We start from the raw sequence: 69,411 nt of genomic DNA on the forward strand, positions 1-69,411 counted from the left end.
AGAGAAGAAATACGATAAGACCATCGTGAGGTCCACGCGCATGGAGGAGCGTGCCTGTCGGGATAAAAAATGAAAAATGATTACGGTTATCGCAGAATTAGCATTGCAGATTTGCGCCCGTTCCACGCTGCTGCATGTACCTAACTATGAGTTAAATTTACTACGAGTCTACGGCTGTAAATCTGTTGGTTTAGTTTCCCCGCACCTTCCTCCATTTAAATTTGCATCCTTGTGTGCAACGCGAACTCTGCATCTACATCTCTACAATTTCGACAAAATTCATTTGGAATATCGACGTTGTTCACAGAGCCAGCCGGAAGTTTCCTTGTTTCCCTCGAAGCATCATGACCTGAACCTAAAAACTGCCATGAACAAACGGCAGCTTCGAACTGAACAAACCTTCCTCCTGAAGGTCATCAGCGGCTTCCTGGCAACTTCCCCCATCACCATGACTATATACCATACCTCGCACCTTGCAAAACCCAACAAACCGGGATCATCGTCAGCCATTGTCCCCGGCCGCCGTCATCTGAGCCTGTCCCCATCGAACTAGCACCCTCTGCATTCACACACCTTGCATTGGACCATCATCATCTTGTGTTTGCGCCAGCGAAGAAGCTGCTGATCCTTGCTCGATCGATTTTTTTTGGTTCATTCATCCTTGCTGCTGATAGGTCGAGCTTTTGTACAAATTAATCGGACTTGTCTTCGCATCTCTGCTTGGCTTTGCACGAATGGCCGCCGACTACCTGATCGCCGTCGGCAGGTCCACGGCGGACCCGACGCGGTGGATGAAGAGGTGGAGGAAGGCCGGGAACGTCATCCGGACCTGCCACCGCCTGGCCCGACTTGCCCGCCTCGCGCTCCTCTCCGCTGACATCCTGCGCCGCACGGGCTCCTACGTCACCATCAAGATCCACGACGATGTTGATGCTGACACTGACGCCGACGCGGCCGACGCATCCAAGTCTGCCAACGCCGCGCCGGTGGAATTCTCTGTCGCCGCGGACGACCAGGACTTCAATGGCCTGGTCAAGGAGAAGCGCGTCGACTGCTTCCGCCGCCTCGGCGGCGCCGCTGGGATCGCCGCCGCGCTGGCGTCCGGCGCGGAGGCCGGCATCTGTGGCGACGAGGGCGACCTGCGCCGCCGCCGCGAGGCTTTCGGCGCCAACACGTACCCGCGCCGGAAGCCCAAAGGGTTCTGGCGCCACGTGTGGGAGGCGCTCAGCGACGTGTTCTTGATCGTGCTGCTCTTCTGCGCCGCCGTGTCCCTGGGCTTCGGCATCAAGGAGCACGGCCTCAGGGACGGCTGGTACGACGGAGTCAGCATCTTCCTTGCCGTGTTCCTGGTGGCCGCCGTCTCCGCGGTCAGCAACCACGGCCAGGCCAAGCGGTTCGATAGGCTGGCCAGCCAGTCCGACGACGTCGCGGTCACCGTCGTGCGCGGCGGCCGCAGGCAGGAGGTCTCCATCTTCGACGTCGTCGTGGGCGACGTCGTGGTGCTCAAGATCGGCGACGCCGTCCCCGCCGACGGCGTCTTCCTCGACGGGCACGCGCTGCAGGTGGACGAGTCAAGCATGACCGGCGAGCCTCACCCCGTGCACGTCGGCGCCGACGACAGCCCCTTCCTCGCCTCCGGCGTCAAGGTGCTCGACGGCTATGGCCAGATGCTCGTCACGGCCGTCGGCACGGACACCGCGTGGGGCGAGATGATGAGCAGCATCACCAGGGAGAAGACGGAGCCGACGCCGCTGCAGGAGCGCCTCGAGCGCCTCACCTCCAGCATCGGCAAGGTTGGCGTCGCCGTCGCGGTGCTCGTCTTCGCCGTGCTCACCGCGCGCCACTTCACCGGCAGCACCAGGGACGAACAGGGCAGGCCCATCTTCGATCGGCAGCATGTCACCTTCAACGCCGTCTTCAGCGGGCTCGTCGGGATATTCCAGCAGGCCGTCACCATCATTGTCGTCGCCATCCCCGAGGGCCTCCCGCTCGCTGTCACGCTGACGCTGGCATTCTCCATGAAGCGGATGGCCAAGGAGCACGCCCTGGTGCGCACGCTGTCGGCGTGCGAGACCATGGGCTCCGTCACCGCCATCTGCACCGACAAGACAGGAACGCTCACGCTGAACCAGATGAAGGTGACCGAGTTCTGGGTCGGCACCGACCGACCTTCCAAGGCGGTGGCGGGCGCGGTCGACGGCGGCGTCGTCGGCTTGCTCTGCCAGGGAGCGGGGCTGAACACGACGGGGAGCGTGTACAGGCCGGACAACGTCTCACCGCCGGAGATATCGGGGAGCCCGACGGAGAAGGCGCTGCTGTCGTGGGGCGTGGAGGAGCTCGGCATGGACGCCGACGCGCTGAGGAGGAGCTGCAACGTGCTGCGCGTCGAGGCCTTCAACTCCGACAAGAAGCGCAGCGGCGTGCTGGTCAGGGACAACGCGACCGGCGCGGTGATCGCGCACTGGAAAGGCGCCGCGGAGATGGTCCTGGCGAGCTGCTCGGCGTATGTCGGTGCGGACGGCGAGGTGCGCGAGCTCGGCGTCGAGCAGAGGAGGGAGCTCGAGAAGGTCATCAGCGACATGGCGGCGGCCAGCCTTCGGTGCATCGCGTTCGCCTACAAGAAGGTCGCCGACGGAGAGGACGCGAAGATCGACGACGAGGGCCTGACATTGCTGGGCTTCGTTGGCTTGAAGGACCCGTGCCGGCCGGAGGTCAGGACCGCCATCGAGGCCTGCACGAAGGCGGGCGTCGCCGTCAAGATGGTCACCGGCGACAACGTTCTCACGGCGCGTGCCATTGCCAGGGAGTGCGGCATCATCTCGGACAGCGATCGCGACGGGATTGTGATCGAGGGGCACGAGTTCCGCGCCATGTCGGCGGATGAGCAGCTGGAGATCGTGGATCGCATCCGTGTGATGGCGCGGTCGCTGCCCATGGACAAGCTGGTGCTGGTGCAGCGCCTGAAGCAGAAGGGCCACGTTGTCGCGGTCACTGGCGACGGCACCAACGACGCGCCGGCGCTCAAGGAGGCCGACGTAGGCCTGTCCATGGGAATCCAGGGCACCGAGGTCGCCAAGGAGAGCTCCGACATCGTGATCATGAACGACAACTTCGACACGGTGGTGACCGCCACCCGGTGGGGCCGCTGCGTCTTCAACAACATCCAGAAGTTCATCCAGTTCCAGCTCACCGTCAACGTCGCCGCATTAATCATCAACTTGGTGTCGGCGCTGACCTCCGGCAAGATGCCGCTGACGACCGTGCAGCTGCTGTGGGTGAACCTGATCATGGACACCATGGGAGCGCTGGCACTGGCGACGGACAAGCCCACCAAGGCGCTCATGCGCCACCCGCCCATCGGCCGCACGGCGCCGCTCATCAGCAACGCCATGTGGCGCAACCTCGCCGCGCAGGCCGCGTTCCAGGTGGCCGTGCTGCTGGCGCTCCAGTACCGCGGCCGCGACGTCTTCGGCGTCGGCGAGAAGGCCAACGGCACCATGATCTTCAACGCCTTCGTGCTCTGCCAGGTGTTCAACGAGTTCAACGCGCGGGAGATCGAGAAGAAGAACGTCTTCGCCGGCGTGCTCAGGAACAGGATGTTCCTGGGGATCATCGCCGTGACTCTCGCCATGCAGGTGGTGATGGTGGAGCTGCTGACGAGGTTCGCCGGCACACAGAGGCTTGGGTTGGCGCAGTGGGGGTTCTGCGTCGCCATAGCTGCCATGTCGTGGCCGATTGGATGGGCGATCAAGTTCATTCCCGTGCCGGACCGCCCGATCCATGAGATCCTCGCGACGAGGAAATTCTTCTAGGCATCAGTAGGATTGCAGAGTACTGGTTTTTTCATGTTTTTCGTATGAAATTAGTCTAGGCATGTTTACTGTATGTAGTAGTTACATGATTATTTCATTTGTTCTATGTTGATTATTTGATAACAGAAGAAATAATTAATGCAATACCTTTTGGTTTCATTAGCGTTTGATTTGCATAGAGCTGTCTCATGGTAATCATTAGATCTTTCCACGTTATATTCTATCACGTACTAATAGGCAGCACATAAGATTGGACAAGGAAGATGTGATAAAAATTTACACCAATCTTAGATGTGATCTTCAGTAGTGAAAATGAGACGGATATATCTTGGCTGTCCATTCGCGTGAAGTAGTTTGGATACTTATGATAGGATATCATATACAGATAGGAACACTTATAAATCAATACGGATATAGGAGACGAATAAGCACGACTAATATCCACAGATGGTGGTGGATATTTGAGATTTTTTTTTTGAAATATATAATATCCTGATAGTTAGGTGTCGGATACTATATTTGGATAGTTGGGCCTAGAGGCCAATTTGATTCAGGCCTAAGGCATGTTTCAGCACCAAAGAGGTAAGTAATGCAAAGTTCTTCCTAAAAAAGTAATGCAAACTTCTTATCATTTTTTGAAGTATTTATATGTTTGAATTATGAATTAAATTGAAATTTGAACATCGCTAGCGTAGTCTTATTAGTTGGAAGTAACCCGTGAAATGCAGGTTTATAATTCTAACATCACTAAGATATTCTAGAAAACAAAAAATAAACAAAAATACAAATAGATATTTAGCTCCACTACAATCTTTTAGACTCCTTTTCGAGCCCTCATGTCAATCCTCATAAATTGTATTAGAAAATGAGATAAATTCAAAAATTCTCAAAACAAAAATCTCACCATCAATTCACTAGGCTCTAATAATTATTGATAATAGTACTGCTATTGGATCTGAAAGGCTAACCTCTAGGTCTTTGTTGTTTTCACTTAATAATTGAAAAAAAAATCATTACTAACAATATCCATGCCCAGCGCATCACGTATTCAATCTGCATTCGTGAAAGACTATCCACATTTGTGAATGTAGTTGCCACTATCCATGTCCGAGATCATCCATATGTCTATGTCCAATACGTTTTCACCCTGTAATCATGTGCGGGGAACACTAGAAATGAGAAAATTGATCCGTAGGGCTGCAAAGTAGAACCATGTTTCCTGAAGCCGGAATTTGCTTAAAAATGAAATTGACAAAGGGAACATGGCCTGGTGCGTAATTCTCATTCAAACCGCTGGAATTATATATTAAGCGATCAGTATGAAACTATGTATTACGGAGAGCAAGAAACCTTGGTCGTTGTCTGCCAGTCATAAGATGCAGCTTGTTTCCGATGTTTGGTAGAAAGACCAGTGTATTTCAGATGCGAATGCAGGAAATGACTTAGACAAAAAGGTTCCTGACTGTTTGTTTCAGAAAAAATAGCTAGCCGTCCTAACTTGGCACCTTTGTTGATGACCTGACGGTGACTTGCAAGAAATCGTTCCTTCAATTTGCGTATGTTTGGCACATGGATCTGGGCGGTTTCAGGTTTGAAAGGCTGAAAAGAAGCTGAGACAATCTTCCTTAAGGTTTCACCCTTGGGACCTATAAAGCTTACAAATCACATGCTTAACAACCGATGATTCCATAGCCTGTCGAATGTTGAGATTCCGCTTTGGAGAAAATCATAAGAAGAGGCTATCCATGAAACGCAAGTTTAAAATTCTAACACAACTAAATATTCTATAAAATTAAAAACAAATAAAAGGACAATTGAAGTTTAGCTTCACTAAAACCTTAGTACTACTATTAGACTCCTTTTCCAGGCGTCCATGTCATTCCTCACGAGGCACGCTAGGAAAAGAGATCAACCCAAAATTTCTCAAAAAAGAGGAAAATTCGAGCCATTCATTCACTAGGCTCTAATCATCTTCAACAATATATAGTACTATCATTTGATTTAATTGGCTAACCGCTGGTTCTTTTTGTTTTTTTACTTAATATCTGAAAATAAAATTCTTGATCGACAATATTTATACCCAGCTCATCTCCTATATGTTCATTCTGCGTTCGTGAAAGACTATCTACATTTGTAAATGTATTTTGGTACTACTACCAATATATGTCTTTATTCCAATCCGTTTTCACCCCTTAACCTTTAGATAGCGATCGCTTTCTGATGGAGAGCACAAAGGCATGTTCTTATGAGCTGTGAACACTAGAAAAATAAGCAAATTGGTCCGTAGGGCTCCAAATGAAATGAGCGTGTTTCCTGAAGCCGGAATTTGCTTAAGAATGAATCAACTAGACTTTAGCATAAACGCTAACAGCATGGGACCTAAATTTCAGCCTGGCGCGTCATTCTCAGTCATTCTCATTCACACCGCTAGAATTATATATTTATGTGATTGGTACGAAGTATGGAGAGCACGAAACCTTGATTGAAGCTCTTTATCTGTCAATCATAAGATACAGCTCGTTTCGGATGTTTGCCACTAAGACAAGGTCATTTCCGATTTGAATTCAGGAAACAACTCAGACAAAGTTCCTTCTAGAAAGAAAAAGCTATTCGTCCTAACTAAGCACTTTTGTTAAAGACCTGACGGAGTTCACGAAATTGCTCCTTCAATTCCAGATGTTTGGCACATGGATCTGGCCAGTTTCAGGTTTGAAAGGCTGAAAAGAAGCTTAGACAAACTTCCTGAATGTTTCTTTCAAAGGCCAGCTTTTACAATCTTATTGGGTTTGCCTTTGTGATTACTCAACTCTTTATGGATCCTGGATCGTGGGATGCTTACATTATGCTTGATTCAGGAACACAACTTTTGACAATCTTGCAGCGCATCAGTTCCTTGGTATATGGTTTCTGCTATGCACATTTCCATCTTGTCGTTTTCAGGCCACTAGTCTTGCTTTTCACAAATCATACAAAATAAGGCTTTTTTTTCTTTTTTTAGACGAATCAGCACAAGATTATGCCCAAATTCATTGATTAAATAAAGTCTCATGCTGACACATAAAAAATTGACAAGACTTATTAAGTCTAGTTACGTCGACATCGACCTCTTAAATAATGCTTGAGTTTAAACGTCCTTTTCTAGCTTACACAGCATGATCAGACTGAATCCGATGCTATCATGTTTCTGAAGTTCACGGAAATAACATGCACAATGTTATGGAAACCTAAGACTGAGGGGGAGGATAAGCAACATGGGTAAACTTAATCTAGATGCAGTAGAGATAAACCAAGTGACATGCATGCTCATACGCCACAGACTGAGACTGGCCTGGTGTTACGGCCAGGCATGCTGGCGTAGAGCTACTGAAATTTTCAGGACCTTAGGTTCCAAGAAGTAATTCTGAAAGCATAATTTTTTGCTGAATATTAAAAAAACTCATCTGTTATGTTTTCAAATTCCCTCTATTTGTGTAATTGTGTTGATTGTCCATATAGCGCTTGATCTCCTATGTGGTTCACCGGCTCGTACTTGTCTTCCCTTTGTACATCATTGTTCGTGTTCGCATATTTGCAAGATCCCTTTGGTCGAACACATACCTGAACCCATCATATCATCATATCCATGCATATTGATACTAGAAGAAAAATAATCATATGACCTGTTTATAAGGCTCAATATAGGTATCTGAGAGCTACATTACATGGTGAAGTTTGTGGACTGAGAGGGATCCTTGCAAGCCATTTAGATGGTAAATGCAGCAGAGGGAATATGAAAACAAATGAAACTTACAAGCAGTATGAGATTATAAAAAGTTACTTTTATGTGCGTTGACGAAAACATACCTAAATTTTAGTTGAGTTTTTGCATTTTTTTATTTTTTATAGCAATTTTAGTTATGGTCACAAGGCATGGAAACATAATAAATTATCAAATGAATTATCTCTCTCGGTAGTTTTTTATTTCTCTCAAGAAAATCTCTAAATAATAGTGAACCATGGTCACTGTCGTGACATAAAGCTGAACCTTTTTGGGGGATGCTGTGTTCTTCGATCAGAAGCTGCCTTTGAATTTCAATGCATGCATAAGCGCTTTAGATTCTAAATCAAAGCACACATACGTACTGATATTTGCATCAGTTTTGGCTTCAAATGCGAATAACATCCCCATTTGGCCTGTTCAATTTGTTTCCTTTCTCAATGCCCGTCTATTAAATGTTGTACTATTACTATTACTATGATAGTATCAACAATTAGAAATCAATTATAAAAAACTATTAAAAAACATTTCCTAGAGACAAATAATATTTTGACCATAATTATCACATGCAGATCACACTTAATCATCGGCTAAATTAACCTGCTTGAGCCACGGACAATCTGGGTACTGTCTGGGTCGGAACCATGGCTCCATGCCTCACGCATGATGGATGCAGTTGCTGTGCTTGCTCATTACCGTCGATGCACTACCATCCACCAAAGCTACCAGTACAACAACTTATATTGTGGAAAACATTTTCAGCTTTACTAAGCAACTTATTGATTGCACTACCATCCACCAAAGCTACCAGTACAGCAACAAAAAAAAATCCACTTGGCTAATTAATTAAGCAGCTCAAATACGAAGCATATATGTTCATCATGCGCAACATATGAATATTACAATTTTGTTGCACAACACGTGACTGAACTGCAGCATAACTAAATATCGGTAAAGGACTCCACGAACAAAGAGCTGATAGTGCCATTTATGGCATGACTAGCTGTAGGCGCATCCCCTTGCTTGTACATATACTCCATCGTTCTTGTTAGGTTGAGCATCCTCTCAAGTCACTCCTTCGGTTGTGCATTATCAGGATTAAGCCACTCTTCATTAATATCTTTCCATGATTCCTCAATCAGGTCCTTTATTTTTTTTACATGCACGTTCCATTAAAACTATTAGGAAGTATATGTGTATATTAGGATGTATTTATCCTTTTCTTATACACTTGATGTATTCCTTCTACTCCAAGCCATATTGGCCATATATATAGAGGTCACCCCCCATTAGGGTGTGTGGTGTTTTCCCATCTACTTCTCTACATGGTATCACGAGATTAGATCGTGGGCCTCCTCTCCCTGCGCCTCCCTCCTGATCCGTGCAACCCTAGGCGGCGTCCCCCCTGCTACGCCGCCGCCAACCACCCTCCGTTGCACCTCCCCGACCGGCTTCCCGACCTTCTCCCCCCCAACCCCCAATCATGCGTCATGTCCTCCGCTGACCCCTCTATGTCCGGTGACACCACCGCTCCTGCTGCTAATCCTGTGTGGCCTCCTGGACTGCCTCCTGCTGCCAACGGCGGTGCATCTATGCCGCCACTTGGCATCGGCGGCTCCTTTGGCGGTGTGCCCCAAGATCCTCCTACCGGCGACACGCCCGACAACAGCGGCGGTGGCTTCATCATGTACCCGGGGCCGCCGCCCGCCGTCCACCCCTATGCCACCGTCTCTATCAAGTCTCACATCCTCGTGACGCTGACGATGAAGTCCAATGCCTACTCCAGATGGGCATCCTTCTTCAAGTCCATGTGTGGCAAGTTCAGCCTCAAGTCACACATCGATGGCACGGTGGCGCCCTGCCCCCAGGACCCCAACTGGGATCAAGCGGATTGCTGCGTCCGCTCCTGGTTGTTCGGCTCCATCGACGACTCCGTCCTCGATCTCGCCATAACCGATGATGATCAGACCACCTGGGATCTTTGGCTCGCCATCTCGCCACGACTTCCACTCCATGACACAAGGCGACTCCTCCATCACCGAGTACTACAGCCACATGAAGACCCTCGCCGATGCCCTCTGATGTTAGCCATCCCGTTCAGGACTCCTAGCTTGTCCTGAACCTCCTCCACGGCCTCAACCTGCGCTTCTCCGACACCGCCGACGACATCGCCAACTCCAACGCTGGCTTCCCATCCTTCACCCAGGCGTGGGACATGCTCGCCCTGAAAGAACTTCGCCTCGCCAATGAGGAGAACATCTCCAACTCCACCGCCCTCCTCGTCAGGACCTCCTTGTTGTCTTCGTCCTCCAGTTGTACGGGCGGGTGTCGCCTGTCGTTTGGTTCTGTCCAGACTGGAGACGACAGCGGCAGCAGTAGCAGCGGTCGCGGCGGCGTCAGTAGCGGCCACGGCGGTGGCCGTAGCGGCCGCGGCGGCGGTGGCGGCAAGAAGAAGTGGCAGAAGAAGGGCGGCAGCGGCTTCTAGGCGCCCCCTGGCGGCGGTAGCTCTCACCACGGTGGGCCCTCATGGCCCATCGGCCCGTGGTTCTGCTTCAGTCCAGGGGCCGGCTCCTACGGCGCCACGGGCTTCCAGCAGGCTGGCGGTCAGCATTCGTTGGGCGGTAGGGGCTGGCGTGTGGGCACCCCTGGTCTCCTCGACCCCCCTCCGTAGGCCCACGCCGCCTATGCCCCTGTTCAAGTGCCTACTCAAGCATTAATCTGGGACCAGGCGGATCTGGTTGCTGCCCTAAACCAGATGGCGTTGCAGAACGGCGGTTGGGTGGTTGACTTAGGTGCATCCGGCCACATGTTGTCCTAGGATGGTATTCTTCTTTCCCGACTCCCTCCCTCTCACTCCTCCATTACTGTCGGTAACGGTCACACCGTTCCTATCACGTGCCGTGGCAACTCCACCCTTACCACCCCTACCTCTCTCTTTCATCTTAACAATATCCTTGTTGTTCCTTCTCTGATTCGTAATCTGATTTCTATCCGTCAGTTTACTAAGGACAATAACTACACCATAGAGTTTGACGCTTTTGGTTTTTCTATCAAGGATTTTCTGACTAGACGCGTGCTTCTTCGCTGCAATAGCGCCGGCGATCTTTACACCATGCCTCCAGCAACCAGCTTTGCAGCGCCCCACGCCGGCCTTGCCATCTTCTCCAGTTTGTGGCATCTATGTCTTGGTCATCCTGGTCCTGCCGCCATTGCCACACTTAGACAAACTTCATCCGTTGCTTGTAATAAAGATAGTCATACTCTATGTCATTCATGTTAGTTAGGGAAACATGTGCAGTTACCTTTCTCACATTCTAGGTCTTGCAGTTCTGTTTCTTTTGAGTTAGTTCACTGTGATGTTTGAACTTCTCCCGTAGCTAGCATATCTGGTTATCGCTACTACCTAGTCATTTTGGACGACTACGCATTTTTGTTGGACGTTTCCTCTAGTTCACAAGTCTGAAGTTGCCTCACACATCACTGATTTCTGCACCTATGCTCACACACAGTTTAGTCTTCCTGTTCGAAGCGTCCAAGCTAGCAACGGGACCGAGTTTGTCAATAAGACTCTCACATCCTTTTTGACGTCTCAGGGTATCCACTTGCGCCTCTCGTGTCCCTACACTTCTTCCCAAAATGGGAAAGCCGAGCATGTCCTACGCACCCTTAATAACATGACTCGCACATTGCTCATTCACACCTCCATGTGAAAGATCCTTGTTTGGTTTTGGTAATTGAGTGACAACCTAGGTGGACTAATATGTGTTTAAGTGAAATACATAGGTGATTAGTCCATAGGTAATTATGTGATGAAGGAGCTCATTGCATATGAGACATGACATGGAGTCATGTGACTAGGTGGAGAACATCAAGACAAGACTTGGCTTGATGGACCGGTCACAAGTGTGAAGGGCAAGTCAGAGGCTTTGAAGCGCTGGACCGCGTGGCGGGATGCTTGAGCAAAGACTTGGTGTCGATGGACCAATGCAATGTTGAAAAGCAAGTAAGGTCAAGATCGATGAACCAATAAAGTCACGTGATGACTTGAAGTGGATCATATCATTTGTGATATGGTTGGTGCATATGTTGCATCAACATTTGAGGAGATGAAATGGAATGCGCAAGGCAAAGGTATATTTGTAGGGCATTTCATTTCACCGGTCATAGGTGTGTAGAGAAGTTTATGACCGGATTTAAGATAGATGGCCGTACTATCAAGAGGGGCAAACTTGTTTGCATATCGGTCATCTAGTGCCACTTGAGCGATCTAACATTGCGATGTTGCTAGGATCGAGTGGCGTGGTAAAGAGAGTGAAAACCCTTTGAAAAATGTTTGTGAAAATGCTAACTCACTCACACATAAGGTGGTACACTTGTGGAGTTGGCACTTTTGCAAAGGGGTTGAAGAAATGGTCAAGAGGTGCTTAGCGGATGTAAATTGACTGGATTAATAGGCTTGATAGTTGTACTATCAAGAGGGGTAAATTTCATTTGCTTGCCGGTTCAATAGTGTCACTTTGCTCAAACCATTGCATTGCATACATATGGACTAACTTAGTTTGAGAAAGTGAAAAAGATGAGAAGAAAAAGGTGTTGGAAAAGAGCTCTAACTGTATAAGGGCGGACGATCCGGCCCTAGGTGGTGGGTGGTCAGCTAAACCTAGATAGAGACACGTTTTCAGGCTGAGAATTTATTTCTCAAAGGCGAACGGTCTGCAGTTGTTTTCTGCGGACAGCCTGCATGGGGCGGATGGTCCGGCCCTATAAGGGCGGACGGTCCACAACCCCTGTAATGGTCCATTCTGACACGCATTAAATGCTGCAGCAGCCGTTGGGGCTTGTACTACAGACGGTCCGGCCTAAGGGGCGGACTGTCTGCCAGTCCCCAGTTTGCTCATGTTTGAACCTAACAACTAGTTTCATAGAACGGCGAACTATTTAGGGATGGACCCTAGACTGTCCGGGAGAGCTATTACAGCTCGGGAAAAAGGGGAAAACGGCTAGTTTGTCCCCTCCATCTACACATAGAGGGGTGGCTGGCCCTTGGGGAAGGTTGAGCACCTTTGGGATGTGTTGCCCTTGGTTGTGCTTAACTTGGGAGCCCTCTAACTCACTAGAAATGAGAAAGACATGTTCTCATCACACCCTCATCACAATTTCTGCATCAATATCCTGAGAGCTCGGATCGAACTCTTCTGGCCCATGAACCTCCCTTGTCATTGATGTGTACTCGGCGATGCGGCTGTGGATGCTTGGATGGCTGTATGCCTCGGGCGGGTCCTCCGGGTTGAAGTCGATGTTTGCCGTTGCCTTGCCCTTTCTGGACATAACCCATGCCTTGAACCGGGAGCACTCCTGACCATCATGTGATGACGTCTACGGCAAAAATGCAAAAGGATTAGAAAATATGCAGTATTGGGTGTGAGAATAAAGAAATGAATTCGCCTACCCATTTTTCCTTGTATTCATCAAGGCTCAGGCTGCCTTGCTGGTGTGATGCATATAGCATCTGCAGACGTCGCGCCTCGTAGTGCATGTCCTTGACGAGCTTCTTGGCGGTGGCTTCTTGGCATAGAAATCGGACTGCTAAGGGCACTAAAAGGGGTAAAAGCTCGTACCTATGTTCAGGCCACATATCATCAAAATGAGAGTCTCTACTCCTGATTTGATGGTCAGATTCTTCACTGCTACTTCTACATCAACATCTACACCAACTTCAGAGGCAAATTCATGGATGCTCAAGGCTCTGGTTAGTCTAATCTAAGTATTCTGCATTAATTATGATTAGTGATCATAATTAGACTAAGCTAAGATCCTATTTAAGTTATATTTGAGCAGTTCAAAATCCAAAATAGTACCTCATGTTAAATCTCCTAGCTGGTTGTGGTCTGGATGCCTTATTTTCTCATAATGCAAGATGTAGTTGTGATGTTAAGAACATTTCTGTTACTTTTTCTGTTTTTTTTTTTCTGAGAGCCATAACCTATAGACAAGTGAGTCTTGCTATATTTGTCAGCTATAAAATGTCACTTGGTCCTGATGAATATGATGGACTGGAGATTTCTCCCTGGAACTTTAAAAGAAGGAGGTTGTCAGTTCTTTGAATAATATTTTGACTTGTGTCTATCACAGTAAAGATATACCACCTTCTCTCCAGGCAAGTAATGGTACTTTAACAGTGGTTTTCAATAATGGATGATATGATTTGTCTCATGAACAATCAATTGTTTCATGAAGTCATTGACATAGGCACGTTAGAATATTATGTTGATAAATATAGTGATTTTTATTGAGATTCTGATTAATTCTTTTTGTTCTCATTGGCTGAGTTGAAGACATGCCTGAGATTTGGTGCGACTGCTTAAGACCTAGACCTAATCATGAGAGTTTTGCTTGATTTTTTGGATGGTTCTGAGTTCCTTCCATTAAGCTTCCTTCCGTACAAATTATATGTGCATTAGGCATAGTACGTTCCATATATGCATAATGAAGAAATTATATGTGGCATCATCTCAATTGTGCGCTTTAGTGTTCATTGTTCATTCTTGGTTGATAATGCCATTAAAATTGATGCTCCTAATAGCTTAGAACATTATGTTGCTTCAAGATCAGTTTAGAACATTAGAATGACATTTATCTATGATTTGAGTAACGCACGAACACGATCATAGCCTATTTATATTTACTGAAATAGGACGAATAGTCAATTTGGACGGTTTGTGCGCCCTCGTACCTGACTACCTGCAGCCCGTCGCGCTCGGTCAGTCCGTTGCTTTGCAGGCTAGCAGCCTGTGCACTGCGCTCATAGCGAAGGGCGACATCGGAAGCACGGGTGCCGCGGGTAGACCGGCCGGCGATGTTCGCAACGGCGGCGCGGTGGGCGGCCAAGAAGGGGAAGCCCAAGATGGCCCCGATCGAGCTGACGGCGCCGCCGGAGCAGACGCAGTCCATCACGCGCACCATCTTCGACGTCGTCCGGGAGCACGGCCCGCTCACCATCTCCGACGTCTGGGACCACGTCAAGGTACATCAGCACCCACCACCGCCCGCAGTTGCCAAGCTACCGCCCACTGCCCCTCGCCCATCACGCACGCAACCTGCTCGACGGAATGTTTGCTTGACAAACAATTGAGATGATCGATCTTTGCATTCCATGGTCCTCAGGATGTCGGGCTTAGAGGCCTGACGAGCAAGAGGCAGATGAAGATCATGCTGCGGTGGATGAGGGAGCGCCAGAAGCTCAGGCTCATCTGCGACCACGACGGCCCGCACAAGCAGTTCCTCTACACCACCTGGTTCACCAACCCCAAGAACGCGCCGCAGAGGCCCAAGGGGGAGCTCAAGGCCAAAGCCGAGAAGCTCTCTCCTTCCCTTCCCAAGCAGCCGTGATACACTACCAGGTTCCTGTTCGCCATGCTCTCTGTTCCGTAGTTGTTTCTGCTATCGTGTGACATAATGTTCAGAATCACAGCAAACGCTGAATATGTAGGAAGCGAAATAAGCTTTCATGTGGCTATGTTGTTCTGCAATCTCGCTTGCTAATCGTGAATTACAGAAGAATCGGCTCTATATTAAGACAAGTTGCATTGCATGCCTAAGCTGTGTGCCTTCTCGGTTTCCCACCATGAAGAGTGTCTTACAGTTAATCAGCTTTTCTCTCTTTAGCATGCAACAAAGAAAACAAAATACGCAGGGAAATGTTTGAATGCTCGAAACTGTCTATGCTTGCTCAACATCTCATGTCATGGCCTCAACAATACGAAGTGACCAACTGTACCAAAATCGAAGAGATTTCAGTCATATTCATTAACTGTTGTGAGTAGATGTATGGCACATATGTACAACAGACAATTATGCAGCTGTACACATTTAACATTTTTTAATTTCCGGACACTTTAGGCAATTTTTCATTTCGGGCTTTACATGTCATATCTCATATGGAAGGTACTTGGTCACTATTAAAAAAAATATTTTAAAAGAAATTCATCCAACTATGGTCAACCTTGTCATAAAAAAAAATTTAGTGGTGCAATCAAAATTTTATTTGAATGTTCGGTTTGAGATTTATGGATTTTTTTAGCTTCAAACATGTTGGCACGTTTGTCCTTTTTTTTGTGTGTGTGTTCATGCTCTATAGTAAATAATTTGCGGCCTGTTTAATACTTATTGCTAGCTCCAGCCAGCTAGGCGGAAGACGCAGTCCAGCAGGACTTGGCGCAGCATGCCTGCGGCTCGGCCTGTTGCAGTCCGCAGGAGGCCGGCCCAGCAGACAAGGCAGCAGCCCAGCGAATGGGCCAGCAGCCCAGGCAAGGTAGGCCGGACGGCAGCGGCCCTGCGTGGGGCTGCCGAGGAATTTTTTATTTTTATATTTTTTCTTTTACGATTTTGCACAAATAAATAGTCGATCGAAAAATTTGCAGAAATAGATCTATGCCGTCGCTTGAAATGGCGGTAAAGGGCTACCGCCGTCTCAACCGCCGGTAAGAGAAGCTATCGCTGGGTGAAACGGCGGTAGCTCCCTGCACCCGCCACGTCAGCGCAGAATCCCGTTTACCGTCCTCCCATCCGGCGGGCCGCACACAGATTCTAGCGACGCTGGGGACGAGGCTGTTCCGTCATTCTATCCGGCGGTAGCAAGCCTCGCCATTTGAACCGGCGGAAGCGGGAAAGCTACCGCCAGTTCAAATAGCGGTAGCTCCTCGGTGCCTTTAAAATGCACAGCGCGGTCACCCCTGAGCGCACGCCCTACTCATTCAGTCCCCCCACACCCAGAAGCAGCAAAGCGAGCCCACGCGAGAGAAGAGGAAGGGAGGGAGGGAGGGAGAGAAGAAGGAAGGGAGGGAGGAGAAGGGAAAGAAAGGAAGGGAGAAAGGGAGGGAGGAAGAGAGAAGGGGAGGGGAGGGGAGATTGAAGCCCCGTTCCTTTTTTTTCTGATCCCCTAGTTTAGGTTAGCTCGTAGTAGATACATCTAGTAGTTAGTTTAGTTAGTTTAGTGGATTTGAGATATAGAAAAATGTAGCTTAGTTAGTCTAGTGGATTTGAGACATAGAAAAATGTAGCTTAGTCAATTTAGTGGATTTAGCTTAGGTATTTACTTGATAGTAAAATTAGTCTGTTGATTTATGTAGATTAATTTTAGATGAATATTATTCACAATGCTAGGGTTATATTATGTATAGATATTTAGAATGTAGTTGTTTCATGGGTAGTTGGAATTATTAGACTAATGGGGAGGCTGATGAGGGGGAAGACATCCCTGGGTTAGTTGAGCAGGTGGAGAGGGAAAGAGCAGAGACCAATGGTGCCATGGATGATGACTCGTCGGATTAGGAAGATGCTTACCCTGTCCCGTGATAATCCACTTTATCTTTGTAGCGACAGTTAAATGGGCAGTTCAGCGAGATCGCCCCACCAAAGCCCTTCACGTATGACCAGTACCAGATCAGAGCAGCGCAGCGGGCAGCGAGGCGTGGTCGTGGTTTGTGTCTACCAGCTCTATGATGGCTACGGTGATGGAAGCCGACTTTTCTTTCAATGCCTGTATGGCTTGGTGAGTCAAGTTATTACTTCATTACTCTTCCTAAGCTTGTCGTCCTACAAACTAAAATCATGTCCAATCTTATCTCGATGAAGGAAACTGCCGCTATGCCAAGTGGGTCTGAACCAACCCAAGAGTACATCCACTACCTCAAATGCAAGATCTTTGACCTGGAGCGTAAGTTTGAGGATCTTCAATCCGAAGTTAATGCAAATCCTTGGGTGGTTAACATCATAGGTGACTTGATTTGTACCGATCCATGGTGCAAGTGCCCCTACCACCACAACAAGGATCGCCCCCTGTCTCCGCCATCCTCTGGGGGTGCTGGCTACTATGGAGCTAGGCCGTCGCAGTTCTCGCAGAGCCAATTCTACTAGGAAGTAGACATGGCTCTTTCCTCGGCTATTTCAATTACCTAAGGCATGGTAGTTTTAGCAATGGCAATGATTTAGGATAGCATCCATACCGCACATGCCACTGCAATCTATAATTAATTGTTCACTCTAGAGTCATTCTTATTCGTATGTTGTGCACGAATTTCATTTGTATCTATCGTAATCTTGTTGGAAACAGCTATGTATCTAATGGTCGGGAGTTATATCATTTTCAATTATTTCGTTTAGGCCGAGCAAGAAATAGCTATGTATCATATTACTTTCATGTTTATACCGAGCAAGAAGGGTGAAAGAAGCTTATAGAATCTTATACCTGATGATAGAGGGAAATGCAGGATGCTCACCCGACTGGGTTAGGTACTATCTATTCTATTTGACAGGGAGAATCATTAGAGGGAAGAGGTTTGTAGATGCTATGCTTGAAAGTGGGGTGCTTCCAACAGCTGTGTTTTTCATGGCCTTATAGGTGTCCTTTGTGGAACTAAGCAACTTGGCCATGCTCTTGATATGTTCAGGCTCATGAAGAGTTGTGAGTTAGTGGACGTATATATGGCCTACTTATAGAAAAGTTTTATAGAAATGATAGATTTGAGCTTGGAAGAGAGCCCCAGGATGATGCTACAAAGAGTGGTCTTGTGCTAGGATGTTTAGGGGATCTGCTGATCCCTTGAAGACAGAGGTATTCGGACCAACTTGTCCATAACAAAGATTAAGTCCTCAGAGCTATAAGCGTCTGACACAAAGAAAGAAGATTACTGCTTTTGCTTTTGGAGCCAAAAAGAACACTGCTACCACCACAACAAAGATCGTCCCCCATCTCCGCCATCCTCTGAGGGTGCTGACTACTATAGAGCTGGAAACAGCTATGTATCTACATATTTTACTTGTAAAAATATCAAACACAATTACACGAAAAATAACTAATTAAAATTAAAACAGAGCTATAGCCGGTTCAAACGACTATAGCCGTTTCAACCAGCTATAGCATCCAACACCCAAATAAACCCAGCTAAACCAGGCCCTTGGAGCCTGCTGCCATTTCAAACGGCGGTAGCCAAGGTAGCGCCATTTCGTACAGCAGTAACAAGCTACCGCCGTTTCACACGGGGAGGTTGTGCAGCGATCCGGCCCTCCAACCGCCGTTTCAACTGGCGGTAGTGGCTTTACCGCTGTTTCAACTGGCGGTATAGCTTCATTTCTGCAAATTTTTCGATCGACTATTTATTTCTGCAAAATCGGAAAAGAAAAAATAAAAAATATTCGGCTGCCGAGGCAGGCCGGTGCTCCAGCAAGCAGGCCGGGAGCTCCGTGGCAGCCCAGTTCGTGGGGAAGTTTCCCCACTGGACAGCGGCAGGCCGGCCCATCCTGAACAGCAACGGCCCAGCAAGCAAGCAGGCCCACTAAAGTATGATTTGAGGCTTTTGTTTTAATCCATGAAATTGCTAGATAATCGCTGCAATATTTGTTTAGCTACTTAACCAGTGTTAATTCCTTGTTAAGCCTTTAGTTAATTCCTTGGATGCTTAGTTAAGCAAGGCGTTAGTGATGGTTAAATTTTTTCCTCTTGTGCAAGCTTTTAGGTGTCTCGTTTTACTTTGCTTTCGCTACGCTTTAAGCGTTTCTACATTCGGATGAGATTGTCATGAATTGACTTGTGCCATCTTAACGATTACAAGCGAAGTGTGCTTGGAGTGGCAATCAGGATATAGACCTTATTCTCGAAGAGAATTTTCACAACCCCCCCCCCCCCCTCCCCGGCCGTCCGGTCGTTGAAGTTGCCAATTGAAGTTGCCAATTTATTGTTTCATTATTTGTTATGCCATATATAACTGAATGCTTCATCTATTACCTCTCAAGACAAAATAACTGATATCAACCATTGGATCGCCTCAAAATAGACGGTCCATACTAACTTGGAATGCCTTAAAAAATAATGGTTTATATGCATCTCATGTAACACCCTTGTTATACTGGCACACCGAAAAAATAACAGTAGTCACTTCTGAAGTTGTGATGCATTGTTGCCTCATAATAAACAATAACTGAAAGAACTCCTGTTGTAATCATCGCGCATATGAAAAGAGAAAAAGGAGCCGGTCTTCAGTTATCCATAATCATGAAAACTTGCTCTGAAGCGAAAATAAGTGTTTTTTCTTGCAAGTTAGGGCCTTTGTTCATCAACCGTGGAAGCAAATATCTCATACCATTTATGTTGTTTCCAGTACTACGCATGCACCAAGCATGTTATTGCAGCGTCGGTTCAGATACACAGGGTTTGAGTGTCAGTGTTGAATTGAATGGTTGGGATTACTTTATGTGCAGGCATACTCATTAGCTCCTGCCATCCTCAACCTGTTTTGTGTCTTCCCTTTATATATGGCTTATATAAGGTCTCACGATGTCTCCACTACCAAGTCTTCAATTTCACTGACCCTGCTCTGAACCGACTGCAGCTCTCTATTGGCAGTTCCAAACCGACTATGGTACCCATTTTCACCGGTCAGTTGGTAAAAAAAAGGAACCAACAATGCGAAACGATTACACTAGTTGGTTCTCCTGTTGAACTGACGTACACATTGATATTTTTGCCATCTTTTTTTTTTGCTTTAGACCTGACCATACAAACTCCAATAAATCAAACAAAGTGCTGTAGCAGGTTGAGCACCCAAATGCTAAGTTAGAAAATTCCGCTAAGATACCTATGTAAGGAAAGGTACACTGGTTTCTAATGAACCTATTACTGTTGGCGATAGATAAATTTAATGTCTCAGGGTTTCTCTTCTGTCGGGCTATTAAGAGGGTGTTTGGAGCACTTCACTCCACGAAAAATTGCTCCACTCCACCAACTCCGAAAATTTCGCAGCCAAACGCGTCTAGCTCCAGCAACTCCGGCTCAAGGAAAAAGGTGGAGCAAGGGATAGATCCACGTTTTTTGTGGAGTACCTCAAGGGGTGCTCCAAAAACCCCTTTTACAGACCTCCTCGTGAAGTTGGTGGGTATTTACCCACCATTGCCACTCGTTACACACATACCGGTTCGATTCAGAAAAAGAAAAAGGCTCGTCGCCCCTTCTGTGCCCATCGCGCCGTCCCTGCACGCCGCTCGCCGCGCCACCTGCCAGCCCGCCCCTGCGCCCCGCGCCGCCCCTACCCGCCGCTCGCCGCGCCACCCCGACCTGCCGCACCACCCGCCGCCTACCTGCCACCCCTGCGCCCCGTGCCCGCCGCGCCGCCCCTGCGCCCACCCGCCTGCCCCTGCGCCCTGCGCCGCCCCTGCCTGTCGCTCGCCGCGCCGCCCCAGCCTGCCGCGCCGCCCGCCCGCCGCCCGCCCGCCGCCCCTGCGTCCCGCGCCGCCCCGGCTCGCCGCGCGCCGCTCCGCCCCGGCCTGCCGAGGCCGTGGAGCACGTCGCGCCGGTGGACGCGGCCGCCACCGCTGGTCGCCTTGCAGGAGAGGCGCTGCAGCTTGCTCACGTCGTTGGTTGCGAGGAGGACGTGGCTGCACCGGAGTGTCTGGAGGTTGGATGGCGTGCGAGGTGCAGCGACAAGTGGGAGAAGAACTGAAGGAGAAGAAAGGAGAACTAAAGGAAACCACATGTAGCTCTGGTATTTTTTTGAGTTGGTGGAGTGGAGCTGCAATGTGGTGGAGTTGGAGTGGAGCTCAAAAATTTAGAGTGGAATGCTCCCAAACACCCCCCAACCAATGGAAACTCTTAAAATTTATTTTCTGTTCAGCATTACTGTCCTCCAACTATACGCACATATACATATCGCAAACCACATGTAGCTGGAGTCAGGCAAGAGTCAAAACCATCTTAATCTTATAGAAAAAAGCATTTCTTACACTAGCTCTTTCCTATTTTTTTTTTACCTCACTATGCTGTCAGTCAGCCCAGGGCTTATTCGAGGAGAGATTAGCTTTTGGACACTAGACGGGCAACCTCAAACCATTTTGCGTGCTCCGTATGTGGCCTATATAAAGTCTCCTGATGTTGTCAATCTTTTTGATATCGGGGCATTTCTCCGAGCCGTTCACTATGTTTGTCAGCCACACCACACAAGAGAAGAAGACTCGGATTGTTTTCTGAAACTTTAGCTATGCGCGAGCCCCCATCCCCAGTGAGGAGTTTGTGGCAACGTCCGAATTAGCTAGGTAGACCTCGTTCGGTTAATCCCCCTCCCAAGAGGATTGAAGGGATTTAATCCCTCTCCAATCCCTTTCAAACAGAACAGGCAACCTTTATCTACCGGCGGATGGGGATTCATCATTCGGAATAGCATGACCAAATTATTGAAGCTGTTTACAGGAGGCATGTTATAGCGAACCAGCTAGGGGGAGTACTCCTCTGACCAGACTCTGTTCCTTCTAATGTAAACTTAATAGATGCAGTTCCATTTCCAAAAGAAAAACAAAAGGCAACGTCTGCATGTGAGATTTTAAAGAGCATCAACGACTGCATGCGGAGCAGACTGGGTTCACAGTGCAGTCATGTGCTTAGCCACCATCGCACCGTTTGTGCACTAGCTCAATAGCTCACACTTTAGGCTTCGTTTGGCAGCTGCCGATATTCCTTTTTATTTCTCATCAAACGAATGGCATCTTCTTCTGGAAATCCTAGCTATTCTTAGCATGATATTGGGGAATCTCCTTGCTATTACTCAAACAAGCATGAAACGTATGCATTCGTCCATAGGGCAAATCGGATATGTAATTATTGGAATAATTGTTGGAGACTCATCATTACATTCGTCCATAGGGCAAATCGGATATGTAATTATTGGAATAATTGTTGGAGACTCAAATGATGGATATGCAAGCATGATAACTTATATGATGTTCTATATCTCCATGAATCTGTCCAAGCCAAAGAACTTACCCCGAAAAGTCATGACAAGTGATGATTGAAACGAGATTCCGCATTTTTGAACCACAAAAGGCTTGGCTTCCATTTGGGTTGTAGACGTAACCAACCCCCTATCAAGGATAGCGTAGAAAGAAATAATAGAAAAGGAGCTCCAGTATAAAGATCTTCATTGGTACGCAATCCAATTATATACCACTACAGATAAACCCCAGAATAAGCAATATTCACTGGACCGGCAGCACCTCCTCGAGTAAAGGCTTCCACCACGGGTTGCCCAAAATGAGGATCACAAATCACGTGTGAAACAAACCATGCGAGGATTGGGTGGAACCCTCCTCCCACCGAATCTCTCCCAGACTGGAGGTTTAACCCCCTGCATATAATTATATCATTTGGGATGGTTTGGATTGCGCTATGTACGTACCTTTAAGTTATACGCCATGGAAGAAAGGAAGCTGTGATTCGATACCTCTACGCCAAGAAATATGAAAGAAAAAAAGGTTAAAACTAATGAGAAGAAAAATTCAAAAACATAACACAATTTTTTTAATAAAAATCATAGATAATCAGAAAACTTGAAAAACCACACGTCAAAATGCGATGTGTATGACTCTGTTTCAAACAGAGGAAAACTCAACTTGATCTAAACATGATAGCAGAATAGGACAACCTTCTCATAGCAGAATGTTCAGACGTAACAGTACAGCTTACATAAAGTTGCAAGCTAGATCATATATTGAAAAAAATCATAGCTGTCGGTCTTGAAATCAGTACATCTAACAACCCACTTTCTTGAAAAAGTATGATAGCTTTCACAATCATCTTCCACAGGTTTTCAACTCCAACGTATATCTTTCACAGATTTAAAGCTGAGTACATAGAAACAGAAATTAAACATGCATCAGTAGGACCGTCGAATTTACACTATGCTAGTTTTTTTTAGACCATTTACACTATGCTAGTTAGGGACCCACTGTAACTCCACAAAACTGCACAGAGAGTCTGTAGGATCAGCGGATTACAGTGCCTAGCTCCCTTTTCCCTCCCTCCATTGATAACTTAAAAGGTACATGGCAGGTAATAAGATAATGAGCATTATTTCATCATCATCCTTCGTCCTTTTCCTAACTAGATCCTCCACTGTTGAATCCATTTTTCTGCAAAATAAATAGTATGTATTTTTATAACTAAGAACATGCACATTTCACATAAGTTTGTGAAGAAAACCAAAAGCAGGAATATATAGAATAGAATAGAAAAGCTCATAGAGAATGGTACCTTGCCACTAATAGCTAAGAAATTAACTTTGAAAACAACATGGACAGCCACATAACTGTAATTTCTGGTAACATTGGGTCTTGTGATTTTAATGCTAGAAGTAGAAGCCATGACAAGAAAAACTACAGGATGCACAAGCACAACTAGCAATAAATAAAGCTCTTACAATATAATCTGCAGGTAATGCTTCTAGACAGCATGGTGATGAGGACCCCTGGTGCACCCGCTGCCCTGGAATAGAGCAGTATTCAGTTAAAAATAAACTTAAGTTGCTAATCTACCTAAAATGCTGGAATTAGAAGAGAACGTGTGATCAAGTGGAAGTGCTAGAAGCACCTATTTAGAAGTATTACTAAGAAACCACAAGAAATAAGGTGGAAAAGGACACAAGCAAATATTAGCAAAAGGGATAGGCATCATTGGTCCGACTCTCCATTGTGTTTGTGCTTATGTAACTATAGTTAATATGTTAATGCCATCTTGAATGGGTCTTGAATTAGCTAGTACAGATAAACTTTCAAGACGAGATCCTCATTATATTTAGGCACAAATCACTTCCTGTTACCGGCATCCAACACAAATTTCGTAGTTAAAGAACAGAAGTATAATAGAAATTATGTTCCAATAAATCATACATGGTGCATTAAAGATACAAATGCCGATTCAAAGGGGACAAATGAGATTAAGCTGATGCGATTAAGCTGTAGAATATTAAAAAAAAACCACACAAGGGATTTTTCTATAAAATGAGTGTGTTTCAATATGTTTGCTCAAGGATAGTTGATCTCAGTACCTATCAGGACTTCTCAAATTCTGTTTTGCTTGCTTGAGCATTGAAATAACTACACAACTAAGCAGCACACGAATAAAAAGCTACACGAATAGAAATTAGAAAGAACCCTCTCCTGTCTCCTCGCGGATCTAGCACCGCACAGGAACATGGGATTTACCTACCAAGAGGAGAGGGAGGGGTGGGGGGATAGGCACCTGGAGGAGCTGCCGCCGTCCGAATCAAGGCCGGTGCGGGAGTAGCAGCAGTCAACGCCGCTGCTTGACGAACCCTAACAAGAAAAAAGGGAATGAGGAGAAGGGCCGGGGAACGGGAAGGGGATGAAGCGGAGGAGGAGATGGAGGGAGAGGAGCAGGAGGAGGCGCACTTGTCCGCTGCCGTCGGGCACGCCGTCAGTGCCGCGAGGGAGAGGTGGCCGAGCGCGCGACGCGAGCGAGTCGTCTCGTTCCCGGTATGCGGTGGGGAGGCTGGATACACACGTGGATTGGTGGGGATCGGGTTGGGTTGAATCCAACCCCGCCGCAGCCAAATACCTTTTTGGATCAGGAGGGGGAGCTCACCCCGGCGTGAGTCTGCTCCCTGGGTGGGGTGGTTTCGGCCCCAATCCACGCTGAACCCAGGGTTGCCAAACGAAGCCTTAGGCTTCATTTGGCAGCCCAGGGTTAATTAATCCTGGGAAGAAATGATCCCACGGGGATATTATTGGATTTTGGAATCCTCTCCACCGCAGGGTAGTGCTTCCCCCTCTCCCCCGCTGCTGTTTGGGGTCCTGACGCGAGGGGGCAACCTAGCAGGAGGGTTTTTGCCCTGTCCAGCTGTGTGTGCGCCTCCGGCTGCCTGTGTCTTCTTGCATGCTTCTTTTTTTTAAAAAAAAAAGTGCTAACCCAGAATACATGGCATGCAGTAGTAGTCCTAAGGTACTAAGGTAACAGCATCTCTTTTCTAAAAAATACCTCCAAAAATACCTAAAAATTAGGGGGAAAATTAGAAAATAAAAAATAGCAACTTGATAAATAAAATCCGTAACATGCCTACAAGGTCAACAAGCAACATCAATCACCAAATTACATTCGCATCCAGCTGGACTAAATGAACAGATGCTCTTTGCATGTTTTAAGCATCTACTTAATTAACTACAATGCTTTCAACTTAACTGTGGCCACATAATCTAATTATTGTATAAGAGATTTAGCTAGTAAAATAAGCCAAGGACTTTCCCTCCAACATGCTTTCTCCTATTCATATTCTTCCACCATTCACTGTTCACTGATTCTGAAAAAAAATAAACAACAGTCAGCATTGAAAAGTTGTAAACAATAAACAATTTTAGTCTGATCTCCTAAAATTGTACAGTATGAATTTATCATGATTTGGTAAGCATTTTATATTTCACAAGCTTCCTAAGTTGTCTGCTTAATCTAGTTTGGCTTGTGCCCAAATCACACATAAGACGGTAACAGAAATGGTAAATGGACTAGACAACATCCTACTAACCATGCCTATTTTCTCCACGCACTAGCATGAAGCCAACAAACTTGTGCAGCAACAAAGTTGACACTTGAGTTCACCCCTAGATTTCGTGGACTCAAGTACCAACCCCAACTTGTCATGAAAAACTGCTACGTCGTGCAGGTCGGCTGGCTGGAATGTGAAACTGTGACTAGAAACTAGCAAGGCCAGTCGGTTGGAATGTGAAACTAGCAGGACTAGACATGGAAAGAACTGATGCTCGTAAAACAGGAAGCAATCATCCAATATAGTATTATTTGTAAGCCAAGTAACACAACTTAAAAATTACTATGCATGCATACTACTAGTTTACAGAAAGCAGGTAGCAGACACAACCATGCTAGAACTCAAATCAAAGATCTGGCACAACTAGGCAATAGGAGAAGTGGCAACTTACAGTAATATATAATGGCCACACTCCTATAAATTTGTTGATGAAAGATCAGATTAACTTATCAGACTCAAATAGCCTAATCCAACAAACACACCTGAGCAAAGGGAAAGGGAGCATACCTGAGCAATCTTTTTTTTCAACCAAATCAGCCGGACATTTGGGTTTTTTGTGCCCACTAATATTTTTCTGTTTGTTTCACTTTGAAAAACTTCATTTGCATCAGCTTTTTGTTCATCCGATAGCCCTTCCATGGCATCCACAATGTCAATACATTTCTCAATTGAGTAGTCTTCTTCACGTCTTCTCTTCTCTTCTAACTTTTCTAGAGTTTTTCCAATTTGATCCTTTCTAAAGTCAATGTAATCCCCAAGTTTTGCAGCCATCTGACTTTGCTTGCGTTTCTTTCCACCGGTAACATCTTGGTCCTCTGAATTACGACTAGCTGGAGCAGATTGAACTTCTATGCTTTCTACACCACCAAGTCCAAAACTGAGTAGATTTCTATCAATAGATGCCATGCTATGATTGCTTTGCTCTGAGATACTTGTCTGGGGAGTGGGTTCAGTTGGCAGCTCACTGTTACGGGGAGTGGGTTCAGTTCTTTGCGGTGGTGGCTGAATTGATGTAAAATTTAAATCCCCTGTGGCCACACTTCCTATTAAACAAATAATCAAGGTAACAATATCAACATCTTAGCATCTACAATAGCGAGAGTTCAAACTAGGAACATAATCTACAATGAAGTGACTCTCTAAAGCACCATCCACACCATAGCACTAAAACAAGAACAGAGGCAATGAACAACAAGATGAAAGCATTACCTTCATACAATAATTCCAAGCTGTTAAATAAAGGAAATGGCTTCTTACGGAACTTGGCAACTTTGTGGTTATCCTATTGAAGTACAACAAAAAAAATATGATTAGATGGTTTGTATAAAGGTTAGCTGTTATATAAAGGGTTGTTATATAAAGTTGATTCTCCATTTAAGAGACCTAACCTTAATCAACTTTTCCCATCCTTTTGGTTCTGCAATGATCATACCCAAAGTGTCATTCCAGCCAACACCACTTTTCCTCGCTTCTTTTATTATCTTATAGTTTCCTTTTAGCTCTTTCTCCTTTTCTTGCACTTGTTGCTTCGTGAAATGTGTCGTTGGAAACATATCATTGAATTTATTTGTGATATTCCTCCAACCTTCAGCAGTCCACCCATTTTGTCCCTTAAACATTGGGACGTTGGCAAGCTCTTTCAGAATATCCACAAGTCCCTTCTCATACGTGTAGCTCCACGTAGCTCTTTCCGTTGACATGGCTGCAAGAAATAAACAAGATTAGATAAAGGTTGTCATAAAAATAATACAGAAATAAGCAATGAAGTAAAAAAAACAATACAAGCTGTCATGAAAACATTTATGCTTCACCTAATTATTATGGGCAGCCCACATCTGAAGAGCAATTTGGTCTCGTAGGGTGCTTCCTGCATTTGATTGCAATTCATTTGGATAGTTGTTATCCCCCTCTCGCAACTCAACATAATCAGATGGGTTGATATTATTTGGTTGGTGATCTAGCCACCCTTCATCCCCATTATAGCTTTCTAATGAGATTATGAAATACTGCAGCTGCTGCTGGAATTTTAATTTGATTCTCTATTGGATGAAATGTCCCAACTTTCAGGATTGGAAACCGCTTTTTTAGCACACCAAAGGCCCTTTCAATATGATTGCGTAGCTGTGCATGCCGGTGGTTGAACAATTCTTTATAATTTGCATACTGATTTCCATGTCTCCTAAACTCACTCAGATGATATCTAACTCCTCGGTATGGAGCAATGCATGAGGAAGTATTTGCGTATCCACCATCTACAAGGTAGAACTTCCCCACAGGAACATGAAAACCCTTCGCACGTGCAGACCGTAAGACCCCTGCATCGGATGCAGATCCTTCCCAACCACACGAGATAAAAGTAAAATTTAAATCAAAGTCACATACACACATGACGTTCTGTGACAAGGTTCCCTTCCTATTTCTGTAGGGAGCGGCTCTTTCTTGTGCAATGGTGATAGGAACATGAGTGCCATCAATGGCCCCAATGCAGTTCTGGAAGAAAGGCATAAAGCGAGAGTCTGATGCAATCTTCACATGTGTATGACTCACATTTGGGAGCTTCAAGAATCTATGAGTCAATGCTGGAATTATATCGAAGAACTCTATTATTTTCCTATGAATTGTCTCACCACTATGTTGGAATTCTTTTTTTAGCCTATCGGTGCTTGCATTATGAGAGAGCATGAACATAAACATTCCTAGCTGCTCCTCAACTCTAACACCACGGGTGTCACGTAATAAGTTCTCCACTCTAAGATAATTTGCTATAACTCTAAATATCTCAGGTTCCATTCTGAACTCCACTTTGCACCAATTTTCGTGGCCTTCCAAGATTTGTATGACCTTTTCAGCACCAGGCAGAGTTGAGGTATGCTCCGACCTTTTCTCCTCATATAAACACTGCTGAAGAGCAGGAACCATAACTAGGAATAGTTCGTCATCCTCTTCTTCCTCCTCTAGCATGAATCTCCTAACTTCATCCTCCCAAGATTCCATTATCTATATGTATGTATATGGTAAGGCAAGTAAACTATGTTACTCAAATGCATATGGTCTAGAAAAAAGAGGACAATGCATACTGTCAATATTCTAACGAAATAGTTAATATATACCAACATCAATTTGTTTATGCAGCACTTATAAGTTCGACTATAGCTGAAATACACAAGAATCTATAGATCTCACACAAAAGTGAGTCCAGACCTTATAGCTGAAAATGGCAGTACTGCACCAGTGGCCTTGGGACAAAGAAACTATATAATATAAATCATGCAATAGTTGTGACAAATTAAAGAACTATATACTAGCAAAATTTAGTCAAACTTTCCTAACTAATGTTAATTGTTGGGGTATGTAAGTAGTGCAGAAATGGGGCTGAACCAACAAAACACCAACAACTGGATAGATCGAGCATGCATTCAGCATTGTTGAAGGGACCAACAGTAAAATCAAGAACGGGGCACACTTCAATCCTGGAAGCTAGAACTAAAAAGGAAGTGCAACTCGATCAGATCCAATAAATTCGATCACAAGGAAGAACAAACGATCACAATGAACAAGATGATGGAGGAAAATTCTAGATGATGGAATAAATACATGTACAATGCACCAACAGTGAGATCCATAAAAAGATAAATACTAAATTATACTGCTGCCACAACATCATTTGGAGAAGCAGTATCTATACTGATGATATACAAATTATACTCAAATGCAATGTGGATGATATCAACAGAAGCTTTCAGTTTAGACATTGATTGTTTCCTTCCATTAAACTCCATAAATCATTTTTTTGTATCGGCATTGCCTTCTGAATGTAAAAGGGAAATCCCATTGGGTGTTGTCGACAATGGTGGCAAAACTACAGATGAATATTGCAATCAGTGCTCAGTGCTCCAATCTAGGGGCAGCAAGGCAATGGAGGGTTGAAGCACCGTACATGCTATAAGTCTGTAGTACTGTAATAGGGTATAGACAGACGAGCTGTTGGATATGCTCTTAATCATGACAATGACAAAAAATGGCCGACAAAAAGATAAGGAAATATTGCAAGAAAACATCTTTTCTATAAAAGAAAGTGACAGCAAATAGTACACATGCACATTGGTATTAAGTTCCAACACAGCAAGGTAGCTCGAAATGCAAACGGCAAATAATTGCCAAGAAAACGAACCAACCTGACAGACAGTACTGCAATCTCGAACATTCTCCAAATTTACACCTTAAAAAATTGGATTGCCAATGTTATCTACCTTTTCGTTAAAAAAATACTATGCACCCAAATCCACGTCTTCTCGGTAATGTTACAAATGACAACAGTATCCAAGCCTCGAGGTCTCTGAGCTTTCTCCCAAAATGTTCGAACGGCAATAAACCAAGAACTACAAAACAACATGCTGATGAGAAAGCAGAACCTGAAAGCTACATACCACGATCGAAGTCACTGATGGAATTGCTAGCTCGCGCTTCCAAAGATTAATAAAGAAAATGGCAGCCAAACATTAACAGTTCAGCTCCAAAATTTGCGCACAGCAATTGAATTAACATACACCCCCCCTTAAGGACCAATCAGAACACAAATGGAACTAGTCGACCAGGAAGCGATTGATCTGGTGCTGAGCTGGCACCCAGATCTTATTATCCGCATCAAAGCGATTGATCTGGTGCCGAGCTGGAACCCAGATCTTCAGTCCTACTTGTTCTTGCAATATGAAGTCAAAGCAATCTATGTACAGATCTTGGAATTAGAACAGGAAGACTCACCGGAGGATGAGGCAAGGTAGCACGGAGTCACGGAGCAGTCACGGAGCCACGGAGCAGTCACGGAGCCACGAAGCAATCACCGGAGGTGGGGGCAGTCACGGAGCAGATCTCCAGCGAAGATCGAGCCGGCGTGGGGATGGGGAGACGACGGGGAGGCGACGACAAGCCGCACGGGCGACGCCACGACGGGGAGGTGCAGGAACAGGGGAGCCGCACGGACGCCGCTCGCAGGTCGCCAGCGGCACGGGGGGCGGCGGCGCGATGCGGTCGTCAGCGGCACGGGGGAGCACGGCGGCGGCGGCGGCGGATGAGCACAGGCAAGGATGGGGATGCGGACGCGGAGGGGGGGGGGCGCCTGGATGCGTGACGCGGAGGGGGTTGCGCCGCCAGGAGCCTCGAGGTGAGGACGGCTCGCCCCGGGGAAAACTCGCGGATGTGGTCTGGCCTCCCCGTCCGATGGGCTCCCAAATGAGGAGGCGATTCGGCCCGTGGTGAAATGCCCGCGTGGGCTTCTGACCCAGGGAAAATAGCGGGATCCCCTCGGGGTTCTGAGTTCCCAAAGGAGCCCTTAGGATTTGCCTCCGAGATATATTTGCCCCCTCAGCGGTATACGATGGAGATGGATCCTTTGCAGTCGGGTGACGTGTGGATCCGGACCCACACGTTAGTGACTGCTGTTAATCCCTCTGGAGTTGGGTGACATGTGGATCCGGATCCACATGTCAGTGACTAAGTCGCAGACATACCAATTGCAGATGATCTCATTCTTATATGACAATGGTACTAGACTTTGGACGTATTGGGAAGCGACGATATACTTTTCTTGTTAAAATTCCAACATCGGATTTTTTTTTCAAGGCAGAGTAAATAGAAGCATGATTTGTCATTGGATTCATCCTAATAGGCTGTACTGCACGCATGCATACAAATACACCAAGCGATTCCTTAGGAAACATAAAGGACGAAAATGTACTTGGAGTAGTACTATGATCTTTGGTGAAGGGGGTGTCGAAGTCGATACGTCAGGGACAGGGTGTGATTCCGATAAGCAAGTAGGTTAATCGCTTGGTTTGGTAGCGAAAAGAAGCAGAGCAGTACTTGATTGATTCGAATAAGGGCCGGGAGTTGTGTACACATTACACTATGTCCTCTCATCAATCCTACATCATCTATTCTATTTTGTATTGCCTCAATATTCCTCTACTCGCCTGCCAAGAGATGAACCAGGTTCAACGCATCTAGATGAACAAGGCTCGATCAATATTCAGCCGAGAGATATAGATGATCAGAATTCATGAGAATTCAGCTTGCAAGAAGTGAAACCCCCTCTAATTAGGTGAACCATTGGACAGGACATTCTCAACTGTAAACATAAGTCCTACGAAATTGATCTGTGGTAGACAAATTATCTTGTGCGGTTGATGTTACCAACTATGGAATTAAATCTATCTTAATTTCATGGTGCTAAATAGATCCATGACAAACGAATGTGTAGAGTCATATTACAATAAGCATTTTGTTTAGTATTGTACACCTCTTGATGAACACTTGAATTTATTTGTTGTAAGCCTCCATCGTACATTAGTGAAGCCAGAAAGGGAATAGGATTTAGGCTCTTAAAAGTCGTTTTCTGTTCTCCAATGTTAGCAATACATTAAAAACAACACCAGCAACAATGTATGCAACTCTGCATGCAAAACTATTGAAGAGTATCAATTTCCTCACATGCATGATGAGGGCTGGAAATGTAAATGCAATCATGTTCGTAGCTACATTATTGTTGTCTTATTCTCACTACTCCTTCCATTCCAAATTATAAGTCATTTCAACTTTTTTGAAGAGTCAAACCATTTTATGTTTGACCAAAATTATAGAGAGGATCACAAAGGTTTATGGCACCGAATAGATATATTATGAAAATATTATTAATAAAAAAAATTAATGGTACTTATTTGATATCATGAATATTAGTACTTTATTGTATAAATTTGATCAAATTTGAGATGTTTTGACTCTTTAAGAAAGTTAAAATGACTTATAACTTGGAACGGAGGGAATCAGGAGGTTACCCCCTGCTAGCTATCTTTTGGTGGATATAAAGCCGGCATGTTCTCGCTATCGTCCTACTCATCTACAACTCCTCCAGTATGCTCCTTAAGCATTTCTATCCAGGATTTGCCTCGCAAATATATTAGGCTAGTGTACATGGCTTTCGGTAGGACCACCATCCATCCCAGCTTGCCTATTAAACATATAAGATAAACAGGTCAAATGACACGACAAGATGGTGCAATCTTTGTAGTTCCCCTTTTGCCAAGATGTGTGAAAGTTACTCTACGAACTAATAGCTTTGCTAGGGTATCTGGTTGGGTAAATGTAAACATATGTCCCCCCGAAAAAAATGTAAACATTCGTTGTTTCTTCAGTAAAAGAGACTTATACCAAATCAAACAGAGATACGGCAGATTAAGATGTTTTCCTAGTGCACATTTGTTCAGTTTTTTATTCACAAGTATTAGTTTTGTGTAGTAAGGGCAGTTGTCGTCTCAGATCAGGCCAGTCGATCAATTTTTGGAGCATAACGTGAATATTTCTTGGACAATGACTCAGTCTCAACATCTTGAGCATTACATTATGTTTCAACTTACAAATGAAATCTCATCTATATATGGAGTACTCTGAAGTCTCATGAAGTATCTCACTTCTTTCCATTATGATATGTAATGTTGTAATAAGAACTAAAGGCTGTATGCATTGGATGATGCAAACACCTGGAATATTTTCCAATATCTGAAGAAAACCTACAAGCTCGATCGGTGCTTCGATGGCCCTGTTCAATTCAAGCATGTGCTTCAGGATCAGCAGCAAGAAAGAAACAGATTATCACATTCAGAAACCTAAGAACTGACAAGGTATACGGTTCCGGCATTAAGAATAGGTGTTGGTTCTTTCATCTACATTTAGTTGCTACAATAACCAATCTGGGGACTGTGGCGCAAACACCAAAGCGAAGCGGGTCACTTGTTTGAGCGGAGCAAGCTAGAATCGACCGTAGGGAGATTGTAGCTAGCCCATCATATTTTCCACTACCACTATATCTCCCTAAATGCATTTGTTCGAGCCTCCTCACTATATAGATTGATAAGTCTCCCATGAAACAAAGAATGAAGAGATATGTGGAGTTTATATTTCTTTTTCCGCTATTATACTATGCCCTCTATTTTTAGATATGCAATATGTTAGGAATTGATTAAAAAATGAACTAAATAATTAGGTTGTCCTAGATGTCATATATTTAAAATTGGAGGATGTACAACAATTGGTTGAATGCAACGTTTTAAAGAGCACTAATTTGCATCACAGCTGCTAACAACTCACTCATGTTCACAGCTACTGAGCTACGATCAACTGATCACTGATGCATTCACTTTCTTTCGGCCTATATAAAGCCAATATGCATTCACGTTTCACTAGCTTTTCTAAAGTTCTTTCCTATGCAGTTCTAGGATCTAACATCAGCAGCATAGTTATGACCAAAATATTAGGCTTGAGTGGTATTAGGAAGCTTACTTGATCAGCACCCGACGCTTCTCCATGCGGGCCTGCGGGGGCGACATCTCGTCAGGCTAGCTTTTACCAACAAACAAACAAACATGGGCTAGAAAATATCGGAAGATGGGCCGGATTAGTTGGGCGGCTCGGGTTAGTTGGTACCGAACAAGCTCATATGGGCCTTAGATGCGGCCTGCAAGAATGAATGAGTCTACTCAGCCCAACTAATACAACACGCAGTTGCTTGACCATGATTCACGTGCTCCATAGATGAGAAGAAGAATGCTCATCGCGCAGGGGTATTTCGTATTCGAGAAGAAGAATTCTGCATGGTCTTGAGTTGTTCAATGATGGTCTAATATGGAGGGCTACGGACGGGAATTGCGTTAATATTTGGTCTGATCCATGTATTACAAAAGGCAGTACAAGAAGGCTATTTCTGGTGGATGGAATGTAGAGCTGGTCAGAGACACTGTGTGGCCGGTGGATGCAGAAGAAAGTCTCATAAGCCGAACAGTCACTGAGATACAGGATTGGCCTGCGCAGGCCTTTTCTTAGCGGATACACCTGTAAAGTTTGAACCTGTCCCATCGGATGTTTGAGGCTAGTTAGGAGTATTAAACATAGGCTAATTACAGAACTAATTGCACGGATGGAGTCTAATTCACGAGATGAATCTATTAAACCTAATTAGTCCATGATTTGATAATGTGGTGCTACAGTAATCATTTGCTAATTACAGATTAATTAGGCTTAATAGATTCATCTCGCGAATTAGCATAGGATTGTAGAGGATTCTACAATTAGTTTTATAATTAGCTCATGTTTAGTCATCCTAATTAGCATCCGAACATCCGACGTGACACTACTAAAGTTTAGCATCTAAGTATCCAAATACTCAAAGATCTGCCTACAAGCTGGCTATCGAGAACCGGGAGCAGGAATTAGGGAGGAATGCCTCAGCGTCCGGTGCCTACTAGCGAGGAGAAATTTTTAGCAAGATGGGGTGTGCAATTAGACATTATATGCCCGGTGCGCATAAGGATGGATGAGGATTGTGGCCACCTTTTTCTTCAAATGTAAAGGATTGTAACAATGCGTTGGAACGAATAGAAGCCAGTGCAGGGGAACATTATATGCGTTGGAACATGGTGTGCAGCTCAGTTTTCTTGCTTCTATTGAGATGGTTGTTGGCACGAATAAAAGCCAATGCAGGGGAAAGAATGGCAACCGGTGCTGAATGAAGCCTGTAGCTCTGTTGCATGTCATCTGATTGTGTTAGAAAAGCTGAGTGAGTGAGTACCAACAAGTTGTGAAGGAGATGTCTGCCCAGTGGAAAGCCGAAAGCTCCCCCAGCTGAATGCTATAAACTGAGAATGTTGATGCCTCGTTCGATGCTAAAACAATGAGTGGGGGATGGGGCTTTGTAATGGGGAGTTTGTTTCCTCAAGGAGAAGAAAATATTGGTAGGGCAGCAGATGTTCTAGGCCCAAGACATTGCAGCTCTATGGGCTGTGCAGAGACCTGCACTGGTTGGCATGTTACATATCATCTCGGAGTTGGAGACAGACGCAGGAAATCTGAGCCAAGCGCTTAAATGGAGTACTGTGTTTTCTTCTTATTGATATCAGTATGTCCTAGAGTGTGTAATAAGGTACGGACGTACGGTTAAAGTTGCTGCATACGGTGCTTGACTGCTTGTGTTGCAAATCCTGGCTTGTAGGAGTATGAGTCTATGAGCCAGGCACCAGACTTTGTTTCTCAACTGGTCTCCGGCGACAAGCCTGGAGTCAAAGAAGCTTCAACGAAGAAAAAGAAAACGCGTTAGATAAGGCCACAGCCCACAGGCCAGGAAGGCTGTTCTTTACGAAAATGTTCAAAAAAAAACTTGATCGCAATGTGCTACTTTTCCGAGCCGCTGAGTTATCTCGTTGCTTGTCTTTTTTTCAGCAAACAGAAGGGGGGAAAAAGAAAAAGCACTCGTGGACTTGTGCCGGTAGTACAACGATGCGGAGAGAACCGTACTTGCGGGTAGTACAACGGAGATAAAGGCGACGGAAGCAGGAGCACGTGTCGGGAGTGACATTTCTACGAATATCAGGGCCTGCATGGGGAAAATTTTGTTTTCTTAAAGGTGAAAGCACCAGGTTCCATGTCAGTTGTCAGAGGAGAAACAAGGTCCTGCACGGCATGTTCTCTGCAGGCTGCAGCGGTGCGCGGCTGCACTTCCCATGGATGGGTCGCATTGACTTTTATTCAGCACCCAAATCTTGAAAAGGTCTTCACGACATTATCCTGTTTCCTGCGCCAAGTACTTTCTGGAAAAAGTTGTCTGAATCGATATTCAGAAAATAAATGATATACTAAGCAAAGTAGTAATAATAATAATACAGGTGACCTTTAAACATGGAGTTTAAAATAAAGTTGGATTGAAATAAAGCATATAAGTGTCCTCAAGTTTACAAAATAAAATTACTAAATACTTTAGAAAAATTAATATAATACGCTTCAACTATTACAACGTATTTGGGTTTTATATAAAATATTTGAATTTTCTAAAAATTGATTGACTCACAATTCTACGATTTGACCCTTATTATAAAAAACGATCTTTTTTTGACAATTATAGAAAAACGATATTTTGATGTCCTACGTAGTATGAACATCATGGCAACTAACCTTGGCCAAGGGCTTATTCCGAGAATATATAGTAATAACAGAAAATATTTTCATTTCTTTTAGTTGAACGAAGTCCTTTTTCAGGCGAGCTCTCAGCGGTTGTTACGCATTTTGCAATCATTTTCCGTGTAGAGACGTTTACGTTATATTCAGCTAACAATCAAGAGAACAAGACGAGCACCGGTAGAAAACGTGCCATTAGTCCCAGTTGGTAGGCCCCAAATCTCTCGAAAATGCATCTCGTTGGTAGAACTAACCGAGACTAAAGGAGCTCGTCCTGTGCCTATCGTGACGGCTCCTTTAGTGCATATGTGTACGCGCCTGCATGGTGCATGCATGTAACCCTTGAGACTTTTTTTATAATGAAATCAAACTAGTATTTATACAAATCAAACTAGTATTTATATAATTACTATATATACAATTCTTAGTATATTATACAATTCTTAGCATATTATACAAATCAAACTAGTATTTATACAATTACTATATATACAAAAATTTGTCCACTTCATTCCTAGGATCGTCCCGTCGAGGTGTTGCTCGGTGCGTCTAATGTACATTCGTTGTAATGAAATTCTCCCTCTGGATTTATCACCTCGTCCACCAGGAATCCTACGACACCTTCACATATTGCCCCAATTCTATCCTTCTCCAAGATGCTATGTTGAATACTCCACATCTGTAATTTGGAAATATGTGAATGTTACACAAATTAAATATAAGGAGCTAGAAAATAATTAATTATTAATAGTTTTATTTTACATATTTCCTATCATGCTCCGTCATCACCTTGGGTCCCATAAAACACAGACGTAGTATCCATATAGATTATTCCCAGGTTTCTATCTTAAGCACCTTAGTGGGGAAAAAACAAGTTATGAAATATTCGTGTTATAGAATATACAAAATGTGTAAACTTCATACGTACTGGGAAGTCTGTTTTGAATGTAATTTTTTCTTTGAATGGACAACGGTGAGTCTTGAGGAATTGTTTCCATGTGCTGCGGATTAAAATAATGAATGATACAGTGTTAGGTGAAATTTTAGGAAACAAACTTTTGCATAGTGATAAAGGTCCAGAATTATGACAAGTTTAGCCTGTCTTAAATGTCTTGGTGGTCCTTCGGTGGTTTTCTCAATGAATCGAACACAGTGACGTGGCTTCTATTAGTCTCAATTATTATGAGGATCTAGTGGAAACTGCATACGTAAATGTTCATATTAGAGCTAACTAATATTAATCAGGTAAGGAAAAATAAAATGAAAATAGATGGTACCTACACTTACTCAAAGTTGTATGGCAGTAGTATGTGACTCTTGTAATATTGTTTGTCCAAGAAATTATTTACTGCCTCCACGTTTGCTTTGGCTGCTCCCGTATTTGCTTTTGTTTGACGAGGGATGGATCCATGAAGCCAACATGGAAGTACGATTCTCTGCGGCATGCCTGAATTAGCATCGTGTATAAAATGGAAGACGAAGTTAGTAGGGCGATGCACGCAAAAAAATAATGATATGAGCCAAAGTTTTCATATAGATAAATAGACACTTATAGAACCTAGGCGCTGATAAGAGAGACGTCAAGAGCATCCTGATGGTACACTTCATATATATCCTTGAATTGCATCCACAAGACTTTCTCACCTTCGCCGTAAAAATCTATCGGTTTAACCTAAAGACCAAACCTTACCCTCTCGTCGGCAGACTACTTCATGTACCGTTCATCGAAATCTGGAGTTTGTCCCTTCTTAATAAAGTTGGCATCCAGCATCTTCTTGAATGTCTGGAATTGGGTTGTCATCTTCTTCAGCGTCCACTCTTTCACATCTTTTTCAAAGAAATCTTCGGGAAATGTGAAGTGTTTCTTGACATCTGCCCACAACATATCCTTTTGTGTTAGCGGGGGCGCGTATGGATCATTTCTTTTACCCTTCTATTCCCTGATGCTGATGGGTACGTTGTCTCTTACAATTGCCCCGATCTGACTCCCGTGCTTTCTTGCCACATGTTCGGGCGCAATCGGCTTGCTCTCTTCTGTGACTTCCGTGATGTGAAGCCTTTCCTCCATTATCTTTGTACGACCTCAGGGCTTATTTTGGTTCGTCGATCCAGAGGGCTAGTAGTTCAAGATTTGTTAATTAGTACATAGTAATAATGAATACGAAATTATAGATGGGGCAAAACAATGGAAATGATATATATCTCGCCGAAACCTTCCGTCATGGCAATGTTTTGCTCGGGCTTGGGCTCTTCATTATCATCACCGGACATGTTGAGGAATATGTCCGCCTGGCTATCTTCTTTGTCGGTGTACGTTACGGGCAGGTTGGAGCCACTACCACCAGCAATAATCTGCTCCATTAAATACCTTGCATTCTCTTCGTCTGCCATCTCAACTACTTTAAACACACATGAAATCATAGATACATTAAATTAAGGTATATACATGAAATCATAGAACAACCATGAAATAAAACAGACTGATTGAAATGTACACATGAAATCATACATTAAATTATATATACAACACCTCTAACAAATGTCTTGAATGAAACTTACATGAAAACTTACAAGAAATTTACATGAATGTCTTGAATGAAACTTACATGAATGTCAATGAAACTTACATGAAAACTTACAAGAAATTTAACATTAAAAAAATCACGCAATTATATAAAACACCTCTACTTGTATGTTGTCACAAAAAATGTTGTTAAATTATATATACAACACCTCTACCAAATTTCTACTAAAATATACTCATTTTCTAAGAATTTCTACTAATTTCTATTGATTTCTAAGAATTTCTATAAAATTTCTACAAATTTCTAAGCATTTCTACCATATTTCTACAAATTTCTACAAATTTCTACTCATTTTCGATACATTTACACTAAACCATAGTAATGTACTAAAAATTATACTAAATGTATACAAAATTGTACTAAACATTTATGCTAAATATTTCTATGCATTTCTAAAAATTTCTACAAATTTTTGAAGCATTTATACTAAATCATAGTAATGTAATAAAAATTAAACTAAATGTATAGAAAATTATACTAAGCATTTATACTAAATTATACTGATTTTCTAAGCATTGCTATAAATTTCTACTCATTTTCGAATCATTTCTACAAATTTTCTAAAGCATTTCTACTAATTTTCTAACTAATAAATAATAAAAGGGGTCCTTACGTCATGTAGCCATTGCTTGCGTCAGCAAGGGCCCCAGCTATGGAGAGGGAGGGGGGGCGCCGAGGCAACGCCTACCATTGGCGGGGGTGCGTCGGGTGAGGCCGGGCGGGCAGGCGACAGCGACCGGGACGACGGACGGAGTAGATGGGCGTGGGATCTTGGAAAAATTACTAAGTGTTGGAGACTGGGAAGGGGTGATGACGGGCTCTTTTAACACCCCCTTGACTAAACGGTGTATTTGCAACCGGGACTAAAGGGTGCGTTTTGCGCGGGAAGCACCCTTTAGTCCCGATTGCAAATTGCAACCGGGACTAAAGGGGGGCATTTAGTCTCTGTTGGAATTTTCAACCAGGACTAAAGGCTCTTTTTGGATTTTTCATTTCCCGCTTGTTTTGCAAATAGATTTTTATATATGTTTTCACTGGATTTTAGAAAGGAAAAAATAAGAACTTTACATATTTCGAACATGCAAAAATATATTAAATTAGCAACTATATTTAAAGTAAGTTTGAATCAGTCATTAATTCTATACTACTTGTTTTAGTTTCTAAAATAATTATTTTAATGCACCACTATCATCAACAAACTATTCAATTAAATAATTCCAACGTGCAAAAAATTCAATTGATGCATATGGTTAACATTGTTCATATTCATCGAATAATCTTCATCTCAACTAATTTAAACACACAAATTTATAATGTTTTCAACTGTTTTTGTAACAGAAAAATAAAAACTTTACATATTTCGAACATGCAAAAATATATTAAATTAGTAAGTATATTTAAAATAAGTTTGAATCAGTCATATTGATCGAATAAATCCTCACCATCAGTACTTAAATCAAACCTTATGTTCCTTGCATCACTTTCAAAGTGCAGAAATGCTCTATCCATTGATCTCCACTGGGCCCCATCCGCGAGCTGTCTTAGCATCTCATCTTGCTTACGTTGTTCTTTGTACCATCGCATCAACTTAGCATTCGCCTTATTTCTGAACAAATGCTTCAAACGTGGTATTACAGGGAAATACCACATCACCTTCACGGGAACTCTCTTCTTGGGAGGCTGCTCCTCGACATCACCAGAATTATCTCGCCCGATCTTATACCGCAGCGCTCCGCACACAGGACAAGCATCCAATTTCTCGTATTCATTACCACGATAGAGGATACAGTCATTAGGGCATGCGTGTATCTTCTGAACCTCCAATCCCAGAGGGCAAATAATCTGTTTAGCTTCATATATTTTAGACGGCAATTCATTATTCTTGGGAAACATGTTCTTGACAATTTTCAATATCCCCTAAAATGCCTTATCGGACACACCATTTTTGGCCTTCCATTGCAGAAATTCTAGTATGTTACCTAGTTTTTTATACCCCTGCATGCAATCTAGGTACAAATTTTTTTTTGTGATCATCTATCATGCGCTGCAACTTTTTTTATTCCTTCTCAGTTTCGCAATCTCTGTGTGCATCCCGTAGCACTTGATCAAGATCATCAATAGCACCGTCTTCTACAAACTCATCTTTATCAGTCTTGCCCATTATAGTATCTACAAAAGCTTGGCCTACAGCCCAGTCCGAAATGTTGTTATCATCCTCCTCTTCGTCGTCGTGGAGAGGAGACCGGTGGAGTGGAGTGGCTCGGGCTGGAGGAGGAAGAAGAGCTCTCTGTCTAGTGATTTTACAGGGAGGAGACTTTGTCCCGGTTGGAAATTTCAATCGGGAAAAAATATAATACCTTTTGTCTCGGTTGGTGGTTTTGTCTGAGCTTCCAACCGGGACAAAAGGGTGTCTTTTGTCCGGTTGGATCTTCCAATCGGGATAAAAGGGGCAGCATCGGTGCGATTTTTCCGACCATTACAACTGGGACTAAAGGGGGGCTTTGGTACTTACAACCGGGACTAAAGCTCCCCCTCCAACCCCCCCCCCCTCCCGCAGTGGCCTACAGTGGTACGCCACTTTTAGTCACGGGGCCAATGTTAATCGGGATAAAAGGGGATGGATGGAAGGTCAGTTCTCTACTAGTGAAGGCAGTTCTCTACCAGTGAAGGTAGAAACTGTAGTGCGAATTACTAACCATAATTTTTTTTAAAAAAGAAGGAAATTACAAACAGGATTTGCAAGTTGCAAGCTCGTCAAGGATGAAGACAAGAAATTCCGTGGTCCAGCCTTTAAGAGACACCCGCGCTAATCTGATTGAGAAGGTGATGAGAGCGCATCAAGCAACCCATCAAATAATTGTCACGTAACGTACCGCAACTTAAATTGCCAGTCAGGATAAGACAGAGCAGGGCCAGGCCCGACCCAACTCATCAATCAGGTGCCTTCTTCTTTTTAGAATTAATCAGGTGCCTTCTTCCCTGTTCTTGTTCGGGGGGTGGCTTGTGCAGGGAGGCCTTCTTGTTGCCGGCTGGCTTGGCTTGAGGAGGAGCCTTCTACACCTCTCGGCATCTCTGCATGTTTTTGTGGCAAGCAATTGCTTGGGTGGAAGCTTTCCTCACTGATTGGGCTTGGCGCGTGGCACTACTTTTCTATGGCCAATAGGCCCCCCCTGTGGCACATCGCTGTATGATTGTGTAGTCCATCAACAATAATGGACGTAGGAGAGAGTATACTGCATTATGCTATGATGCTATGATGGCACATCGCTGAGAGTCCTTGGATTGGATGCCCATTCCACTCAACACTAATTGCCAAAAAAAGGGTGATGGAAAACATGCATGGAGATGGAGTAGGAATATTTTTCAAATTAATAGTTGTAGATTTTTTTATTACGGCTGCACAAATGCAATTGTAAGTGGTAACCAGAGTCAAGGCAACATGAATAATCTACGACCAAAGGAAGAAGAGAAGGGACAGGTGGGTCGGTTCCTCATGTTAGTTGGCATTACTGCTCTTAATATAATGCTCCCTGACAATGATAAAGAGAATTTCGTTTGAAATAGAGTAAGTTTTTTTAAAAAAAAATTCTCTACAGGGGCTTGCTTCTTCCAAATTGCATTCGAAAATTGAAGTGGAGTTTGCATCCGCAATTGGTCAGAACATACTCTCCTCGGAAATGACTTCAGTATCTGGGGGGAGTAATGACTCGATTTCTGCAGCTCCCGTCAAATCTTTCTCGGCACCGCATCACCGAAAAGCAGTGAACGGCGTTGTTTGTCGACTGTCGTGTCTCAGCTCTTGACCGCAGAGTACACGAGGATCTCCGTACGAACCTGAGTGAAGTGTGCCAGTGTGTATCTTTTTAAATTGGTTGTCTCGGTGAGTACAAGCAAAACATTACAAAACATCATCCAGAAGGAAAGTCAAAACATCATCGCAAATGCTATGCCATACGAGCAGTGGTACCACTGAGGAGCATGGTAAAACTCCCAAAATAACTTACTCAGTTATTGAGTGTATATTTGGCCATCCAAATTTGGGTGGTCGATTCGGCACGTCCGCAATGTGATGTATTTTTTCTGAATTTATTTTAAAAATTAACTGATCTTATTCTCTTAATGGTAAATGACGTGCCTATTGACAACAAGACATTTATGATAACATTCTCAATCTCAAGACATGCCAGCTAAATATCTCGTGCCTATACGAATAGAGTTGCATGTCATGTATGACCTTGCCTGCGTTTTGCAAATAAAAAAAAATACGTGTTTATACTCCACAAGTCATGTGGAAATGGTGTCTCTGCAAAGATTTTTACTTATGAGACCACAACAGTATACATCAAATCAGTATTTGTTAAATAAAAAGATTGAGCCAGAAGTTAGATTTCCTTGGACATCCGTTTCTCCACAAATTACAGCTCTGCGAAGCCAGGGCCCGTCAGTCAGGTGCCACCTCCAGCAGCATGCGGATAAGAACAGCCACGTCGGACGCCACGGCATCGTACTGTCCACGTCGGCATCCTCCGCCTGCTTTAAAACCGGTCCCCTCCTTGCTCCTTCTCGTCCTCTTCCCCCCGAAAATTCGCACCAAAAAAAATCGAACCCCAAAAGACCAAAAAACCCTAACCGCTCCGATCGAATCATTCATCCAAGGGTCGCAGCCCGCGGCCATGCCTCAGGCGACCGCCGCGGCCCAAGATCGCTTCCCCTGCTGATACAGCCAGCGCCGTTCATTTCTTCGAGTCGATATGAGGGCCGCTCCGACCGATCCGTCCACGGCGCCTGCGCCGGCACCGGCGAGGTCGATGCTGAAGCGGCTGTTCGATCGCCAACTCCTGCGGATCTCGCCAGCGGAGCGGCTACCGTCAGCTGCGGCAGCGGGAGAGAAGGATGAGGCGGAGCCGAGCTCCGTGTGCCTGGACGGCATGGTTCGAAGCTTCTTGGAGGACGGCGTCGGCGCGGGCGCCGAGAAGCCAGGCCACGGCGGGCGGTACTGCAACTGCTTCCACGGAGGCGACAATTCCGACGACGAGGAGGACGAGGAAGCTGCGGCGGCGGCCTCCGACGTCGCGGAGACGATCAAGGTAGTAGCTTGGTTCCTTGGCTTCAACAATTTTGGTGGGCGGTGGCCGCCATCGAGAGCGCAAGAGGTGATTTCTAACCGTCTCGCGCCGCCGTCTCCAGGGCCTCGTCCACTGCGCGACGCTCCGGGAACGCAACCTCCTCGCCGACGTCTGCGCGCACCTGGAGCGCCACCGCGCGGCGGGTGCGCGCCGGCGCGACCTGCTCCGCCTCGTCGCCGCCTCGCTCCGCGCCGCGGGGCACGACGCCGCCGTCTGCGTCTCCCGCTGGGACAAGTCCCCCTCCCACCCCGCCGGCGAGCACGCGTACGTCGACGTGCTCCTCCCGGCGGCGTCCGACCGCGGCGCGCGGGAGCGTGTCCTGGTGGACGTGGACTTCCGGTCCGCGTTCGAGGTGGCGCGGCCGACCAAGGCGTACCGGTCCCTGCTGCAGCGGCTGCCGGCGGTGTTCGTGGGCAAGGACGACCGGCTCCGCCTCCTCGTGGCCGCCGCCGCCGACGCCGCGCGCGCCAGCCTGAAGAAGCGCGGCCTGCACCTCCCGCCGTGGCGCAAGCCCGAGTACATGCGGGCCAAGTGGCTGTCCCCCTACGACCGCGAGGCGCCGGCGGCCGAAGAGGCCGCCTCCGCCGCCGGGGCGGGCGAGGTCGACGTTGAGGGAACCGCCGCCGCGTGACGAGAGGCCGTTCTTGGAATTTTTGTCTTCGGAGAGGGTCTAGCTGCGAAAGTTTTTTGGGGTGGTATTTTGGACTACGAAGTGAGAGAGGTACGTATGTATTACTGTACTGCTAGTGTTGCACGAAATGGTGGAGGGAATTACTATGTAGTTAGTGTTAGTTTTAGGAAGAGAAGTAAAAGAAAACACCGGATTAACACCCACTTTTGGTAATGATGTTTGCCACTTTGTCTAAGTAATGAAACTTGCCATGATGTAGTTCTCAGTGACAATTGCCAGATTACGGCCGTATAAGTTTGCAGTTCGCTTCAAAGAAAAAGTTTGCAGTCTTGCAGAGTCTTTAGTTCTTGATCTTAAATGTCACTCAACAGCAGAATTTGAGGCACCATTCGCTACTGTTGTTTTTTTTTGAATTTTAATATCGGACCATACAAACTGAGTTTACTTGGAGAAAGATGTAAGCATTTAAAAAGATTTGCTGCTTCTATACGTAAAACACCACTCCCTTTTTTGTGAGCAGTGTATTTATATACCATGAACTTTTAATGGAATCAAAATTCTTCCCTTGATTGGAAATCTTCTGGTTCAGCTGTTGTGCACGCAGCGCTAACGCCTACCAGTAAACAAGGAATTCTGCGCAGGAGATATATTGCAATTGGGTGCTTGAAGAGAAGGATAAATTCCTCTGAATTCCAGATGAGGTTGTTGAACTGTCATCTGGCATATGCTCCCGGGGAAAAAAAATATTCCCCAACCTCCCATGACAATAAAAATATAATAAAAAAGATAGAAAAAAAAAACCCAAGGTGGCTGTACTGTGGAAGGCACCGAGCCCAGGTGCCGGTTGTTGGGAGGGAAGGGAGATGACGGCAAGTGGGTGGTAATTTTTCCAACCCGCTTCTGGAGGTTGCCCATGTTTTCTTTTAAAAAAAATATATGTGTGGATGGGGTTCTCCAAATTTTAGAAGTTTTTGTTCCTGTTCGATTCGATCTGGGTGCCTGATCCAATCCAAATCCGGATCAAAAGATGGTCTGAACTGCAAAGGTTGGTAGGTCGCTGTAGCTCGATTGGAGACACGCTGCAGATGAGCGCATCTTCTCTCCTCTGCAAGCCTGCATCCTGCCCAGGTCTGCCGCTGCCTGGCCTACAATTGATTCTCTGGCGCTCTGCAGCTTGTGTGCAAGGCGCCAAAATGGGCGCAGATCTTGGTTCCTCCTTGAGAGGTGGAGGCGTTTGGTTCCTTTACTTATTTTTAAGCAAGTGTCACATCAATATTTAGATACTAATTAGGAGTATTAAACGTAGGCTATTTACAAAACCCATTACATAAGTGGAGGCTAAACAGCGAGACGAACCTATTAAGCCTAATTAATCCATCATTAGCAAATGTTTACTGTAGCAACACATTGTCAAATCATGGACTAATTAGGCTTAATAGATTCGTCTCGCCGTTTAACCTCCACTTATATAATAGATTTTGTAAATAGTCTACGTTTAATACTCCTAATTAGTATCTAAATATTGATGTGACACTTGCTTAAAAATAAGTCAATGGAACCAAACCAGGCCGGAAGATGAGGAGGGAAATTAGTGGCCGTTCGATCTGATTTGGTCGTGGCAGATCTACTTTACTTGTAAAAACTGTTCTCCTGCCAAGTTCGACGCCCTCCCTTGCACCTGCAGGTCATCCTTGGTTCTGTCTCTTGGCCATCCAAATTTGCAGAAGGAAAATTCACAAGGAACAGCAGTCATCGGAACGGAAAAAAAAACAGTACGAAACGATCAACAAAATGACAGTACTAGGAGAGGGACGGGACCTGTGTCCGGCGCCGCTGGTGGGAACACTTGTATGCCACTGCACGACGTGCCTATCTGACTCAAGTTCTGGGCTTCTGGCCTCGCGGCCCGCATCAGACTTCCATGACCGTTCCTCATCATCCAGGCATCCAGCCAGGCCCCTGGCAGTTTTCGCTGGAGCTGCTCCTGCAAATACTAGCATCAGAAGCGAAGCAAAAAAGAGAGCTGATCGCAAATCCATCTGTCATTTCAAGGCATATGGATTTAATCATGGTTTCAGTCACCATTTGACGAGACATTGCAGAGTTCCGATGGTATGCTGACAACCTCCAAAATTGAAGTCACTGATGGTCAACCTCGGCTCGACCGGAAAGCGGCAGTTCCTGCCGGAGCTGCTCCTACATACGCACGGCGACGGCGCAAGGCTGCCGTGGCGGCGGGGGCGAAGGCGCTCAGGCTAGGCGGAGCAGAATGCGCAGCTCTCGTCCTACTCCGAGCTGTGTGCGGGCTCAGCGAGGGCAACGCCCGCAAGCTCCCGGCGCCGGCGGTGTTCGTGCGGCTCAACGGCAACAGCGACTTGAAGGACGCGGCGGGGTCAGCGTCGACGACGGTGGCGACGGATTGGGTGCCATCCCCTGCGCCACCTGCATCCGCGCAGCTGCCGCCCTGGGCCCCCCAGCTCACCGCCCCTGCCTCAAATCCCCTCCCGCGCAACCCACCGCCCCTGCCGCGAATCCCCTCCCGCGCAGCCCACTGTCGGCCGCGCATTCGCCTCTCGCCAGACGCGAACGGGCGGCCGGGGTGGGGGCCTGGGGGGTTGGCCGGGTGGGACTGCTCGGCCGTTAGATCTCACACGTACGCGCGGGCGGCGCGGGCCCGAGGTGTCGCGTCGCCGGTGACCGCCCGCGTGCGGCGCGAGTCGCGTTAGTGCCGCTGCCACGGACTACGGAGCCCGGCATTAGCATTACTGTGTCTGTGCGGGAAGAGCTGAGCTGCCGCCTGCCGCTGCTGCTTCCAGCCCGTGTTTAATCCCTGCTCCGTTGCTGCCGCTGCCGCTGCCCCGTGCATGGGCAGGGCGACGCAGCAGGTACAGTGCCATGAAGAGGGGGGGTGGGACAGGACGATCATCTCGCCACGGTTTTCTGGCGCAAAATAGCGGTTATTGAGTACTCGTACATTATTATGGGTAGCACTGCACCACGGTACGTTACAATTTACAGCATTACTGGAGTAGTGTTCAGTTGGTGTGCCACTTGCTGTCAAAGCGGCTAGTTGTCACGGCGCGAGTCAACCGATCAATCGTGGCTTCTCCCGGTCGAACATGATAAGCTTTTTGGGATGACTAGATGCAAACTTTGGTGATTGGAAATAAAAGGTGCTACATGATTCTCCCTGTCCTGCAAAGACATTGAGCGGAATGGGGACGGTATTCGATCCTAAAAAGGACATGTGGACACTTGTAAAAAGGACATGTAGACACTTGTGTGGTCGGCATCTTCGACTTTGGTAAAAATGAACAAATTAGGAGTCATGTGCAGGTGAGACGATCACCAGCAAACCTTCACGTGCGGGGTGGCGAATGTCGTAGGATACAGGAGTGGGTTCGAATGGTTCGGAAAAAGGATGGGTTTGGATGGAAGACAATGTGATTTGATATTGTGGCACTGGATGACACGCCCAGTGCGACATAAGTTTCACCTACGACGCACAGGCGATGTGCATATGTGTTGCTCAATTAGACCTCCATGTTCGATCCAAATAACTACTCCTCCGTTCCAAATTGTAGGTTATTTTAATTTTTTTAGGTTCATAGATATCTATGAATCTGGAAAAATCAAAACAATCTACAATTTGGAACTGAGGAAGCATGCTCTTTCCCTTACATCCTCATCTCCTATGCATAATGAGATATGGATGGCAATATACACCTCTACTCATGAAAGCGCATCTTGAGAGGTTTGCAGGCTTGCAGCAGCTCCTGCTTCCGAGTGATCATCCAAAGAGCATGGGTCAGGGAGAGGATAATAAGATCGTACCATCTTCGATCTGTCAATTCACATGGACACCATCCGGAGAATTTTTCTAGGGCCCAACAAACAACTTTGTGCTTGGTCGATTGACAGTCCAATAAACAATAGCCCAGTGGTTTAGTTGGTTGAGCCGACGGGCTATGATTCACCTATTAATCTACTACTCTATCATTCACATAAACAAGACAAGCTTTGCTGCGCCTACAAATCTAGATATGTGCGTAGGCGTGATTGATTATTCAGTAGTGCCCTAGGATGACACAAGCATAGTTTAGTGTAATCAGTGCTGCTTTTGTTAAGACCTTGGATCAACCAACATGCCAAGTGACCTAATAATGTAGGGTAGGGGGCACATGAAAATATCTTTGGTTAAGTCCAAACTAACACAGACATGACAGCACATTCCCAGACACACGCTACTGTACATGTACCAACATGCCCCCCAAAACCGTCTGATATGCTAGCTACATCAACTAGGATCACTCATTTTCTTCTCTGTTTCAACCTTTTTTTTTGGAAATTAAAGGTCCCATATGTCAATTTCTAATACATGGTCCTTTGATAATTTCTATCCCCTCTATCATGAATGTTAACATGACTGTTAAAGTACCAGCCAAGCTGGTTAGGTGCATAAACCATGTGCCCTAATAGTACTTATCCCCTCTAGCTAGCTTGAATCTGCAGTGCTATATGCATGTTATGTTTAAATGTTCAGTCATTTGGCATACAGGGTTAGTAATTTCCCCAATTGCAATCAGTAATGCTTAGGACTCCTAGATTAGGTGAGCTGAAATCACATAATATGCTGCAGGGGGAATCTGAGGTGGTCCTGGCGATTGATGCTGCACTCGCACCAAAATTAAAGTTGTTGCCAACTCAAAAAGGTCCCTTTCATCTCCCAACCTTTTCAATTCTTCTCTACTGTCTCCACTAACCCACTGTGGCGTCCATCAGGAAATTTGGATCTTTTTTTACAGCACTCCCTCTGCCTTTTGATCCTTGGGAATTTGTCACTGTGATTTGATCTGATTCGCTGCGCACTCCCCACTGAAACCGAAAAGCACGCACGATGAACCGGGGGGGGGGGGGGGGGGGGGGGGGGGGGGGGGATAAGCAACAGTTGTGGCGCGGCGATTCTTCATTCTTGTGCTGGAATTGACAGTCCGGGGGGTTTGAGGTCGACGTCTATGGTCTCCAGTGGTGGAGGAATCTGAGGCAAATGAGGGAAATGGAATCGGTCTTCCCTGCATGATTAGGGCCTGTAGAATAAAGAGGAAACTATTATTAGCAGCGACAGGTAAGACTAGAGCACCGAGTGAGAAGATGTTGTTTGATTTTTTTTCTTTTTTATGCGTTCCTCCTCCGGGGCAGTTTCAGAGTTGAATGGAGATGGGATCAATTGAAGTGTCAGGGGTTTTCATCCTCCGGGGCAGTTTCAGAGTTGAATGGAGATGGGATCAATTGAAGTGTAAGGGGTTTTCATGTACATTAAATCTTATGCCACATCAGCAAAACTATTGATTTGGCAGATTAATTATGATGAGAGAAGAGAGGAGAGTTTCATCCCCACAAAACACACATGGCACACATACCAAGTCCCATGAAACCCAACGAAACTTGCACTGAGCATGTTATAGTTCATGGCATGACATATTTCATCATAGCACAATGCAAAAATTAAATGATCCAAGCTATCTATGAAACTGTGCAATGAAATTGTGCACTGAGAGTGACAGTTTCATTTCATTGAAAAGATGACATGGCATTTTTGGTATTAGTGTGATGAAACTATGCATTGAGACTGACTTAAGAAGTTATAGTTGATGGCCCAGCACGATGCTGAGGCCCTCCATCCGTAGTGCGATCTGGAAAATGAAAAACTATATGAAGATTTCATAGGAGGAGAGAAGAGCACATGAGGTTGACGTATGGATGGTCGAAACACAGAGATGATCCTGTTCAACTACTGAGCGACGAGGTTGTTACGATTTCTTCAGTTCCATATGTACCAGTAGGATTGTAGGTAATAATGCACTAATGTATTGTGCTTTCTATCGACCAAACTCTGGTTGATAGAGAATGATCCCACACCTAGTTATTTTAGAGCCCTCCACCTAATCCTCACAAGACAGGCTATAAAAAATAATAGAAATCCTGAAAAAAAACTAAACACGTCCAACAATCGATGTGTAAACTCAATTGCTATTAGAAATAATAGCCATTAGATCCCATTTTATTTAGAACCAAACCTAAGATAATCTGTATTAACATTACTTACGAATAATATAGAATAACCTAATTAATCGGGCAGACGGGCACGCACGATTACAATCGGCCCGTGAAGAAGAAAGCCAGAGTACGCCAAGAAACTTTCAACCGAACCGATACTGCTTGGTTTGCTTCCAAATTTTGCTAAGTTAAAATGAGGGCATGTCAAAATCAGAACTCACCCAAATCAAAGCATGCTAAAATAGAGTAAGAAATTTGGATATCACTTGGTTTAGTAACAAAATTCGGCAACCTATTCCTTCGAGAAGTTTCTAGTAACTTGCTATGAATTTGGCTAAAAATATTGGTACGCTAAATTCTTGATAAGTGATAGCCAAATTTTCCAAGCATGACTTGAATTTTTTAAGCTCTGAATGTTCTTGGCCCAAAACGCTTAGTAGGCCGGTTCGCTATGTGTTTTGGTGGTGCCCGGGTAGGCCCACATGGCCACATTTAGTGAGCGCATTGGGTCCTTATGGCCCGTGTACGCTCGAGGCAAAGGCTCTTTCTGTTGTTGTTGTTGTATCTCCTCCTCCTCCGTATTTGCCCGCCGGTAGGCCCAGCAAACCTTCTCTTTCTTTTCGTTTGTCTTTCTTCTCCCTCGCAAGTCGTAAGCGTAACACGTTCCATTTTCAGCATATGCTATCTTATCCCGTCACCATCTTTGGTAGCCACTAGCCTACCAAGTTATCTTGGACATGGAGGCCGGAAGCGTACGTGTATATCCGGAACCGGTGGGCGGCGTATGACGCCGGCGTGCGACGGTGCTGACCGCTGAAGCCGACGCCGACGCCGACGCCGCGGGCCAGCACGACACGTCCGGAAAAGCGCAGGGAATATTACTCGCATCAGCACGTAGATCCTCGGCCGTGTGCGGGTGCGGCAAATGGTCCCTGTGTCAGCGTCGAAACCGTCACCAAAAGATGATGGCAGAACCACTAGGCCCAGCTTACGGGCCTGCTCTGCTACAGTGACACGAGAGAGCGATACGCATTTTGTTTCGAGGTAGAATTCTCGGATCAATCTTTCTTGGTTCTTGCTGTTACCGTGTTATTTTCTTTTTCATGTTTCAAGTGGAACGGGTCGTGACTTCTCACTGTGCTCGGTTACAAAGAATTTACCACGCTCAGGATAGCTTGAGAACCCTCTCATACTGGCATACATCAGACAGTACATTCCAAGCCAATGCCACCGACAAGTAAATTGGCGCAGGGCTTATTACAACAAGCCGTATCATACATAGTAACAACGCAAGGAATTTTATTGTCCATCATCATGGGCTAAAGGATCGAGTACAATAATCAAGGTAAACACACACGCAAGTTAACAAGTTGACACCAAAATTAATGGGGGTGGTAAATACTGCATAGAACACGATGGTCTCTAAACCCCCAAAGGGGATAAAAAGGTATGTTTGCTGCTATAATCTCTCTACTGTCCCAAATCTCCAACAGTTCCGTACGCAGTGATGAGTAATGGACTCACAGGCCCTCCTTGCCGTCGGCGGCACGGAGGGAGCCCAGCTGCACAGGCGCCTGGGTCGACACCACCTTGGAGGACCCGTATGCTGCGATGTCGATGCCCTGGGTCTTCTCCTTCTCGATCTGCTCCTTAATCCAGAAGTACGTAAACCGAAGCCCATCCTACGCACGATTCAGTTTGCAGGCCCGTCAGGAATCGTTCGCAATCTATGCGAAGATACATACACAGTAATATCTAGCAAGATGGTGACACTACCTTGAGCTTCATTGTCGGGGCCCACCCAAGCTTTTCCTTGATGAGAGTGTTGTCGGAGTTGCGCCCACGGACCCCCTCTGGACCAGGGATGTGGTGGATGGGCAGCTTCCTATCCTCAAAGCTCAGGACGATCTCAGCCATCTCATTCATGCTCACCATCTCATCGCTTCCAATGTTCACCGGCTCGCGGAAGTCTGACTTAGTCAATCTGTACAGGATTTGTATGGTGTCATTTTTCACTTCCCCATCTCTATGCAGGCACAGCTTTAGTATGTTATGGACAATATGGAAAGTTGCTGCATACCTCAGAACACCCTCGACACACTCGTCAATGAATGTGAAGGATCGGGTCTGGAGGCCATCACCCCACATCTCAAACCTCTCGGTGGATGTCTGAGCCTTTCTGCAGAAGGCAGCAGGTGCCTTCTCACGACCACCTGTTAGCAAGATAACAATATAGATTGAATTATCACCTCAGCTTTCGGGGAACAATGCTGTCAAACAGATTAACTGCTAATTTACCCTTCCATGTTCCAAAGGGACCATATATGTTGTGGAAACGGCCAACGCGGCACTCAATGCCAAAGTCCTTGGTGTAGTGCTTGCACAACTCCTCAGTTGCAAGCTTCTCCAAGCCATAGGCGTCTTGAGGCTGCAAGGTAAACAGGTAATGGATCAGAAAATAAATAAATGTGAGAGTGTGACTGTGTCTAAAAAACATAAGTGCCATTGTATTTCAAATTTTCAATGAACACACCTCAGCAGGCCAGGCATCAGATTCCTTCAAGCTCACATTTGTGTCAAGCTGTTTGAATTCAGGGTAAATGCATGCACTCGAGGCGTAGAAGAACCTGCAAGACCCAAATGACACAAAATAGTAGTCAGTGAGTTGAATAAGATCATGTGGAGTTCAGACATCGCAATTAAAAAGTAAGACAGGTGGTTTATATATGGAAAACAGAAATAGTTCTAATATACCAAAGTGCCATGTTTCTTTTCCTTTTAAGTTCATTTTGGTGAATGCCAGTATCAACTTAACTACGCACAGAACTGGATTGGATACTAACAGAAAATCCGCCAGCTGAAACTGTACCTAGAGCTTCCCAAAGACTAACATGCATAAGAAATGCTGTTTATTTGTCGTAGTGAGGTTCACTACAAACTCTAATTGAACTCCCTCAACTAGATTAGATATGCATGTTAGAATGTCATTCATGGAGGAGGCCACAGCATTCTGCAGCCATATCAGAAAATGGAGTGCCATACCTCTTCACATCATTGATACGTGCAGCTTCAAGCATGTTGAAACTGATCATGGTGTTGTTGTACATGATGACAGAGTGGTTTGACTGGATGAACCCCATGCCACCCATATCAGCAGCAAGATTGAATACATGGTCGACGCCTTGGGTAACCTTCAGACAGTTGTCCATGACCCTGAGGTCAACAAGGTGGAACTCATGGCAGAACATGTCCTCAGTCATATGCTCATTTTTCTTCCAGTCAGAGGCGATGATGTAATGGCCCTCACTCTTCAGGCGGCGAGCAATGTGTGATCCAATGAAACCACCAGCCCCAGTAATTGAAATCCTCAGCTTCTCACTCGGCCAGTAGGGCTCCCTCTCCAGCTCAGCATAGGTGTACTCACCATAAGCGGTAACGGTCTTCTCGCTGCTCCCCATTCTGTCATTTATTTAATGGCATTTGAAGCAGCAATCAGTAAACAGAACAGTTCAATTAATGCATAAGAATTAGCCGACTTGTCTTTAAATAGTGCTAGTTAGAAACGTTTCGTTAATACTGCAACAAAATTACATGGATCTCAAAAGTTGTATGATTGAAGAGAATAATTGGTAGAAATAGAAAAGGTATATACAACGAGGCGCTCTATCATACACATCAATTGCTAAAGGCCAGCTCATAGATGTATTGCCAACATGTCATGTATATTTCATAAAAAAACAAAATAACAGCACGCTATAAGCCAATCATAGGTTGAGGGAATCTTTGCAGCAAGTCGTGCATGCTAGTGGCAAATAAATATTATCCGATATGGCATCACGGAATCTGAAAATGTGCAGTGTTTAAGCCTCTTAATTTAAGTACCGTTGCCGATCCTTTTGACTTAAATTAAGCATGGCCAGATGAATGAAAATAACACGTAGACAGCAACAAGCTCATTAATAACCCAGGTCCTGTTGAGGAAGAAATTCTAAGCCTTTTACTTTCACTCTTGTCAGTAGCCGAGTGCCCAGTAGCGAGTCCAACCATTTCATGAACCGAAAAGAGCAAGGAGACAGAGCACAGAGTTCTTTAACATAACCAGATGTCATAGCAGGCTATGAGCAGCATGTGCACACCCATTTAAAGGATGAAATTATAAGCCTTCTGCTTCCTATAGCAGCAGAGTAGCACCTTACGCAATTGAGTGCAGAAATCAAGCTATAGAAAAAGCCCAAGGATTTCCAGTGCAAGCAGCCTATATCTCTGCAGATATGCCGCTTCAAAAATATCTCTGCAGATAAACAACCAACGTACCAAAACTACAGCGGGACATGAGAAGTGGATCTCGGCAACCCGTGGCAGCGGAAAAGTCAACCGTCATCCTCATCCCCAATCCAAACAAAGAGCCTGCACCTCGGATTTACACGGGGGGGAAAAAGGGCAAGCACCATACTAGTAGGATTCACAGAGCAGGATAGGCGGAAATCGGCCAACGGGACAACCTCGATAAGGCTCCTCCCAGTTTTTTTTTTGCCACGGATTCCACTACGGCCTGCTTCGAAATGGGCTAATTACGAAGCTATGGAAAATCCTAAAAGATCTAAAGCTTTTTCCGACACATCCGAGGCTAAAATCTAACCTGCATGCGCGGATTCACTAAGCCGAGAATCACACCCTGACCGTTCATACAGGCGGCGGCGCCATTGCGCGCTATCCCACACGGAGGGGCAGCCATGAATGGTCCAAATCCACCGAAATGGAGCCCAGGACGAGCTAGCGCGATCGAACCAGGAAAAAGAACAGAGCAGGACGAGATCTCGGCGGGTTTACCTCTGCTTTGTCGGCGAGGTGGGCAGGACGAAGCGACGACGAACACGGGGAGGAGAGGTTGGGGGAGGATCTTCCTGTGGCGCACGAAGGCTGCTTATTTATAGACAGGACAGAGGGGGCAAGAGGATTGGGGTTACTGTACTTTTGGGGAGGAGAAGCGATGACAAGTTTCAAAAAAAAAAAAAAGATTTTTGTCCCTTTTGGAGTGGACCATCCGTCCATCCCTGCCAAAGGTTTTTTTTTTCAGTGCTTGTGATTTCAGCAGCAGCGGTTCTATTCCTCCAATCCTCTCCTTCGTCTTTATAAAAAAAATCCTTTCCTTCATCCGTATTGTGAGGTATAGAACGACCTCCGTTTCATAATATAATTTAATTTTATCTTAATTCAAATTTCTCTAATTTTAATTAATTTATAAAAATATATGAATATTTATAACACCAAAATTAGTTTGTTAAAACCACAAAGAAATACATTTTACTAGCATATTTATTTGATGTTATAGGTGTTAAATATATTTTTTTTATAAATTTTCCAACTCCTAAGTTATATTTGTTTTGGTTTAGATTATTATATGCACGTAGATATATGAACCTAGACAAGGGTGGAGGATCTACAACATCCAGATCTATGTAGTATTAGCTGTTTTGTCCTCAATTTTGCACATAAAACATGAAGTTAGTGTAGCTGTAAGAGTCTCAACACCCCCTCCGAGGGATCCTGGTTCCGCCCGTGAGTCTAGAAGCAAAAACGACCTATAAATTAAAATGGAGAAAGTAGATTAAAATTAAAAAAAATAGTTTAGGATAAAACAAAACGGACTTGTATTGTATTTTGAAATGGCAGTTTTTTTTCAAAACACAGTATAGGCATTGACGCTTCCAAATACGCACGCGCACCACTGCGCTTCAGTATCGAGGGGAATTTTACCGGTTGAGATCCACTCAGTTCCCGAAATGGTAGGTTTATACTACAACTTGTATGTTTCTAGCGTTTGGTAGTTTGCACGTCGTGTATTATTAATGCTGGTGCTATAGTATGAAACTACTACAGTTTACTGATTTAAATCATGCGTTGCTTGAAGTTTTTGCAGGAGCCTGATGTGCTCGTCACCTTTGGCTTGACAGGTCATGAATTCGGAGCGGTTACAACAGTTATCGGATCTGCAAGCGCTTAAGATTGTCATTTGATATGCCTGTACTTATACGGTGTACGTTTCGAGAAAATAAAGAAAACTGCGTGCGTCTGATCTTACATACAGTTAAAACACGCGGAGGGAGACCTTAAAAAACTCCGGCCCCCTTTTATTTTTCCTGAAACGATAAAGAACACAAGTAACCTTCAACAGTGAAAATCTCTACAAGTAATAAGGAGGCGGGCGCCTGCGATCTTTAGGTCGGCCGCTAGGAGATAATCGCCGTCGGATGTCTTCATCCCTTGGCCTCCTTCGTCCTGCCGAGGATGTTTACGCGCCGTCCGATCCAGTAACCCTCACGCACGACTAAAGCCCCCCACGTCGTCTCGGCAAGTTACTCGTCTCTGCAAGCCGCAAGTCCGGTGCATGTTATTTTTATCTAGGATTCTAATACTGAAGACATCTGGCTTCTAATCTATACCTGAAATGTAAGTTTCAATGTCCTTGCATAGTCTCACTCATAATATCCCACAATTAAAATTCTTTGTGTGCAACTATATATAGGGCGCGTTTGGTTGGTCGCACCAGGCTTGTCCAGGCTCCAACGATGCATGTTGCCGTTGATTGGTTGCCTGCGTGTTGGCCAGAGCCTGGCTCAGCGCATGCAAAAGGCACCGGTGAGCCTAGCTCCCGGGAAACGAAAATGAAATCCGTTTCTCGCCGGCCAGGCTCGCTGGATGCAGGCAGCTGCTAGCTAATCATGATATTTAATAGGTGATTAGCATATATTAAGTGAGATTAGTGTTTTTTAAAAGTGATTAAGATTTAATGAGGTAAAGTAAGAACTATTAAAATATTTTACACAATATAAATATCATAATGATACTTGGTTGTAGTATTTTATCTCATGCAATATATTCTCGTGCGAGCAACCAAACAACTTCTATTCACGATCTGACCAGATTAATGCGTGCAACCAAACAAACTCATGTTGCATTCGTTGAGCCTGGCTAGCGGGGGCCTGGCTCCCAGGTACGAGCCAGGCTAGCCTCAGCAACGAACCAAACGCGCCCATAGCTGCTCGTCTCATTCGAGTTATTAGCATGGATATAAATTGGGATATTGTCAACTTGATTGGGTGTATGCTACAATTACTATTAAGTATATGGATCTGGTCAAAGGTAATGCTAGAACTGCGGCTAAATTATTTCATTTTGTGCTTCTTTGAATCTTGGTGACTGATTGACAAATGGTGTGTTCAAATTGAACCATGGGATTGCATCACACTAGGTAGCTAATATACGAATTGTAAGTGTTAAACAAGGACCGGACCGGACTGGGCAATGCATAGCTGCTAATTATTGCACTTTGTCCAAATAGCTTGTGAATTGCGATTTCAAATTATGTTTAATTTTTACTTCTCATCTTGGTTCAAATTCATATCATGTTGGCAAAGCAGTGGTTACATTGGTTTTGGAATGGTAATACAACTGGAGGAAGGCCGCTTCAGCTTAGTCTGATGGAACAGAAACCATTGCCAGGTTTTGCAGGTACAGGCACAGTGCCGCTCCACGGAGAAAATAACTTCAGACGTATCTGACATGAAGACTAATGCAATCATTTCTTCAGAATTATCTGAAAAAGAATTGGACGAGAGCAACTTGCAGCAGCGACTTATCGATAACTATGTGTTGTAATGACTTTCAAAAACTGCCATTGAAATCCAAATGGTACTTATTTTGACACTAGCAATTCTGTATCGAGGATTTGGAATTTCAGCTATAGATTCTAGAATGGGTTAGGTAATGAGATAGTGCCCATGAAAATATGTTGTTCAAAGTGCAACGTATAGCCCTTTGCTTCCTGTAAAACGATCTGGTTCACATATTTTTTTTTCACTATCCGATAAACTAATAGATTAACTATTTTAAATAGGTATAAAAGAAAGGTATTATCAATTGAAGATATAGGTCTATTCTCTGCGAATGTTTTATCCTGTTTGAATGAATTCAGGTCATATTCCCAGTTGGGTGTACACAGTCAGAGTGCTTCTAGCGATTCAGAGGCTCATACAAAGAGCAATTTTGCCGATGATCGAAGAACAAAAATATAAGAATTTGAACATGAAGCCAAGCAACAGACAAGTTGAAACGTTTCGAAAGCCATTTGCACTGCGGATCGGCTATCCTGGACAGTAGTACCACTCTCAAGCTGTGCATCCGCAGATGCGTCAAGATCTTGGCCTCTTGGGGAAAGAAAAGCCTGCAAGGTTTGGCAGATATAATTAAAAACATAAGAAACCACAAAACTGAGCTAGCAGTACTATTAGCAAAACGATCTCTAGCATTCAGAAAAACCTACCAACATTACGTGAGTATTTGAGATGTACATGATCCATCTCTGACATTGAGTACTTGTTAACAACAGAAATATACATTTTTCTTTCAGTTATTTTTTTAGCTAACATGCCTTGTTCCTTCTCATTTTTCTTTCAGGCCCCCTCCTCACGTGTAAGCAGGGTGGTGAAATATGTCGCGAGTATTTAAATGAATACAAGCATGCTGTAATAAAAGGATCACCGTAAACTTTAATGGGTTCTGGTCGATAGCATCACCTAATTATATTACTCGCGTATATATTTAATTGTTGTCCCGTTGCAACGCAGCGAGCACTCACCTAGAAGATTCATGAGTGAAAAGACGCAGCCAAGCGGTGAGCCGGTGAGGACTGCGGAGGAGAAATGGCTGGCTGCTCCTACCTGCCGTGGTGGGCCGCACGTCGGCTTGCGACGTGGTCAGAGTGGCGGCGGGGCAGCGGGCTATGATGGAACAGAACGGTGGCTTCGTGGGAGGTGGGCAGGTAGTGCACGAGCGCGAGTGGCGGCAAGTGGGCCGCGCCGCCTAGTATTTTACTTCCGGCGAGCGGGCGGCCACGCGACGAGGTCAAGGTCTTGCCACGGCTGCCGATGCAGCAAGAGGCACCCATGGCTGTGGGCCCGATCACCGTATCGCAAGTTTATTCGGAACGCGGCGTTCTCACGTAAAGAGGCTAGCGTCATTGTAGCGAGCTCCTCTGTTCTTTGTTTCCAACGGAAATGGCGGACAGAAGCGCTGACCTGAACAAGGGCAAGCAAGCATTCCTCCGTCGCCTGTTTTCAACACGCAAGTTTCACATGGACGACGATAGATGCATGCAGCAATCGCACGCCACTCCGCTGAGCGTAGGTTTGCACGGAGTAGGTTTTTTTTTTTTAAAAAAAGGAAAGCTTCGTAGTTACTGCACCTTTTTACTTACACTCAGTCAACTGCAGTAATAAATACCCGCAGCACTTGAAAGACCCGCTACGGGTTGACGAAGAGTTTTGAAATCAGTAGGACAGATCGAGTTGAAAAAAGTAGCGTGCCGTTAACAGTCGAGGATCAGGAAATTAAGCTTCTTGATCTCTTTTAAAATCAGCAAAGCTATGCGTAAGGAAAAAGTTAGTGGCTAAGCCTGGTACCAACGTTTGAATATATCACTTGTTCAAAAAAAAAGTTTGAATATATCATTTCTTTAAAAAACAGTTTGAATATGTCTGTTTTGCATTTTCTGATATACCATTCCGATACTTTTGTATGAGAATGTTGCGATAGTACATTTGAACGAGTACATTCAAAATGTTCAAAGGCACAGAGAAAATTAATCAGAAGTAGGAGAACTAGAAGAGAAAATAAAAGAAAAAAGGCCGGACCTCTCAGCTGTGCGACTGTTTTTTATTTTAGCATTTTGCAAAAATATAAGCTGGCTATAGGCCTTACCGCCGGTCCAGCCGGCGACAAGGGGTACACCCCTCCACACCACACTTTTAAAAAATCATAAATAATTCATATCAACTCGGATGGAGATAAACTTTATATAAAAATTGTAGATCTCGACGAGATCTACAACTTTGTAGTTAAAACTTTTTTCATTTAATGTTATATTAGTGCTCAAATAATCGACACAAGTTTTAGATTTAAAATTCAATTTTTAGATCTGAAATTTGTGTTGATTATTTCAGCAATTAAATGGCTCCAAATGAAAACAATTTGGACTACAAAGTTATAAACCTCGTTGAGAGATACAATTTTTATATAAAGATTATTTTTATCTGAGCTCATATGAATTAGTTATCATTTTTTGAAAGTGTGCTGCCCAATTTCAGATCTAAAACTTGTGTTGATTATTTGAGCATCAATATGACATCAAATGAAAAAAGTTTTAACTACAAAGTTGTAGATCTCGTCGAGATCTACAAGTTTCATATAAAGTTTATCTCCATCCGAGCTGATAAGAATTAGTTATGATTTTTTGAAAGTATGGTGCGGAGGGGTGTACCCAGCCGGCATGAAGGCCCGTCCGCCGGCCCAACCGCCGCCTGGGCGGCGATAAGGCCCCAGTTTTGCAATTTTTTTTCATCCGACTATATAAATATGCAAAATCAAAAAAAATATATAAAAATAAAAAAATTCCAGCTGTGCGCTGGGCGCCTGGGCCTCTCCCGCTAGTTGCTGCTGCGCTGGCTTAGGCTTGTTTTCAGGTTAGCAATGGGCTCTCCGGACTCCGATCTCAACGGAGGCCGCACCACCATATCTCTCCAGCTAAAAAAAAAGCGACGAAACTTCGCAGTACCGTGCTTTCGGTCCGCCCCCACTACTCCCACCGTTTTTTTCCGTCCCCTCCCCGCGTTTTTTTCCCTCCCGTCCATCCTCCCTCCTCACGGGGAAAACTTTTCATGGGAACAGTTCCCAAATCCTTCTCCGCGAGGACCCGTCCCAGATGGTTGCCGCGTGGCCACAGAATGGACCCCGCCTAGCTCTCAGCTTGACGACTCGACTTCATCGCACAGGGATGGACGCGGCTCGCTCGGCCAGACTCGAGAGCCGCTCGCATCTTGTCGGTCGGAGGCAACACTGCCGCCTTGGTTCGCTGGAGTCGCCTCACCTATTGGCGCGTTTCCCTCGTTCGGCCACGCCAAGCTCCACCTCCACATCCCTGCTCCTTCGTCGCCGTCGTGTTCATTGTCCTCCGCCATCTCCGAAGCCGTCGTGATCCGCCATAGATACCACCTGCCCCCTCGTATAGTCGTATGGCCGTGTCAAGAGACACCTCCACTTCCCTCCTCTCGTCCGGCACCGTACCCTCGTCACCACATCAAGATTCAAGAGGTACATAAGGTTGAGCAATTTGTTAGGTTCTCCAACTATTCAATCCCTATTCTTGCCATTCAATTCAGTTAACTCAGTACAATCTGTCAGTTAACTCCATGTAGCATTTTTGTCATTTGCCTATAAATGCTCCTCCCTGTTAAAAGGGATGTACTTGGACATGTTCTGTATCGAATCATTGAACTGGTAAATCCTAGAGTAGATAATAGTAGTCTTGCCGTTCGTTTTTCCCCTCTTTGCTTTGTTCATGACACAATTGATGTTATCTTGAGTTGATGCAGACCAGAGACAGGTCGATGAGTAAACTGTGCACACACGGGTTGATTAGCAACTGCTGCTTATGTTTTCTTGGGATTGAAAGGTAGGGCTATTGCATGTGCAATTGCATGCTTATGCTTTCTTAGGTTTGGAAGGCAGGACTATTGTTGGATGTAGGTTATGGATTTTCCTTTATAGTTGATTTTGCAAATGGCATTTATATTGTTGCATATCGATCAAGTACGTACTATTTTATGAGCATTGCTTGAGCTTTTATCTTAGAGCAGGATTTGATTCGTTGCATATCGATAATGATGACCACAGAAAAGAATGAGACACCCTACCTGTGTAGTCTCTAGTATGCTCCCATCGTGTGCAAGGGCAGGCACAAACAGCTGCGTAGGCAACGAGTGGAGATCCCTGTACGTCTTTCTCCTGACTCCTGCCATGGCGACTGCTACGGCTGCGACGTGAAGAGGCTTGTGATTTTTTTTAAAAGCTGAAGAGGTTTGTGCTGCCATGGCATCTGCCCTTCCTCATCACGATCTATAATCGCACGAAGGTGATGTTTGGCTTCGGACCGCATGGGGTGAGAAGGGGCTCCAGATGTTTGGAGCCAGATGAAATTCCACTTGTGAGTGATTGCTGAGCTGAGCACGTGGGCCAAGTGAGCCAGCGCGAGCTTCGTGGGCGCGAGGCGCGAGCGTCGGATCCATTCCGTGGCCACGTGGCAACTATCGGAAGGGGATCCTCACGGAGGAGGATTTGGGACCGTCCCCTTTCTCGCTCTTTTTTTTTCTCGAGCCGCCGCCGCCGCCCCTCCTCCATAGCCATGCCCGCGCCGCACCCGTCCCCCGTCCTCTCCGCGCCCGGCGGCCGGCGAGTCTAGGGCACGGGCTCCGGCGACCTACCACCACTACCACCACCTCCTCCTCCGGTTGCCTCCGGCCTCGCCTTCCCCCTTTCCCTCCCTCCTCCCGGCTGGAGGCTCCCTGACGGTCTGTCCCCACGTGGTGCGACAACTCATTGCCGGAGGCCATGGCGGCGGCGGAGGTGTACTCCCCCACCGCGGCGGCGGCGGCGGCGCAGCAGCAGCAGCGGGGGAAGGCGGGCGGTGGCGGGGTGGATCGGCTTCCTCATCCAGGTCCTGCTCCAGATGCTCCGGGGCACCCCGTCCCGCGCCCAGCTCATGGGCTTCGTCGGCTTCCGCTACCCCTCCTCTCCGGGCCCGCGGCCTCCCTCTCCAGTCGCCGCGCTCGTCGGACAAGCCCTCGCCGGGCCACCCTGCCCCGTCGCCGTGCTCAGTGGAGAAGCCCTACCTCCTCCGCCTGATCCTGCCTGCTTCCCCGGCCTTCTCGTGCTGCCGCCGCCGCCTCCTTCCGCAGGCGGCGTCTTGGCCTCACCCACCCCAACCTTCCTCGACCCCATCATCCACGCGAGGAAGCAAACCCATCCTCCTTCGTATTCTCTGGTTCATCAGCGCCAAACAAGAGCATATCGTCCGGACGTCTTCAAGGTATGTGAAGTAAAGTTCAATTCAATACCAGTTGTAGATGCTACAGTGAGGATGTAGGAGATCCTAATTTCTGAAATTACAGTCTTGGACCTCAACAATGCATTGGTCGAATCTCACAGCCATACCTAGGAAACTCAAGGTGAGGTGATCCTGTAACCTTCCAGCACGCAATGATTTAAGCTAAGGTCCTGATTTTCTTTTTGGAAAATTGACTGCACCTGCACCTTTGCCTCTATCAATCTTGTGTGCTGAAGATCCTTATGGTGGCATGACTAAATTTCTTTTGGTTAGCTTTGTATGCTTGAGATAAACGGTGTTACTGTTCAAGTTAGTTTAAATAATTCGTATTCTAATCTTCAAAATTTCAACATCTAACACTGGATTTTTAGTTTGATCTGCTTCTTGTATGTCACAATCACGTTGTATTATGATATATGTTATTTCGATTCCCATGTATTAAAAATATCATTTTCAAAAACTCTGCTTTGAAATGTTCCTGACATCAAAACACTTCCTTATAATATTAGTTTTTATGCATTTACAAATGATAAAAATGGATCTAGAAAGCAACAAATTGCAATGCACATTGGTGTTGGAATTGGCCATCTAACAGTGTTTAATAATTCTTTAAAATTATCCAGGAAAATTGCTTGCTGTTGCACCACCCACACCAAATGATATGACATGCAGCCACAAGATTATCCAAATCAGTTCTTTAAGTGACATGCAGCCAAACCCCCACCGAATGATATGACAGTGAAGCAAGTTGCTGACAAATTGGCAAAAGTTTTGTTGCCAAAAATGGGAGACAGTTTGAGAATATCACACGGCAGAGGAATCCTGGAGATACACCATTCAAGTACGACTGCACTACTTATTTTTCTCATAAACTCTGTTTTACTTTTAAATTAGAATCTGACCTTAATAAATTATTGATATAAATCTTGGGTTATTTGCAGATTTCTATTTGACAAACACTGTCCAGACTACAAGTATTACGAGTTTCAGCTTGCTGAAGAGGAAAAGGCTCTTGGTCGATCAAATGATGCTAAGCATCAAAAAATGGTTTGTGGCACAATTTTTTTATTTTGTATATTTAAAAGTTCTATAAAAGTCTTGATGCTATATACTCTTGTCAATGTAGCACTGCAAGCTTCAAAGCACCAAGTGGTCCGTATAGAAGCTCATTTGAACAAAAGTCTTAACTATCAGACAACTGCATTAGCTTTGTATGGGGCATATGAGGGTAATTTGATTTGTTGTGCAAACTTTAAAACATAATTTTTTTTATTTATATAGGTCTTCAACGGTATTAACTCAACCAAATTTTGGATATGAAATGTATGACCTTTATTTCAGAATGGTCCATTTATTATCTGTTTTCTATTTTGTTAATTCATTTCAGAACCTGTAGGTTCCACTCTTCCGCCTTTGCTGCTGCAAGAGTGTATGGTGTGCCTTCAATTGCGATCTCGTTCAATTGGTGAGCATGCCTTGGACTGGGAGATGTTCAGGCGTTGGCATGATGGCTGTTCCATTGCATTTAATGAGCGGCTGAGCAGAGAAGATCGAGCCATGGAAGATGGTTTACCAGGCTTGGCAAATATATGGTTTGAGAGAGCACTTCAAACATTTTCATTACGTAATATCATAACACACTTGCTTTTGTCCTAATAGTTATTTGTGAGCTACCATGGTCATGGCAACAGTATTTGTGCTTGAAGGAGTAGCAGAATTTATTCATGTAGTCAAGATGATGAGCCTGATCAGAAGCAACATTTAATGAAGCAACTGCATAACTACTGTTTGAACTCAGTTTTCTAAAAATCAGAAATGCCATTTCTTTTTCTTTATTTTTTCTTCATAATAAACAGCTTGGAATGTGTTTAAGCTCTTACTTTAGTTTTCTTAGGTTCTTTCTCTATATAAATGTCAGCCAACATTTACAGGCACCAATGCTTTGTCGAGGTACACTGAAAAAAAGAATCATCTGACTGTTACATAATGTGGTCTGTAACTACATGGGTAGAGACCCCATTTGTTTCTTGTAATATTGCCTGCATAAATAAACTGACACTCAAGTTGCATGGGGAACATCTAATGGCGATAATTGCATATTCTGAAGCTTCCTTGTTCTATCTGAACTCTAAATCCTGGCTATTGCGCCATGCAGTATAAAGCATGGAATGGATAGTTGGATGCAGAAAGAGCCACCATCAGAACAAAAGCCATGAGGATGTCAGTCAGATTAACCAAGGACTCATTGGCCTACTAGGAGCTAAATAGCTTATCAAATGCATGTAGCCAACTGTGGGAGCTCGATATGAACTGTCTCCTTCCTGCTAAGGACTACATAATTGGTTGTGAGGGGGAAGTAACTTTATCAGAAGGGTGATATGACGCATGTTAGTTTGTTGAGCTGGCTAGGCGATGATGTGCTAAGAAAACCCACTATGACATAAGTAAACAACATTGCAACACTAGCTTATATGAACTTATCTAGGTCATGTATTTTAACTTCTAGATTGCTTAGATAAATAAATAGAATGATGCTTTAGGACAGATATAGTCAAGTACTTGTACTTAGAAGACAATGTCTTTTATTGCAGGATGACTAACCAAATGGCAGGATATAATTTTGGTTCTTCATACGCTTTTCCTGCGTGAATTCATACCTGAGTTCAGTCACTTGCTTTTCCCATATAGTTAGTCACAACTCACACTGTGATACATAGTTGAACAGTCCTTTTCCTAATTCTCTGTTTTACATCTTCAAATTGATACAGGTTAGCAAAGTTGTGCAGGCTGGCCTCACGGCATGAGCACAAGAGGTATTGAGGCAATCTTTTTCAAGTCCTGCACTGGTGTGATGCTAAGAGCCGAGCACAAAGGATATACATGTGATGGATGATGTTTCCCTCAATAATAAGGAGAGGGTATTTAGTTCCTTTTCTTCCTGCATATAATATTAGATAGAGAATAGTGGATCATATATATCTTCAGTATATCACATGAATCTCCTTGCATGAGATTTTACTTAGCTCTATGGTAGTTCAAATTTTTGTATAATCGGAAATATTGTGGAAGCTTACTTGAGTTTTTCCTTGCAAATACTATTTTGGACCCTTTTAGCTCTATGGCAGCCAAATGGGCATTCAGCTACTTTTGATGTGGGGTATATTACGAGGGTTCATATGCAGGGTCCAATAGTGGCTTAGATTGATCAAAGGTGTCTCTTCTACCGAAGCACATATATATTTTTATAAAACTTCATTTTAGACTAAGTGTATACCTTCGTTGCTACATTATTATTGTCATATTATTGTCACGTTGAATGCTATATATATTGCAATATAAATTTTTTGTTGCCCGTATCAACGCACAGGTACGATCCTAGTTGAACTATAAAACCTCACTGTAGTTGAAGAAAAATCTATGCAAATAAAATGATCATAATGATTTTGGTGATTAATGATAACATAGCTATTATTATTAATGTGTTTGCAAGATGTATCTTTGTAGGTGTTTTATAGGTTCAAAGGATAAATTCCAAAGTCATCAAAATGAGAAGCAAAAAAAAGACCTATAAGAATTTTATGACATTCAAATGATCATAAAAATCCAAAAATGGTAATGAAGTTGGGACAAAAATACGTGAAGAATTGAAGCGAATCCTGCTAAAAATAGTGCACCGACGTAATCAATGATTCATACGACGATGGTAGGGAAGGTCACCGAAACAGTCGGTGACAATAGGAATAGCAGCAGGGTCAAGACAGGGCGAACACTATGACCACTTACTCATTTGGTGTGAATAATGAGCTTCACTGAATCAGCCTGTGAGGATCGGCTCGGTGACCACTTACTCATTTGGTGTGAACAATGAGCTTCACCGAATCAGCTTGTAAGGATCTGCTCGGCTTGCTATCAGCTTAAATTTGGCTCTAGAAGTTTTGAAGTTTATTTGTGGCCTCATCGCAATGACCCAAGCAGTGAATCCAAAAATGGTAATGAAGTTGGGACAAAAACACATGAAGAATTGAAGCGAATCCTGCTAAAAATAGTGCACCGACGTAATCAATGATTCATACGACGATGACAGAGAAGGTCACCGAAACAGTCGGTGACCATAGGAATAGCAGCAGGGTCAAGACAGGTGCGAGCACTATGACCACTGAGTCATTTGGTGTGAACAATGAGCTTCACCGAATCAACCTGTGAGGATCGGCTCGGTGACCACTTACTCATTTGGTGTGAACAATGAGCTTCACCGAATCAGCTTGTGAGGATCTGCTCGGCTTGCGATCAGCTCAAATTCGGCTCTGTAAGTTTTGAAGTTTATTTGTGGCCTCATCGATCTATACGGTGGGAACAATGACCAGAGCAGTGAATCAGTCGGTGAAGGAAGGCAGGTGAAGACCATGGCTCAAGGGTCATCGACTTATTCAGTGATGCCCTAAACATGTCATTGAATTAGTCGGTGTTACATGTGGGGCTTGAGCGGTAGCAGCTCAACGGCTACCTGGAAGTATATCATCGACCCATTTGGTGGTGCACAGCTAGTGGCTCTGAATGACTCGGCGTCACAAGTTTGGTGACTGTTGGAGCAATGGCTAATTTCTTATCTTGGGGCTATTCATACCCATTGCTCGGCCATTTCATGCGTGTTAGAGCTTGGAGAAGCTCTAGGCTTGTATTCCACATATATGCAAGTGCTATATCCACCAAAGTGCTCAAGAGAAAATTAAGACTATTAGCATTAGGCTTAGGTCTTGATTAGTGCTAGTTTAGATCTATTAGCCCATTGCTTTAGGGATTAGCCATAGCATAGGTCAACTAAGTTATACAAGGTATATACGCACACAGAGTATGTACTGAAGCATGGTCTCAAGGCATACATGAGAGTATATAAACCTATACTACAATAGCAAGGGTATACGACTAGCATACGAGTGTATAAGCTTGGCACATCAACACAACAAGGATATATATATCTAACTCATGCATATAAGAACCAAACACAACACTATATAAAGAAGATGAATATTTTGAATAGAATAAAGTAACCTAGGAATGTAAGATACAAGAGCCATACCCTAGACTCCAAGAAGACCTGGAACCTTGAAGTAGAGCTACTCTAGCCTAACTC

At 44.9% G+C, this 69,411-nt stretch overlaps 7 protein-coding genes and 2 long non-coding RNA genes across 16 annotated transcripts; 5 read left to right on the top strand and 4 right to left on the bottom strand.

Moving 5' to 3' along the window:
* The first annotated feature begins 404 nt into the window (after nucleotides 1–404).
* On the top strand, nucleotides 405–3,971 carry LOC117837045 (calcium-transporting ATPase 7, plasma membrane-type). Its single transcript, XM_034716607.2, has one exon. It carries the CDS (start codon nucleotides 735–737, stop codon nucleotides 3,810–3,812), a length of 3,078 nt encoding a protein of 1,025 aa, XP_034572498.1. The 5' UTR covers nucleotides 405–734; the 3' UTR covers nucleotides 3,813–3,971.
* Nucleotides 3,972–14,290: 10,319 nt separating this feature from the next.
* Nucleotides 14,291–15,189, top strand: LOC117839583 (uncharacterized). Its single transcript, XM_034719956.2, has 2 exons — nucleotides 14,291–14,593; nucleotides 14,734–15,189. The coding sequence occupies exons 1-2, from the start codon at nucleotides 14,426–14,428 to the stop codon at nucleotides 14,956–14,958; spliced, it is 393 nt and encodes a 130-aa protein (XP_034575847.1). The 5' UTR covers nucleotides 14,291–14,425; the 3' UTR covers nucleotides 14,959–15,189.
* A 2,025-nt stretch (nucleotides 15,190–17,214) lies between these two features.
* LOC140221135 (NAD(P)H-quinone oxidoreductase subunit 2 A, chloroplastic-like) lies at nucleotides 17,215–22,404 on the top strand. Its single transcript, XM_072290462.1, has 2 exons — nucleotides 17,215–17,284; nucleotides 22,058–22,404. The coding sequence occupies exons 1-2, from the start codon at nucleotides 17,215–17,217 to the stop codon at nucleotides 22,402–22,404; spliced, it is 417 nt and encodes a 138-aa protein (XP_072146563.1).
* Nucleotides 22,405–23,058: 654 nt separating this feature from the next.
* LOC117836525 (uncharacterized) lies at nucleotides 23,059–24,792 on the bottom strand. Its single transcript, XR_011897319.1, has 3 exons — nucleotides 24,629–24,792; nucleotides 23,808–23,872; nucleotides 23,059–23,520 (listed from the first exon to the last, which is right to left on the bottom strand). It is a non-coding gene; the product is annotated as an uncharacterized lncRNA (long non-coding RNA).
* Nucleotides 24,793–25,423: 631 nt separating this feature from the next.
* Nucleotides 25,424–31,063, bottom strand: LOC117836524 (uncharacterized). Of its 2 annotated transcripts, XM_034715976.2 has the most exons (6): nucleotides 30,708–31,063; nucleotides 27,758–27,813; nucleotides 27,335–27,648; nucleotides 27,156–27,228; nucleotides 26,454–26,989; nucleotides 25,424–25,703 (listed from the first exon to the last, which is right to left on the bottom strand). In XM_034715976.2, the coding sequence occupies exons 3-6, from the start codon at nucleotides 27,644–27,646 to the stop codon at nucleotides 25,695–25,697; spliced, it is 930 nt and encodes a 309-aa protein (XP_034571867.1). In that variant the 5' UTR covers nucleotides 27,647–27,648; nucleotides 27,758–27,813; nucleotides 30,708–31,063; the 3' UTR covers nucleotides 25,424–25,694. The 2 variants fall into 2 exon arrangements, with proteins under 2 accessions (XP_034571867.1, XP_072147384.1); XM_072291283.1 differs by lacking the exon at nucleotides 27,758–27,813.
* LOC117836523 (protein ANTAGONIST OF LIKE HETEROCHROMATIN PROTEIN 1-like) lies at nucleotides 27,777–30,144 on the bottom strand. The gene is made up of 2 exons (XM_034715973.2): nucleotides 30,122–30,144; nucleotides 27,777–28,943 (listed from the first exon to the last, which is right to left on the bottom strand). The coding sequence occupies exon 2, from the start codon at nucleotides 28,938–28,940 to the stop codon at nucleotides 27,924–27,926; it is 1,017 nt and encodes a 338-aa protein (XP_034571864.1). The 5' UTR covers nucleotides 28,941–28,943; nucleotides 30,122–30,144; the 3' UTR covers nucleotides 27,777–27,923.
* Nucleotides 31,064–44,073: 13,010 nt separating the features above from the next.
* On the top strand, nucleotides 44,074–46,271 carry LOC117835012 (uncharacterized). 2 transcript variants are annotated; one of them, XR_004635915.2, is made up of 3 exons: nucleotides 44,074–44,613; nucleotides 44,714–45,373; nucleotides 45,873–46,271. XR_004635915.2 is itself a non-coding variant. In XM_034714362.2 (2 exons), exons 1-2 carry the CDS (start codon nucleotides 44,278–44,280, stop codon nucleotides 45,281–45,283), a joined length of 906 nt encoding a protein of 301 aa, XP_034570253.1. In that variant the 5' UTR covers nucleotides 44,074–44,277; the 3' UTR covers nucleotides 45,284–45,626. The 2 variants fall into 2 exon arrangements, 1 of the variants encoding a protein (XP_034570253.1); XM_034714362.2 differs by lacking the exon at nucleotides 45,873–46,271 and having other exon boundaries at nucleotides 44,714–45,626.
* A 6,344-nt stretch (nucleotides 46,272–52,615) lies between these two features.
* LOC117839953 (GDP-mannose 3,5-epimerase 1) lies at nucleotides 52,616–56,330 on the bottom strand. The gene is made up of 7 exons (XM_034720395.2): nucleotides 56,171–56,330; nucleotides 54,383–54,799; nucleotides 53,874–53,967; nucleotides 53,639–53,768; nucleotides 53,421–53,553; nucleotides 53,117–53,324; nucleotides 52,616–53,022 (listed from the first exon to the last, which is right to left on the bottom strand). Exons 2-7 carry the CDS (start codon nucleotides 54,796–54,798, stop codon nucleotides 52,861–52,863), a joined length of 1,143 nt encoding a protein of 380 aa, XP_034576286.1. The 5' UTR covers nucleotide 54,799; nucleotides 56,171–56,330; the 3' UTR covers nucleotides 52,616–52,860.
* Nucleotides 56,331–63,540: 7,210 nt separating this feature from the next.
* Nucleotides 63,541–67,424, top strand: LOC117839054 (uncharacterized). Of its 6 annotated transcripts, none has more exons than XR_004636777.2 (6): nucleotides 63,541–64,262; nucleotides 64,345–64,401; nucleotides 64,904–65,121; nucleotides 65,222–65,327; nucleotides 65,407–65,508; nucleotides 65,668–67,424. It is a non-coding gene; the product is annotated as an uncharacterized lncRNA (long non-coding RNA). The 6 variants fall into 6 exon arrangements; XR_004636776.2 differs by having other exon boundaries at nucleotides 65,677–67,424; XR_004636779.2 differs by lacking the exon at nucleotides 65,407–65,508 and adding an exon at nucleotides 65,562–65,603 and having other exon boundaries at nucleotides 63,542–64,262; nucleotides 65,677–67,424.
* The last annotated feature ends 1,987 nt before the right edge of the window (nucleotides 67,425–69,411 follow it).

Source organism: Setaria viridis, chromosome 9, assembly GCF_005286985.2.
Source record: "Setaria viridis chromosome 9, Setaria_viridis_v4.0, whole genome shotgun sequence".
Lineage (NCBI taxonomy): Eukaryota > Viridiplantae > Streptophyta > Magnoliopsida > Poales > Poaceae > Setaria > Setaria viridis.

Excerpts from the sequence above, each read along its gene's own strand:
- LOC117837045 (XM_034716607.2), top strand. The coding sequence starts at position 735 with ATGGCCGCCGACTACCTGATCGCCGTCGGCAGGTCCACGGCGGACCCG.
- LOC117839583 (XM_034719956.2), top strand. The coding sequence starts at position 14,426 with ATGTTCGCAACGGCGGCGCGGTGGGCGGCCAAGAAGGGGAAGCCCAAG. Across the intron at positions 14,594-14,733 it reads ACGTCTGGGACCACGTCAAG|GATGTCGGGCTTAGAGGCCT; the intron begins GTACATCAGCAC and ends CATGGTCCTCAG.
- LOC140221135 (XM_072290462.1), top strand. The coding sequence starts at position 17,215 with ATGCCAAGTGGGTCTGAACCAACCCAAGAGTACATCCACTACCTCAAA. Across the intron at positions 17,285-22,057 it reads CAAGATCTTTGACCTGGAGC|CTGCCGATATTCCTTTTTAT; the intron begins GTAAGTTTGAGG and ends TTCGTTTGGCAG.
- LOC117836524 (XM_072291283.1), bottom strand. The coding sequence starts at position 27,646 with ATGTCAACGGAAAGAGCTACGTGGAGCTACACGTATGAGAAGGGACTT. Across the intron at positions 27,229-27,334 it reads GATGGGAAAAGTTGATTAAG|GATAACCACAAAGTTGCCAA; the intron begins GTTAGGTCTCTT and ends GTACTTCAATAG. Across the intron at positions 26,990-27,155 it reads CTTGGAATTATTGTATGAAG|GAAGTGTGGCCACAGGGGAT; the intron begins GTAATGCTTTCA and ends TTTGTTTAATAG.
- LOC117836523 (XM_034715973.2), bottom strand. The coding sequence starts at position 28,940 with ATGGAATCTTGGGAGGATGAAGTTAGGAGATTCATGCTAGAGGAGGAA.
- LOC117835012 (XM_034714362.2), top strand. The coding sequence starts at position 44,278 with ATGAGGGCCGCTCCGACCGATCCGTCCACGGCGCCTGCGCCGGCACCG. Across the intron at positions 44,614-44,713 it reads ACGTCGCGGAGACGATCAAG|GGCCTCGTCCACTGCGCGAC; the intron begins GTAGTAGCTTGG and ends CGCCGTCTCCAG.
- LOC117839953 (XM_034720395.2), bottom strand. The coding sequence starts at position 54,798 with ATGGGGAGCAGCGAGAAGACCGTTACCGCTTATGGTGAGTACACCTAT. Across the intron at positions 53,968-54,382 it reads CGTATCAATGATGTGAAGAG|GTTCTTCTACGCCTCGAGTG; the intron begins GTATGGCACTCC and ends TGGGTCTTGCAG. Across the intron at positions 53,023-53,116 it reads CCCCGACAATGAAGCTCAAG|GATGGGCTTCGGTTTACGTA; the intron begins GTAGTGTCACCA and ends AATCGTGCGTAG.